The 71,191-nt window shown below is 43.0% G+C and overlaps 5 protein-coding genes across 7 annotated transcripts in view; 4 read left to right on the top strand and 1 right to left on the bottom strand.

Moving 5' to 3' along the window:
• LOC125555875 (uncharacterized) overlaps positions 1–2,099 on the top strand; it is a 2,276-nt gene extending 177 nt beyond the window's left edge. Inside the window, exons 2-5 of the mRNA XM_087524818.1 lie at positions 943–1,080; positions 1,261–1,424; positions 1,522–1,640; positions 1,988–2,099. Coding sequence (XP_087380944.1) covers positions 943–1,080; positions 1,261–1,424; positions 1,522–1,640; positions 1,988–2,099 — 533 coding nt within the window. The remainder of the gene's footprint in view (positions 1–942; positions 1,081–1,260; positions 1,425–1,521; positions 1,641–1,987) is intronic.
• An 18,983-nt stretch (positions 2,100–21,082) lies between these two features.
• Positions 21,083–29,214, top strand: LOC125507470 (uncharacterized). The gene is made up of 11 exons (XM_087524817.1): positions 21,083–21,209; positions 21,327–21,500; positions 22,138–22,263; positions 23,360–23,499; positions 23,990–24,094; positions 24,220–24,348; positions 26,940–27,092; positions 27,736–27,837; positions 28,236–28,415; positions 28,496–28,575; positions 28,882–29,214. Exons 1-11 carry the CDS (start codon positions 21,125–21,127, stop codon positions 28,925–28,927), a joined length of 1,320 nt encoding a protein of 439 aa, XP_087380943.1. The 5' UTR covers positions 21,083–21,124; the 3' UTR covers positions 28,928–29,214.
• Positions 29,215–32,215: 3,001 nt separating this feature from the next.
• LOC125506161 (uncharacterized) lies at positions 32,216–41,170 on the top strand. 3 transcript variants are annotated; one of them, XR_015602864.1, is made up of 12 exons: positions 32,216–32,411; positions 32,516–32,689; positions 33,158–33,283; positions 34,749–34,888; positions 35,397–35,501; positions 35,640–35,768; positions 38,058–38,210; positions 38,800–38,901; positions 39,341–39,520; positions 39,601–39,680; positions 39,988–40,559; positions 40,673–41,170. XR_015602864.1 is itself a non-coding variant. In XM_048671023.2 (11 exons), the coding sequence occupies exons 1-11, from the start codon at positions 32,321–32,323 to the stop codon at positions 40,031–40,033; spliced, it is 1,326 nt and encodes a 441-aa protein (XP_048526980.1). In that variant the 5' UTR covers positions 32,216–32,320; the 3' UTR covers positions 40,034–41,170. The 3 variants fall into 3 exon arrangements, 2 of the variants coding, with proteins under 2 accessions (XP_048526980.1, XP_087378124.1); XM_048671023.2 differs by having other exon boundaries at positions 39,988–41,170; XM_087521998.1 differs by lacking the exon at positions 32,516–32,689 and having other exon boundaries at positions 39,988–41,170.
• Positions 41,171–57,944: 16,774 nt separating this feature from the next.
• Positions 57,945–59,639, top strand: LOC147973248 (uncharacterized). Its single transcript, XM_087521997.1, has one exon. It carries the CDS (start codon positions 58,111–58,113, stop codon positions 58,810–58,812), a length of 702 nt encoding a protein of 233 aa, XP_087378123.1. The 5' UTR covers positions 57,945–58,110; the 3' UTR covers positions 58,813–59,639.
• A 140-nt stretch (positions 59,640–59,779) lies between these two features.
• LOC147973247 (eukaryotic translation initiation factor 3 subunit B-like) lies at positions 59,780–64,316 on the bottom strand. The gene is made up of 11 exons (XM_087521996.1): positions 64,086–64,316; positions 63,251–63,491; positions 62,640–62,786; positions 62,403–62,531; positions 62,159–62,287; positions 62,004–62,087; positions 61,806–61,930; positions 61,511–61,709; positions 60,890–61,425; positions 60,434–60,542; positions 59,780–60,340 (listed from the first exon to the last, which is right to left on the bottom strand). Exons 1-11 carry the CDS (start codon positions 64,205–64,207, stop codon positions 59,996–59,998), a joined length of 2,166 nt encoding a protein of 721 aa, XP_087378122.1. The 5' UTR covers positions 64,208–64,316; the 3' UTR covers positions 59,780–59,995.
• Between the last annotated feature and the right edge of the window lie 6,875 nt (positions 64,317–71,191).

The following is a 71,191-nucleotide window of genomic DNA, read 5'->3' as shown; positions in this document are numbered from 1 at the left end:
AGCCGTGATTTTCATGCTGCCATGTATGCCATTGTGTCCTATATAATGATTCTTCTTATTATTTTTGAATGGCATAATTATTCTTATTGAGGCACTGCCGCTGCCTATTTTGCTTATAGTAACATACTAATTAATACAGGGAGAGAGTACGATTTTTTAACACAATCTGCAGTACCCGTGAGCCTGCCCATAGGTAGATATGGATACATTTTGTAGCTTCCATTCTTGTTTTCTCTCATTGAAATTATGAATTTGGAAACTAATCATGGAGTGTCTAGATTGTCTGCTATATTACCAAGTGCGCTGAAGGAAAAGCTGCTGCCACTGTTGATGACCACTCTAGGTGATATAATTCATGTTTGCTTTGTTGTTTCAGTAACTTCCTGTAGCATATTGGTTCCATCTTTTTTTTGCATCATGGTACATTATTCTCATCTTGATATATATAATTTGGTCAACTGAAGATTTGAGTGCAGGGTAGAATTCTTGGTTGATTTTAGAATTTCGTTGTTGATTACTTGGCCAACAGACTTTTATGAAATTCAAGGCGTCATTTAGTGTACTATATGTCATATTTGTCTTATTTCTATACTCACAATATTTCGGCATCGTCTAAACAAATGATGCTAAATTGATATAATCATTTTGGATCAGTGTCATCTTCTCAATGCTGAACAGCCAAAATATATACATAGTGAGCAGTTCACCGCACATGCTCATACGTCATATTTATGTACTGTTTAACATGGCAAAAATTGGTCAAATATTTAAATATTTCTACTGTTTAACACAGCCAAAGTATATACATAATGATCAGTCCTCGGCTGCACATTAGATCCAGCCTCCCTCCCTTGACACCATTCTTCTTATTTATTATTATTTCTTTTAAAAATATCTTTAGTTTTATTTTCTAGCTACTTCAATTCATTCGTATATGGTTAGTTCCATCGCACTGCGAGGATGATCCATGGCTGGTCGCGGACGATCACCTGCGAGGACGATTCATGGCCGGTTGGGGATGGTCAGTTGCATCACACTGCGAGGAGATGATTCATGGCCGGTCGGGGATGGTCACCTGCGGTGAGCACGAGTACCTCCTCCATATCCTCCCTATACTAGCACCCTTGGCGATGAAAATGACAGCCAGGAGAATCCCTCCTTCACACCTCTTTTCCATCTCTGTCAGATTGTCCTCTCCAGCAAGGTGTCTATGCATGAATCATATTTATGATTTCTTTGCATTTTTAACAATTAATATAGATTTTTGTACCCACAGCCCGAAGGCCAACCTTAATACTGGACCTCGAGAGGGGCATCTGGCCAACCATGCCGGAGGATGCAGAGGAGTTGTTTGGGAATGTTATCATCAGAGGACCCAAGAAGTAGCCCACCAAGGATGCATGGATCAACCACGCAAGTCCATTGTGAGTTTGATGCTTCTCATGTGTTCACTGTGGTGCAATGAAGATCTGATGGGCAATGGTCTCATGACATTTCCTTTCTGAAAACTTAAATTTATAGCTTGCAATCCATCTATGGCGAGGGTTTATGACAGACAAGCCAATAGATTTGGGGGTCCACCTCCCGGTGAAACAAATGTTCATTGCGGACAATACGAAGACGATGATTGGTACAATCGGGTGAATATATTAGAATTTTTATTCTTCTCTCTCCATGTCTATGTTTGTGCTTGATCAACTGTCCACTTAATGATTTTAGTTGTACAAAGTCCTAAGCTGGTCTCACTAGGTCGTACCCAGTGGCGGAGACAGGGGGGCCAGCAGGGGCCCTGCCCCCCCCCCCCCCTAACACCATGATTTTGCATGTAATTTGCTATGAACAGTGGCAAAATTAGTACTAATTTGCTGCTAAAAAACTATTTGTCAACACTTTGGCCCTCCTCAACCTGTTTTAGTAGCACTTTGCCTCCCTTATAGATATTTTCTGGCTCCGCCACTGGTTCGTACTCGTACCACACCATGCGAAGGTTATGGGCAAGGTGGTTGAGCTTGATGCCACAGAGTTGGAGGTTATTGCTTTGGCGACGCCGAAGGCCGTTCACGCGAAGAGGAGATGTGCCTGGTGATGAGAAGTCTTAGACGATCGGTGAGTTTTGCTTCCTATCAGTTCAGCAGTGTGTGTACATGTTCAAAATTGTTGGCTATAAACACTTGAATTATCTCCAGTCATGTACTTTAGTTTCTACCATCTCCCATATTTACATGTTTTGTCACTTAACAAAATTTTACATAACTATTTTGTGTATGCATGCAAAATTCTGGTTTACAAACTTAATGCTGAATTATGAACAAAATTATCATTCAGTATTAAGAATTTACATTTATCATAATAAATGGAAAACTCATTGGTATTTCAATCTAGAAATTACAATGCATGTTCAGGGAAGATGACGAGCTTCTAATTAGCGGTAACTTTATTCTGTTGAAACCGAAAGATATGGATGAGCCATGATAATGAGTGTTAGGGGGTTGGACGGCACGATGTAAAAAGATATCATTTTTACTAAATAACTTCATTTTCTGCAGAAACTTCCTTGCACTAAACTTAAAATATTGGCTTCTCCAGATGTACATAAGCTATTAGCTCTTAGCTCTATTTAATTCGACTCATATATACGAAAGTCCTCTTTTGATCCCGAGTTCACAAGCTCCCTGATGAACAGTAAAATCCAAAAAAATTAGTTAAAGAATTCAAAAAATTCTGGATTTAAACATCGATGAAAATTTTAACTTCCTGCAAATTTTGATGATGAAATAACATCGGTGGAGGTCTGGACAAAAAGAAAAAAATCGATGCTCCAAAATGCTTCCGAGAACAAATCTTTTGGAGCGTCGATTTTTTTTGCCCAGACCTACACGAATGTCATGTCATCAAAAACATTTGCAAGAAGTAAAAACTTCCATAAATGTTTATAAAAAATTATTTATTTTTATTTTTTTACTGTGTTTTCGGATTTTACTGTTCATCAAGGAGCATGTGAGCTCGGGTTCAAATACTCCACGTCCTCATATTTATTCCTATTCTCCTTTTGTCATTTTTTACATCTAGGCATATAGTGTTTTGCTGTGTCTCAAAGTTTTACCTTTTTAAAAGTGATATGTGTTTATATTTTGTGGATGTTTTTGTTGCTGGTATATATTCTCAAGTGATAATCATCATATCTTGTCAATCTCTATGTTATGAGAGGTATAAAAATATAATCGGCTATAAATTTGATAGTATGCTACCTTGGCCAATATACTGCATCATGTGAATATTTCTCGTTCTCAAAAGTGCACTATATCTGGCCTCTCCGACCATGAAGGCTGCAAGGTTGCACCTTGGAGCTCAAAATTTGGTGTCTTCGCATTGAAGGATCCAATCCATCGACTTTGGAGTTTGAACATGTCACTTGTGATGGGGAGAGGAAGAGATGACTTGCATACACTGGAAAATGAGTGTGTTAGCAGCGTGGTGGCTCGGGACTGTACAAGTTGTAGTAGCTCCTTCCCTTATACATGTTTTGTTTTGATTGGAAGCACCTTATAATTTAGCTAATATATGGATTTCATTTACATCGTCTGTCCAAGTATGCGAGGCCCATGAGATGGGCATTAATCACTTCTCTTTTTTCTCAGTATTTTGATAGGGTACCTATGTATATGGAAGGAGTTAGTATCATGTAAATCGTATCACCAATTTAAGGATCCTCATGTTTTCTTACTTTTTTAACACTTATTTGTGATTTTGTTCACAAGTTTTCAATTTCATTATGTAGAATGAACATAATATTTTTGTTGTATTTTTTGTCCATGTAGAGGATACAAGACATCATATTAAGTAATTAATTAATGAAATAATGAATTAACTTACGTATGTGTATGTTTATGCCTCGCTCTTTGTCCCTCCCAGCGAGAGGGCGACGATAAGGACGGTTGTCTTCGGGTGTCCCCCAACGTGGTTGACGGGTTGGCGGTGTGAGGAAATGTGTGACTATGGAGGGAGCTCAATAATTGGGCTACAATGACGGGAAGAAAAGATGTTATGGGAAGAGAGTGGTTGATTACAAATCAAGGGTTAGCTATGTTGCAGCGACTGTCCACACAGCTGAATTTCGGAGAGCCTACCGGTCGCCCGTTTGATGTTCAAACATGCCCAAATATACAAGGGAGAAATGTCCAAACATGCACAAATATATAAGGGAGAAATGAGCTTCGACCTTGAAGAAAACTTTAGTCATTTGTTTAATTTATTTATACTAGTAAGCGTGCATGTGCAACGCACGATCTTACAGATCAATAAATTTAAAATTCTTTTAACATTACTTTATCCATATATGCACCTAATTGTGCATGCTTTTAGAAATATTACCCTAACTATAAAGGTTGTTTACTAATATGAGTAAAAACCAACATAATAAAGGCCCACCCTAATTAAATACATATCAGCTCAATATGTTCTGTGTTCCAAGGAGTGTACAGGATGCATGTCTTCCTGCTTAGAATATCTTTCCGTCAAAAAGAACATCGATCCCATCTTCAAGCTGCTCAATCGAACAATTATTCCCGGCCAAAAATACAAATACCTCAAACTTTTATGAATTCGTATTGGTGGCTAACTCTCAGGCCAAAGTCAAATTGTTGGTCAGGTGAGAGTACAAGAAAAATGGTGTAAGCACACGGTTCGATCACATAGAAGCAAGTAACAGTTTGGTTCCTTACAAGTTAGGAGCCAGGATGCTCTCCTATGGTCCTTCCATACTGAGTTATTGTCGAGACACCACAGTGCAATAGTCCACTCTCCATACTTACAACAACTATGTAAATTCAAATGTACACATGAACAACAAGTATCTCAGATGTTTATAGTTTGTCAAATAATTTAGCAAGGGATGCAGGGCATTCTAAACCAATTGTCACATAGTGTGTGGCTGCATATCTTCAATCTCAGAGATCCTCACACCCAGTCTTGGAGCCAAGAAATCCTCACATGAACTAAAAAATCCCTCCTACTTGGAGATATCATGGAGTTATTAACAAGACTGCTACCACAGGATCTGAAGAGCCTTACCTTTGTGTGTGCGCATTGAGTTGTACATGTTTGATCTAAAATAAACATGAGAGGGTGCCATTACCAAAATAAGTAAATTTAATAAATAATAGCATTACAGCTTTCATGCAATTCCAGTGAGCTCCATGCTTCAATCATGGTGTGTAACAGGGCATACTAAATGATAATCATTAGTCTAACTTAACCAAATGAAAGAAAAGTTGTGATTTAAGTCTCTAAAATGGGTGCTCCTTACAATGGAATCATGTAACTTTACAAATGAGAAAATAGACTAAGGCTCTAGAGATGTAGACTATTCCATGAGATAAATACGATAAAACTTTGACAGCAGTAATGGAGTTGCATGAAATAATATAATGTTATTCAACTCATCAACCAACACAGTGTTGTTTAACTCTTTAGCAAAGCCATTATAATTAGTTACTGCTCTTTCGAGAACCTTGTAGCTGAGTTCATCATATTTATAGCAATACCTAATAAGCATCTACCAGATAAGCACAATACAGTGGCTCAAATTTTGTTCGTTCAATTAGGTATAAAATTCAAAGAAGAATATGTCTGCTGCTGCTTACTGAAATTTATTTGCATGCTTACTTATGGCAGGCAGAGATGTATATACATGTCCCGCAGAGTCATTGTTATTCTTTGAAGGCGAAATCGTAGTACCTTGAGGCACCAGTGGAGCGGAGTAATTCGATACAGTTACGTTCAGAATCAGCATCCACACCCACCCAATTGGTATTTCTATCTTCACGGGATAGAGAATTGAGCTGACAGAGAGTAGAATTCAGAGAAGAAAGAGGGCAGCAGCTTCAGAGTTTCAGGGCAGGGGAGAAGAGCAGAGTCACAGGTTCAGAATCACAAGTTTTCCAAATGGCAAAAGGAAACCAATCTCACTTAATTAGAAGGGGATGACGCATAGGGTTGCACTCTAGTTCTGGTTCGTGGTGGCTAGAACAATCATCCTTGCAAGCAAGATATATCCTCACAAGAAGCCTATGACTGAAACCAAAGTGCAATGAAGAGAGACGAACCAAGTCAAATCAGCGGCGGTGCTAGGTTTCTGCAGCTGGCCAAGGCGATATCGGGTAGTCAAAGATGGTCGTGACCGTCCGTGTCCATAAGCTATTGGACATAATGAACAATAGGTTGCTCACCTAAAAGAAACTAAAAATTAAAAATAGGTTACCAAATACAGTCGGACTTGCCAAATAAACATGCGAAATCAAATCACACGCTTGCGAATTGTAAGCTCATGCTATTTTTCAATCAAATACATCTGGCATAATTAGTGTAGCTGGGTTTACAAATGGACAAGATAGACAATATAAGCTGACAGGCCATGCATTACAAATTTAACCAAAATTTCAAAAAATAGGTACCTTCACAATAGCAGTATATACAGCCGGTGGGAATAAGCGTTGCAAGTCTAAGCGCAAACTAAAAGGGATGATGAAGTTGTTGGAAATATGCCCTAGAGGCAATAATAAATTAGTTATTATTATATTTCCTTGTTCATGATAATCGTTTATTATCCATGCTATAATTGTATTGATAGGAAACTCAGATACATGTGTGGATACATAGACAACACCATGTCCCTAGTAAGCCTCTAGTTGACTAGCTCGTTGATCAATAGATGGTTACGGTTTCCTGACCATGGACATTGGATGTCATTGATAACGGGATCACATCATTAGGAGAATGATGTGATGGACAAGACCCAATCCTAAGCCTAGCACAAAGATCGTGTAGTTCGTATGCTAAAGCTTTTCTAATGTCAAGTATCATTTCCTTAGACCATGAGATTGTGCAACTCCCGGATACCGTAGGAATGCTTTGGGTGTACCAAACGTCACAACGTAACTGGGTGACTATAAAGGTGCACTACAGGTATCTCTGAAAGTGTCTGTTGGGTTGGCACGAATCGAGACTGGGATTTGTCACTCCGTGTAAACGGAGAGGTATCTCTGGGCCCACTCGGTAGGACATCATCATAATGTGCACAATGTGATCAAGGAGTTGATCACGGGATGATGTGTTACGGAACGAGTAAAGAGACTTGCCGGTAACGAGATTGAACAAGGTATAGGGATACCGACGATCGAATCTCGGGCAAGTACAATACCGCTAGACAAAGGGAATTGAATACGGGATTGATTAAGTCCTTGACATCGTGGTTCATCCGATGATATCATCGTGGAACATGTGGGAGCCAACATGGGTATCCAGATCCCGCTGTTGGTTATTGACCGGAGAACGTCTCGGTCATGTCTGCATGTCTCCCGAACCCGTAGGGTCTACACACTTAAGGTTCGGTGACGCTAGGGTTATAGAGATATTAGTATGCGGTAACCCGAAAGTTGTTCGGAGTCCCGGATGAGATCCCGGACGTCACGAGGAGTTCCGGAATGGTCCGAAGGTAAAGAATTATATATAGGAAGTGCTATTTCGGCCATCGGGACAAGTTTCGGGGTCACCGGTATTGTACCGGGACCACCGGAAGGGTCCCGGGGGTCCACCGGGTGGGGCCACCTGCCCCGGGGGGCCACATGGGCTGTAGGGGGTGTGCCTTGGCCTATATGGGCCAAGGGCACCAGCCCCAAGAGGCCCATGCGCCAAGAGAGAGAAAAAAGGGGAGAGTCCTAAAGGGGGAAGGCACCTCCGAGGTGCCTTGGGGAGGATGGACTCCTCCCCCCCTTGGCCGCACCCTTCCTTGGAGGAAGGGGCAAGGGCTGCGCCTCCCCCCTCTCCCTTGGCCCTATATATAGTGGGGAAAAGGAGGAGCAACCATACCTAAGGCCTGGCGCCTCCCTCTCCCTCCTGTGACACATCTCCCTCCTCCCGCAGCGCTTAGCGAAGCCCTGTTGGAATCCCGCTACTTCCACCATGCCGTCGTGCTGCTGGATCTCCATCAACCTCTCCCTCCTCCTTGCTGGATCAAGGCGTGGGAGACGTCTCCGTTCCGTACGTGTGTTGAACGCGGAGGTGCCGTCCGTTCGGCACTAGGATCATCGGTGATCTGAATCACGACGAGTACGACTCCATCAACCCCGTTCTCTTGAACGCCTCCGCGCGCGATCTACAAGGGTATGTAGATCCACTCCTCCCTCGTTGCTAGATGACTCCATAGATAGATCTTGGTGACACGTAGGAAAATTTTGAATTTATGCTACGTTCCCCAACAGTGGCATCATGAGCTAGGTCTATGCGTAGTTTCTATGCACGAGTAGAACACAAAGTAGTTGTGGCCGTTGATTTTGTTCAATATGCTTGCCGTTACTAGTCTTATCTTGATTCGGCGGCATCGTGGGATGAAGCGGCCCGGACCGACCTTACACGTACTCTTACGTGAGACTGGTTCCACCGACTGACATGCACTAGTTGCATAAGGTGGCTAGCGGGTGTCTGTCTCTCCCACTTTAGTCAGACCGGATTCGATGAAAAGGGTCCTTATGAAGGGTAAATAGCAATTGGCATATCACGTTGTGGTTTTGCGTAGGTAAGAAACGTTCTTGCTAGAAACCCATAGCAGCCACGTAAAACATGCAAACAACAATTAGAGGACGTCTAACTTGTTTTTGCAGGGTATGCTATGTGATGTGATATGGCCAAAAGGATGTGATGAATGATATATGTGATGTATGAGATTGATCATGTTCTTGTAATAGATGATCATGGAGCCCCAAGATGGAGATCAAAGGAGCTATATGATATTGGCCATATCATGTCACTATTATTTGATTGCATGTGATGTTTATCATGTTTATACATCTTATTTGCTTAGAACGACGGTAGTAAATAAGATGATCCCTCATTAAAATTTCAAGAAGTGTTCTCCCCTAACTGTGCACCGTTGCTACAGTTCGTCGTTTCGAAGCACCACGTGATGATCGGGTGTGATAGATCCTTACGTTCACATACAACGGGTGTAAGACAGTTTTACACATGCAAAACACTTAGGGTTAACTTGACGAGCCTAGCATGTGCATAGACATGGCCTCGGAACACAAAAGACCGAAAGGTCGAGCATGAGTCGTATGATAGATACGATCAACATGAAGATGTTCACCGATGATGACTAGTCCGTCTCACGTGATGATCGGACACGGCCTAGTTGACTTGGATCATGTAATCACTTAGATGACTAGAGGGATGTCTATCTGAGTGGGAGTTCATAAGATGAACTTAATTATCCTGAACATAGTCAAAAGGTCTTCGCAAATTATGTCGTGGCTCACGTTTCTGTTCTACTGTTTAGATATGTTCCTAGAGAAAATTTAGTTGAAAGTTGATAGTAGCAATTATACGGACTAGGTCCGTAAACTGAGGATTGTCCTCATTGCTTCATAGAAGGCTTATGTCCTTAGTGCACCGCTCAGTGTGCTGAACCTCGAACGTCGTCTGTGGATGTTGCGAACATCTGACATACACATTTTGATAACTACGTGATAGTTCAGTTAAACGGTTTAGAATTGAGGCACCGAAGACGTTTTTGAAACGTCGCAAAACATATGAGATGTTTTGAGGGCTGAAATTGGGATTTCAGGCTCGTGCCCACGTCAAAAGGTATAAGACCTCCGACGATTTTCTTAGCCTGCAAACTAAGGAGAAAAGCTCAATTGTTGAGCTTGTGCTCAGATTGTCTGAGTACAACAATCATTTGAATCGAGTGGGAGTTGATCTTCCAGATGAGATAGTGATGTTTCTCCGAAGTCATTACCACCAAGCTGCTAGAGCTTCGTGATGAACTATAATATATCAGGGACATATATGATGATCCTTGAGATATTCGCGATGTTTGACACCACAAAAGTAGAAATCAAGAAGGAGCATCAATTGTTGATGGTTTGTGAAACCACTAGTTTCAAGGAGGGCAAGGGCAAAAGGGACACTTCATGAAACGGCAATTCAGCTGCTGCTCTAGTGAAGAAACCCAAGGTTGAACCCAAACCCGAGACTGAGTGCTTCTGTAATAAGGGGAACAGCCACTGGAGCAGAATTACCCTAGATACTTGGTAGATGAGAAGGCTGGCAAAGTCGATAGTAGTATATTGGATATACATTGTGTTGATGTGTACTTTACTAGTACTCCTAGTAGCACCAGGGTATTAGATACTGGTTCGGTTGCTAAGTGTTAGTAACTCGAAATAAAAGCTACGGAATAAACGGAGACTAGCTAAAGGTGAGCTGACGATATGTGTTGGAAGTTTTTCCAATGTTGATATGATCAAGCATCGCACGCTCCCTCTACCATCGAGTTTGGTGTTTGCGTTGAGCATAGACATGATTGGATTATGTCTATCGCAATACGGTTATTCATTTAAGGAGAATAACGGTTACTCTGTTTATTTGAATAATACCTTCAATGGTCTTGCACCTAAAATGAATGGTTTATTGAATCTCGATCGTAGTGATACGCATGTTCATGCCAAAAGATAGTAATGATAGTACCACCTACTTGTGGCACTGCCACGTAAGTCATATCGGTATAAAATGCATGAAGAAGCTCCATGTTGATGGATCTTTGGGCTCACTCGTTTTTGAAAGGTTTGAGACATGCGAACCATGTCTATTGGTGTATATGCATGAAGAAACTCCATGCAAATGGACCGTTTGGACTCACTTGATTTTGAATCACTTGAGACATGCAAATCATACCACATGGGCAAGATGACTGAAAGCCTCGTTTTCAGTAAAATGGAACTAGAAAGCAACTTGTTGGAAGTAATACATTTTGATGTGTGCAGTCCAATGAGTGCTGAGGCATGTAGTGGATATCGTTATGTTCTTACTTCACAGATGATTTGAGTAGATGTTGAGTATAGTTACTTGATGAATCACGAGTCTGAATTATTGAAAGGTTCAAGTAATTTCAGGGTGAAGTTGAAAGATCGTCGTGACAAGAGGATAAAAGATCTATGATATGATCATAGAGATGAATATCTGAATTATGAGTTTGGCACAGAATTAATACATTGTGGAAATTGTTTCACAACTAATACAGCCTGGAACACCATAGTGTGATGGTGTGTCCGAACATCATAACTGCACCCTATTTGGATATGATGCATACCATGATGTCTCTTATCGAATTACCACGATAGTTTATGGGTTAGGCATTAGAGACAACCACATTCACTTTAAATAGGGCACCACGTAATTCCGATGAGATGACACCGTATGAACTATGGTTTAGAGAAACCTAAGCTGTCATTTCTTAAAAGTTTGGGGCTGCGACGCTTATGTGAAAAAGTTTCAGGTTGATAAGCTCGAACCCAAAGCGGATAAATGCATCTTCATAGGACACCCAAAACAGTTGGGTATACCTCCTGTCTCAGATTCAAAAGCAATAAAGGATTGTTTCTAGAATCGGGTCCTTTCTCGAGGAAAAGTTTCTCTCGTAAGAACTGAGTGGGAGGATGGTGGAGACTTGATGAGGTTATTGAACCGTCTCTTCAACTAGTGTGTGGCAGGGCACAGGAAGTTGTTCCTGTGGCACCTACACCAATTGAAGTGGAAGCTTATGATAGTGATCATGAGACTTCAGATCAAGTCACTACCAAACCTCGTAGGATGACAAGGATGCGTACTACTTCAGAGTGGTACGTAATCTTGTCTTGGAAGTCATGTTGCTAGACAACAATGAACCTACGAGCTATGGAGAAGCGATGGTGGGCCCGGATTCCGATAAATGGCTCGAGGCCATGAAATCCGAGAGAGGATCCATGTATGGAAACAAAGTGTAGACTTTGACAGAACAGCTCGATGGTCATAAGGCTGTTGAGTGCAGATGGATTTTAAAAGGAAGACGGACAATGATGGTAAATGTCACCATTAAGAAAGCTCGACTTGTCGTTAAGATGTTTTCCGACAAGTTCAAGGAGTTGACTATGATGAGACTTTCTCACTCGTAGCGATGCTAAGAGTCTGTTGGAATTATATTAGCGATTACTGCATTATTTATGAAATCTTGCAGATAGGATGTCAAAACATTGTTTCCTTGACGATTTTCTTGAGGAAAGGTTGTATATGATACAACCGGAAGGTTTTTGTCAATCCTGAAAGATGCTAATAAGTATGCAAAGCTCCGGCAATCCTTCTAAGGACTGGAGTAAGCATCTCGGAGTTGGAATGTATGCTTTGATGATGATCAAAGATTTTGGGTTTATACAAAGTTTATGAGAAACTTGTATTTCCAAAGAAGTGAGTGGGAGCACTATAGAATTTCTGATAAGTATATGTTGACATATTGTTGATCAGAAATGACGTAGAATTTCTGGAAAGCATATAGGGTTATTTGGAAAGTGTTTTCAATGGAAAGCCTGGATTAAGCTACTTGAACATTGAGCATCAAGATCTATAAGGATAGATCAAAACGCTTAAAAGTACTTTCAAATGAGCACATACCTTGACATGATCTTGAAGGTGTTCAAGATGGATCAGTCAAAGATGGAGTTCTTGCCTGAGTTGTAAGGTATGAAGTTAAGACTTAAAGCTCGACCACGGCAGAATAGAGAGAAAGGACGAAGGTCGTCCCCTATGCTTAAGACATAGGCTCTACAGTATGCTATGCTGTGTACCGCACCTGAAGTGTGCCTTGCCATGAGTCAGTCAAGGGGTACAAGTGTGATCCAAGAATGGATCACAAGACAGCGGTCAAAGTTATCCTTAGTAACTAGTGGACTAATGAATTTTCTCGATTATGGAGGTGATAAAGAGTTCGACGTAAAGAGTTACGTCGATGCAAGCTTAACACCTATCCGGATAGCTCTGAGTAGAGATGTCGGATACGTATAATGGAGCAACAATTTAGAATAGCTCCAAGTAGAACAGTTATTTGGAATAGCTCCAAATAGAACGTGGTAGCTACATCTAGGAGATGACATAGAGATTTGTAAAGCACACACGGATCTGAAAGGTTCAGACCCGTTGACTAAAACCTCTCTCACAAGCAACATGATCAAACCCAGAACTCATTGAGTCTTAATCACATGATGATGTGAACTTGTTTAGTGACACTAGTAAACTCTTTGGATGTTTGTCACATGGCGATGTGACCTATGAGTGTTAATCACATGGCGATGTGAACTAGATTATTGACTCTAGTGCAAGTGGGAGACTGTTGGAAATATGCCCTAGAGGCAATAATAAATTAGTTATTATTATATTTCCTTGTTCATGATAATCGTTTATTATCCATGCTATAATTGTATTGATAGGAAACTCAGATACATGTGTGGATACATAGACAACACCATGTCCCTAGTAAGCCTCTAGTTGACTAGCTCGTTGATCAATAGATGGTTACGGTTTCCTGACCATGGACATTGGATGTCATTGATAACGGGATCACATCATTAGGAGAATGATGTGATGGACAAGACCCAATCCTAAGCCTAGCACAAAGATCGTGTAGTTCGTATGCTAAAGCTTTTCTAATGTCAAGTATCATTTCCTTAGACCATGAGATTGTGCAACTCCCGGATACCGTAGGAATGCTTTGGGTGTACCAAACGTCACAACGTAACTGGGTGACTATAAAGGTGCACTACAGGTATCTCTGAAAGTGTCTGTTGGGTTGGCACGAATCGAGACTGGGATTTGTCACTCCGTGTAAACGGAGAGGTATCTCTGGGCCCACTCGGTAGGACATCATCATAATGTGCACAATGTGATCAAGGAGTTGATCACGGGATGATGTGTTACGGAACGAGTAAAGAGACTTGACGGTAACGAGATTGAACAAGGTATAGGGATACCGACGATCGAATCTCGGGCAAGTACAATACCGCTAGACAAAGGGAATTGAATACGGGATTGATTAAGTCCTTGACATCGTGGTTCATCCGATGAGATCATCGTGGAACATGTGGGAGCCAACATGGGTATCCAGATCTCGCTGTTGGTTATTGACCGGAGAACGTCTCGGTCATGTCTGCATGTCTCCCGAACCCGTAGGGTCTACACACTTAAGGTTCGGTGACGCTAGGGTTATAGAGATATTAGTATGCGGTAACCCGAAAGTTGTTCGGAGTCCCGGATGAGATCCCTGACGTCACGAGGAGTTCCGGAATGGTCCGAAGGTAAAGAATTATATATAGGAAGTGCTATTTCGGCCATCGGGACAAGTTTCGGGGTCACCGGTATTGTACCGGGACCACCGGAAGGGTCCCGGGGGTCCACCGGGTGGGGCCACCTGCCCCGGGGGGCCACATGGGCTGTAGGGGGTGTGCCTTGGCCTATATGGGCCAAGGGCACCAGCCCCAAGAGGCCCATGCGCCAAGAGAGAGAAAAAAGGGGAGAGTCCTAAAGGGGGAAGGCACCTCCGAGGTGCCTTGGGGAGGATGGACTCCTCCCCCCCTTGGCCGCACCCTTCCTTGGAGGAAGGGGCAAGGGCTGCGCCTCCCCCCTCTCCCTTGGCCCTATATATAGTGGGGAAAAGGAGGAGCAACCATACCTAAGGCCTGGCGCCTCCCTCTCCCTCCTGTGACACATCTCCCTCCTCCCGCAGCGCTTAGCGAAGCCCTGTTGGAATCCCGCTACTTCCACCATGCCGTCGTGCTGCTGGATCTCCATCAACCTCTCCCTCCTCCTTGCTGTATCAAGGCGTGGGAGACGTCTCCGTTCCGTACGTGTGTTGAACGCGGAGGTGCCGTCCGTTCGGCACTAGGATCATCGGTGATCTGAATCACGACGAGTACGACTCCATCAACCCCGTTCTCTTGAACGCCTCCGCGCGCGATCTACAAGGGTATGTAGATCCACTCCTCCCTCGTTGCTAGATGACTCCATAGATAGATCTTGGTGACACGTAGGAAAATTTTGAATTTATGCTACGTTCCCCAACAGAAGTAACATGAGAAAACACTAATCAGAATTGTACATTGGAATCGCAACCGGAACCTTCATGTGTTTAAGTTCCGAAAATTGTAAACTATGTATCACAAAATTGTTTCATTCTGCAAAGGGGTCCAAACCGTGTACTCCCATCCACCCCTTGTTCAAAGACTGTCTGCTCATTTAAGACATGGATAGCAAGAAAGACTAATTGGAGATGATTGAGCTTATCTCATTCCTCCCCAGCGTGAATGCCAACTATCTTGGCATCGCTTCAACCTCAAGGTATGGATCTTCAGAGGGATTTGATACACCAGGACGTTTGAAAGCAAACACCCACGATTGTCTTATCCATAAATTTTCATGAATGTAGGATCAATAAAATTCAGTTAGCATGAACGATTTCCAAATGTACTCTTTAATGTTTCAAAAAAAATCCAGAGAAGAAATCACCTCAGACGAACTTCAAACCAGAACAAAGATCTGGTGTTGCCGACAAGCTCCTGCGACCTACTCAATCCAGATCGTCGGCTCAAACCTGTTGATTCACATGAAGCTTATAGATAGAGTTTGAGTGCAGAGGACAACCATGGAGGCCAATGTGGGAGGCGCGAGAAGGTGATGCGCCCCGGTGGTAGAACAGACGGGACGAATCTCGGCTGGATCCGATAACCAAGGGAGGAGGGCCACGTGGTCGGCGGTGCCGTCCAGATCAGGGGCGTGCACGGCGAGACGGCGCCATCGCAGCTCGTCGTCGGTGTAGGTGAATGAGGGAGACGTCGACTCTACCTCCTTTGGCCGTCCGCTACGTGGGGAAGATGCAATAGGACGGGTGGAAGGTGTTGTTGGCGTCGGGGATCGCTGTGGAAGAGGGCGGCGCACGGGTCGATCCTTCAGCGGCGTCGGTGGCGGAGGAAGAGGAGGATCCGGTGGCGGCGCTGTAGGCCGCGTAAGGCAGGCGGCGTGGGTAGTGGGGGGTGTTGTTTTGAGCAAGGCATCACACAAATTGAGGGGATTGCGATCAGCTTCCTTTTCGCATGCCTCGCGCGTGATTGTAGGGGCTGCGGACGTGAGTGCTTCGTATTTTCCTCGGTGGAGCACGGTCAGTTAATCTCCATCTCCTCTCCATCTTCTCCACTACTATTAAACAATTCAAACAAGAACTTTCTTAAGTGCACCCAGCAAATTGTCCACAACACCGCACGGACCGATCAGCACCGCATGATTAGTCCCACAAATCTCAATCTAACAGCCATGATTGATCTAATAACTCTATGAGATGGACTTAGCAATTTTCAATGACTGGCCATACTCCATCCACGGAGGAATATTCTGCCAACCAGTCCTGCGCCCCCCTGTAATCACGCAATTCTGATCGCTAACTAAGGAAACATAATGAAATCGGGTGCCCCATCTCTTCTCGCCCCTGCCTCCTCGCACCTATTGCCGCCGCCCTCCCTAAAATAAAACCCACACGGCTGGCGGCGCACAGCCCTCCTCCCTCAAGCAGCGGCAGCGGAGCGGGGTGCACCGAGCTTGACCTACGTCGATGGGACGTTGTGGTCCCTCTCCTCCATCGAGCAGCGGCAGCGGAGCGGCGCGGGATGCAGTGGGCTCGGCCTTCGTCGACGGCTGCGGGGTCCCGTTCCTCCCTCGACCATCGGCGGCAGCGCGGGACGCAGCGGGCTCGGCCTTCGTCGTCGTCGGCGGGGTCCCTTTCCTCCCTCGACCATCGGCGGCAGTGCAGGACACAACGGGTGGCCAGGGACGCGGTGCTGGGTGCGGGGCGTGGCTGCATGGTGGAGGGCGTGTGCGTGAAGGCGACGCGTTCCGTACTGCTGTCGTCATGCTCCTTGATACGAGCTCCTCCTTCCTCCCGCTGGACATGCCCAACACCATCCCATGCCCTCAGCCCGTTGGCCAGAGAAAGGTTAGTAGCTTCATACGTTTTTTCCTTTGAAGCAGATAGAAGATTAAAATTATCTTGCGTACTATACCATCCCGTGGAATGAGCTGGGATCCTTGCGCTGGGGCATAGGCATTCTTTTTGTTGATTCATGGCTCAGATCTAGCATAAATAGAATAATCCCCAAAAGAAAAATCTGACCACGAAGTGTTTGTGTTTATGCTTACAAAGCTTTTCATTCTCTATTTTGATAGTCTGAGCATTCCAATTGAGGAGAAATCCGTTAATTCCCTGAGCGCATCGATTCTATGCACCTATAAAGTTGAATGAATCAACCAAAAAATTACGTCCTAGACAAACAAAAAATTAGGCAGAGAAATCACCTAAATAGCAGCCATGGGTTGTTGAGGTGGGGTGGCGCGGCCTCGATCCAATGCAAGCACGCGGGTCATAGATGGCCAAGAGCAGGGCAGGTAAGGAAATGCATGCTTACCCTTTAGAATGCATGCTTTCCAGTATAGAAATGAACTCTGCAGCAATACCAGTGATACATGTTGAAATTTTTCTGACAAGGAATAATTGATTCAGTGTGAAAAAGAAATAGTCAATGACACTGTTCTCACGTAGATATTTAAATTATATCCATTTTTTTGTTCACACGCAACAAAAAAGATTATTAGTGTGATAAAAATGTAATGGATGCCTGGAAAACAATAATTTTTGTTTCAAATATGTTAGTTACAGCACAAACAATTGTTGCATTACGAAAAAGAAAATGTATGGTATATGAAGCAAGTAAATATTCATAACAGCGCGGTTGTATGTTGGAAAAGAGAAACTTGCAAGACTAAATAGATTCCTTATAATTACAAGGAGAATAACAAGGCCAGTCTAAGCTGTTAGGAATGCATACAGAAGAGGCATTATCTACACTTTCACTTTGACAACAAGGATATATCTAAATGTTGTGCACCAGAAAAATAGTCAAAAAAGGGCAATTGTTTATACCATTGTCAAGAGGCCTTTGGAGAGTTCGATGTGCATGGATCCGGTGAACACAACCTCGATCTGCACAAATCAGGATTTGGTGGCCTCGATCTGCATGAATCCGGCTATGACAAGTTGGATCTATGGAAGGGACGGTCATGGCAGCGACACCATTGCTACAGATCGACACGCAGGGGAGGAGCAAAGACCAGCGACGGCGACCTTGGTACTGGTGGTCGCCTGTAGGAGGGACACGGAAATCCTAAATTTTGACTACCAAGTCTTTGTGTTTATGCATAAATCCCGACCACCAAATTTTTGTGTTTATGCCCACAGATGTTTTCGGTTTCTTTTTCTGTACAATCATATATGCTGCCATGTAATTTCGTACCAATTTTTTTTTGATGATATACTGTTTGATGCAGGAGCTTGATTTAATTTGTGCACGATCGATCATCTGTAAAAAAAATCATCTATGAAGGAAGGCAAGGAAAACTCCATTTAGCAAGGTCCATTGACATACAAGCATGTACACCATTTCAAGATATTACAAATATTGTTGTTTCCCGAAGATTATCGGAGGAGTAACATGGTATGGAGTTTGTACCTAATCAACATATATAACACTTCTTTATAGAATATTATATGTGAAAATGTGAACAGTTATAACTTAGTAAATAAGTGTTCACATGTTGCCTCCAAAAATCCACTTCAGCACAATACTTTCTTTAATATGTTAGCCATTCTGTTGCTAGAACTCGGTGCCCAATAAATCCATCTGTTGTATCTAGATATGTGAACACTTCCTTGACTGAATGTAAAAGTGTTGGGACAACAAATGCATCATTCTTCAGTCTCTCAGCCCTGAGATTTTAGTTATTATATATCAGTCTTCAGACCCTCTTGTTTTATTTTATTTTTCTCTTTGTCAATTAGTGTTTTTAGTCATATTCCCTCAAAAGCAATCAATCCTTACTGTATTCTTTCTTCAGTCTATTTTTTTCAATGATACGATCTCATTCCATAAATTGTAGGCATCGGTATACAATATGGATGATGCATGTGTTGGAATTGGCACTGCTATCTCCACTGTACTGAAGGAGATCAAGCCCATTTCCATCAGCATCAACTGGAACTTTCCGTCGACTTGCATCCTTCCCCTTTTTTTTCTCTCCCTGAGGTAAGTTGGCATGCTCCCTGTTCTTGCATAAGGACAATGAGATGGATATGGGTTTGGTATTACTGATGTTGATGAACTGCTCATTTGTCAGACTGTCAAACCAGATGAGCCTCAAAGGAACTAAGAGAAATCACTATTCATTTACCAGTCTTGTCATTCTCCGTATTGTAAATTTGTCATTCGATTGATGCTTGAATGTATTCATAGACAAAATAACATGTTTGTTGATCAGCTATGATGTGTGTTTCCACTGGCCACTTGCCGCTTTCTAAGGGGCAGATTTTAGCTTGAGAAGATTTTTGTGGAAACATAGCTGTGCTCTTGCTCTGATGGAAATTCAGAGTAGGGTGTTCCAAACTAGATTGGCACACATAGGAATTTGTGACCGAGCTTTATGCTCTTCACCTATCCTAGAACTTGCATTTTTTTGTGTTGCTATCTGTCCATTAATCGGTATTCTAGCTGAAAGTTTTAGAGTTGTCAATTATTTTGAAACTCAGTTCACATAGTAGCTGGTCCTTTTTTGGGATATATTTGTTGTGTCTTTTCCCCATTTTGTCTTATATTTTGTCATACATAGTTCAATTAGCTAATTGTCATTATGCCATAGCTAACTTGTGCAACCTATTGCCGCTCCACCATAGGTCACATGACCATTCTTCATACACCGCTTCACTAGGACTAACGCAGAACTACAGATGATGGTATGTATGTTTTCACCATTTTCTCAGTTGGTCTTTTTGTTTAGACACCCAGAATGGCCAACCTAATATTTTGTGTGTGTGTACATTATGGGGCACCCAAAAAATTCCAAAAGAAGTTGCCTCTTGTTTGAACACCCTGAAGCATGGGCTGGCGAGATTAAGGTTGGGCAAAGAGAGCTTCAGGAGGACCGAGTATGACACCTCACTTGTCGATCGCTTATTCTTCAAGCAAGGATGGAAGAAGTTCCTCACGAGACATGACATGAGGTTGGCACTACGGTACTAATTACATTTAAGACCATCGCCAAAAATGAGTTGGAGATTACAGTCATCCTTTCATGTCCTTTGAGAAGTTGAAGATCATGTTGGACGAGTTTCGGGCTTTCATGAGTTATTTAATTATTTCTCTGTGTCTTTTTTTAATCATGGAGGAGAACTACATGTGAACTTTATAGATACAAGAAGAGAAGGGCAAAGGCCCGTACAAAGTTCAATTCCTATTATGTTTATTTTGTTTCTTCTTTGTCTACATAATGGGTTTTAAACTATGTTTTGTGAATCAGATGTATATAGACATGTTTTAGTGTGTTTGTTTACTTATTTCAATCCAAATGTAGTATATATTAAAATATTCGAACACATGTTATATTTGTGAATGTATGGTTATAATATTAGGCAAGACGTGCGTTGCACGTGCATATTTACTAGTTAACCTAAATTACTAAACGCACGCCAGAAAACAGATTATATTAAGCCTAACTGTTAGATCGAGTTTGATGAGTCTAATCATGCGATGCTAATAAATCCGTGTATGTTTTATGAGGTGCGTTTAGAGAAGATAATGTTGGATTTTTTATTAGTAGTAGAGAAAATATTTCTTATTTAGAGGATGGCAGTTTTTAAAGTTTAGCATGGCAGTTTTATTTTGTAGATCACACGACATTTTTCTTATCATACTCATTGTAGATTTATAAATGAGAGAAATGACAGTAATAAAGAAGCACGGCTGTTTTTCTTTCATAATTAAGATAATGGCAATTAGGGTTATCTTTTGATGATGACATTTTTTCGCAAAAAATACTTCCTCATTCCTACTCCCCTGTTCTAAAATAAGCTTTGTAAAGCTAGTACAAAGTTCAGTCACTTATTTTGAGACGGAGGGAGTACATTATTCAATAGAGGGAGTAGTAAGCTGGGCCTCTGGGTCAACCAGCGGTCGGGCCAGAGCATTCTGGCGCAGTGAGCGTCAAGTGGGTGTGCCCACCAACGGCGGGGAAGCAAGCAACCAACAACCTAGGATTCCATTTCGGCCCACGGACTCCTCCCCTCCCCGTCGTCCGGGTCTCCTCGTCTTCTCCACAGCCCACCCCGCAGTCTCGCTCTCGTGCACTGCCGCTCTCAAAATTTCGCGACTCTCTCTCGCGTCTCTCCATCGCCATGGAGATGGATGCGATGGGGAAGCAGCAGAGGGAGGAGGCGCTCCTCGGGGCTGCCGCCGCCGGCAACCTCCGCCTCCTCAAGAGTAACCCCGCCTCCTCCTCCTCCTCCTCATGCTCTTTCTCCTTAGGGTTTGATGATGGTAGTACGTAGCTTGACGGGTTAGTGCCTTGACTTGGCTCCCAATTCTCGCGTCGCGCAGAGATGGCGAGGTGGATGGGCTCCGGCGGGCAAGGCGAGGCCGCCGTCCTGGCGGCGGTGGAGGACGGCCAAGGGGACCGCGCGCTGCACCTGGCGGCCGCGGCGGGGCGGCTCGAGGTCTGCAGGTACCTCGTCCAGGACCTCCGCCTCGATGTCAATCAGCTCAACCTCATAGGTGGCGTTCCCTTCCCTGCTCCCCTCCGCGTCACTTGGCAGCTCTGTCAACTTCTATTTATGTATTTATTTATGCTGATTCTGCTCACTGTCAGTTACTACCACGCTGTATGGTGGAATTCGCATTTCAGGCTTCAGATTTTGTGTTACATGCTGTATGATGTATGCATTTGTAAATTGTCAACTTCTACTTGTGTATTAGTATGCTGATTCTGCTTACTAGTTAGTTACTACTTACTACCATGTGAAATCCGCATTTTAGGCTTCAAATTTGGTGTTACATGTTGTATATGGTGTATATATGCATTTGTAAATTGTGATTAAGTGACAAGTAGATCGATTTCAAATATCCCCATGTCCAATATATGCACACAGACATACCGCAAACATCGCCGGCTTTCTTTGGATATGTTGTACGGGCAAACCGCTACTTGTGGACTGTATATGAAGTGTCTCCTCTGTCTGTCGTTGTGCAATTTTGTCAACAGTAAACATGTGTCAGATGGATAGGCATTTGATACTGCACTAGCTAAGTTCTCTTTTCACGTTTGGCTCTCTTGTGTACAACTTTTTGTATTGAGGGCAGGATTGGCGTGAATTTGTTGAGCTCCTCATGTTTAATTTTTCGACTGTTGCAGGTGACACGCTACTGTACCTTTCTGCCTCATATGGGAGAGCTGATGCTGCAAGATATCTTCTTGATCATGGTGCTGATCCACTAGCTGGCAAAGTACACTCACCTCTCCATGGCGCTGCAAAGGAAGGTCTCTCTCTTTCCCAACAAGTATGCTTATTTATCACGTGTCAGTGCATACATAGTCAATTTGATTTTTTGCCTTAGAAAGCCACATCGCTGGATATAAGCAGCATTAGACTCCGACCAACATGGCCCCGCAGCTGTGGGTTAGCAGGCATAGGGATCCTAACCGGTGGTAGGAGGCACCGCATCAGCCTTAGAGATAACTGGATAAAGCGTTTTCGTAATGGTTTTGCTAATTCTCAGTCAGTGAAAATTAGTCTCAGGATTCTTTTTTTTTGTTTTATATGGCTGGTTATAAAATAAACTTTCAATTTTCCATTGTTATATGAAGTAAGCATTTCTGGGTCGACTGATCCAAATTGGATTAATTTGTTAACATTTGTCTGGTAGCCTCTCTCTGTTTGGTTTTGCCCCATATTGTTGTGAGAGAAGTAAGCATTTCTGGGCGACTGATCCAAATTGGATCCATTCCTTCAAACTAGTTATTGGTTTTCGTTTGATAAGATTAGTCTTAATTTTGTTAACATTTGTTTGGTAGGTTCTCTCTCTTTGAATAAAGTAAGTAAGAAACACACATCACAGCGCACAGAGCTACAGCCTTCACACTCTTGTGATCGTTATAGTTGACTACTATGACACCTCTCTTGGCTTGTGTGATGCTTGATGTTTATATTTTAGCATATACTTGCCATTTTTTTATGTGATTTCCATCGAACAAAGCTCCCATATACTTGCCATATTTTTTATTTGGATGATGGCCGAAGAAACATTAACGAGTGTGTGGAGAGAATAACTTTGAGGTTGGATATCTAATGTTATCTAAGGTTTTGATTATAATCTTATAAGCTCAAAATTGACGACTTCTTCTACTTCCAAGGATAGACAAGGAAAATTTGAATAGTCCCAATCCGTCCACTTTTGAAAACCTGGTCCTTGATGAGATAAGTGGTAACCAAAATGGTTACTGGGCAGTTCATGATCACAAAACTGAAAACTGGCCCAGAGTTAATTTTTAGTGCAAAATGAAAACTGAAAGCTGGTATCCGATGTTGGGAAATATTCTTGTCTCATTCATTCTTTTTTGAAACCTCGTTTTCCAGGACATTGTGAAATAGTAGAACTGCTGCTTTCAAGAGGAATCAATGTGGATTTAGATTCTGCGCAAGGGACGCCATTGCATGCAGCTGCTATTTCTAAACACCATGACATAATTAAGATCTTGTTGGAGCACCATGCCGATGTAAGACACCAGTTTCTTTGTTCTCTTCTTTGCGGTGAAAAAGAGAACTCTGGAACGGAATATCTTGTGGCCAGTGGTACTCGTGCTTCATCTGTGTATATTCTATTTGGGAATGCACTGGAATGGAAGATCTTGTTGCCTTTGATCTTGTGCTCCATCTGAACAAAAGATCTGCACTGTACTCCCTCTGTAAACTAATATAGGACCGTTTTAGTGATCTAAACGGTCCTATATTAGTTTAAGAGGGAGTATTTGAAACAACAAAAATTCATCATGGACAGTATTTAATTATCCTAAAGTAAAACGTGCTCATGTTATGTCTAATTTCTATGTAATATATTTCTTTCTGTTCCCTTCAGAAATACCAATATATTTAACACACCATGAGTATACTTTACTTCTCTATTGATGTATCTCAAAATTAATTTCTCTACTGGTCGCTCTTTTCTTTCCGACTAGTGTAAGTGATTGATTCTTCCACTTTTCGTAGCCTAACAAGGTTTACGGTCTTGGTTATGCCCCATTGAGTTGGGCCATCCGTGCCATCAGGCCCATGCCTAGAGAGCCGTTGGAATGTGTCAAGCTACTTGTTAAGGTCAGTACTCTTTCTTTGTATGGAGCTTTGTTAAAGTTTTGTAGGCACAACTTCATTTTCTTTGTGTATATAACATATAAAGCATTAACCCAAACAAATGATCAAATAGTTATTCATTTGCACAGGCTGGTGCTGATCTGAATTTTATTGACTTCGATGGTGGTAGTTACGTGATGTTGGCAGTGAAGTTTGACTCACCTGGCATCATGAAGTTCTTACTAGATGCTGGTGCTAACCCCAATATTCCCGATGAAGTGAGCTTTACTTGTTTTGCTGTTTTCACTTGTCATCATCTACTTTTCATGCATATGCTGTAAGTTAGCTGACATTATCGTTCCATTTTTTCTCTATGAGGTTATGTTAGGCTGTAGACTCTTGACACTTGACAGATTAGGATAATCATCTTACCCACACATCGTCTGACACCAGGAATAGGCTTGCATGAGGGGAAAACACTACTTCCTTGGGCTACAAAAAGATGGCATACACATTTTCGAGATTTAACTTTGATCATCAATTAGAGAAATAATACACAAGTCATGTAACTTAAAGATTGTACCATAGGAAAATTCTTTATATAGTACGAATTTAATGGTATAATTTTTGTGACACATAACCCACATTTTATTGGTTAAGGTCAAGGCTTAAGACATTTGTGACGACTATATATGCGGTATGCAATGCAGCAAGCAGAAGAGAAGATGCTGCTTCTGTGCATAACCGAAATCCATTTTTCAGTTGCACAGAAGAAAAATACACGATTCAAACCTATGTGGGATTATAAAATGGAATGGTTAGGTTGTATTTATACATCTGACATTCACCCCGGTCAATTCTTGATGACACATGGTCAGGGGAATTCAGTAACCTTATTTCACTTCTTATTCTGTGAGGGTACCTTCTTGCGCCTTGGATTAAGTATTATAGGTACTGTAGATACTAAATACATGAGCAAAAGGATGTAAAAATAGAGAATTTATGGTGGATCAAAGTTGCCAGTTATTATACCATAGGCGAACTTATGCCAATATTCCTCAATCTCTTCAATCCATCTCACATTCTCACTTACTCATGCTTGATATCTCACCTCCATGTAAAGCGGACCTCCAAAACGTCATCTGAATAATTTCACTCTCAGATCAGCATAATAGATTATGTTATTTCCCTACTTGAGCTTTTGGTCACAATCAGAAGTCAGAACCTAATAACTACCTCAATAGATCTACAGATGCTCCATGTCCTGCTTCACGTCCTAACAGAACAGAAATATAAAGGCTCCGCTCAAAACAAAATACCTATTATAAAGGATGCAAGTATGAAGAAAATATGCATCACTGTTTACTTTCCTTGTATCATTAGAATTGATGGTATAAAGTTTCTTGTGCCCAGGTCATATATATATATATATATATATATATATATATATATATATATCCCGAATTAGGGTGTACAAGCTATAAGATGTACTCCCTCCGTCCCAAAATAAGTGTCTTTGATTTAGTAAAATTTTGTACTAAAGTTTTACTAAATCAAAGACACTTATTTTGGGACGATGGGAGTAGTTATGTACGGTCATTTTTCTCGCACATGCTTTTACAAAGATTACAAAAATAAAAAAAACATGCGAAGAACATTAGTACAGGTGCTTTACTTCTAGTTATTTATGATAAAAGTATAGCCCTTTAAATAAAGGACATTTTCATTCAACCGATATATCGAGGTGATACAACTGCACTGAGCAAATGGCCGGCCTCTGCATAGCATGATGCACACAGTCAACACGTCCAACACAAAAAGGACAGACCCAATGTTAGAAGCTCCCACACTAGGTGGGGTCTAGAGAGGGATTATACGAGGCAAGCCTTACCCCCGCACATTGCAATGCAGAGAGGCCGCGTCGAACCCTGGACCTCTTGGCACAAGTGGGAGTACTTCACCACTGCACCAGGCCTGTCCTTCCAACATGTCCAACACAACTAAAAAGAAAAAATAAAAAAAATGCGGATATAAGATAAAAATATAGCTATACCGGTGAATGTAAATAAATCAATATAAATCGCAACCTGAAATCATGGAAGAATTCGGCACTGAAATCCATCACTACCTAGAGGTTTCTGCTGGCACGTCCCAGTGCCTCGATAATTTAGTGTGGGATAATGCATCAGACACTTAGAAGAGGATCGAATCATGTGTCCTACCAAGGACCCCTTCGCCTGAACTTTGACTCTGCGGCCAGGAGGCAATGGAGGCCGGCACCAGTGCAGGAGGGATTACAGGTGGACTCCACATAACCTCGCTCTGACAAGGGCAGCGGTGGTGTAGAGAGGGAGGGAGGGAGACAAAGAGCTGTGTGTTTATAGTAGCAGAGATGATGTCGAAACATTGTAAAATTTGAATCTTCTGTGTTGTAAATTGCAGAGTATGTCATTTATATGTTTCTTGTCTACTGAATTAGGAATTGAAAAAAAAAATCTCCAGCTTCTTCATAGCCTGGTCAAAGAAACATAAAATGTTTCTTCTGCAAAGATTTATTTTGCCCCTTCCATGTATATTTTGGTGTTTGTATCATCTTCATCCTATTCTGTTTTGAAAAGTCTATGCAATACAGCATATTAGTTGAAGCTTTCAGTTATTAGTGTTAGTGTACTTGATGTAACCCTTGTCTTACAAATTTTGTTCGGAAGGATGAACGAGACTGTTCTATCATTTGTCCTTCGTAGTGATTTTCTTGAAGTCCAACCAGCCATTTCATTGAGATCTTAGGCTGTGATTCCTAAATATTAATTTGGAAATCTTTCAATTACATTTTGTATTTATATTTGTTATTTATTATTTACTCTTGCAGTGTGGTAGGACACCGATTGAAGTTGCTGCCTCTAAAGGCAGTAGGGACATGGTTGAAATGCTATTCCCTTTAACTCCTCCTATTTCAACGCTGCCGGACTGGAGTATTGATGGAATCATTTCTCATGTGAAACACTTTGGTTTGAAGCCGAGGGTATGTGTTTCATTCTGTGCTCACTTGCAGTTCCATATGTTATTTATCATCACCCTGTAGTTATGTTCTTTGGCAGTTCTGTCCATTAGAGTACAAATAGTTTTAATTCACGATTGTTGTAAATTCCATTGTGCAAACAAAAAATTCCATGCACAAATTTTACTTTTCGTGCATTGCATCACTATTAGCAAACTTCTAGTCTTTGGGTATGACCTTATGGTGAACTATTAATGTGCTAGACTTAATAAAGTTATCCTGGATGATATTGTGCCAGCCCTGCAACTACGGACAATGTAGTTTTTATTACGAATTTATAGTCTTATACATTAATTAGGATACGTCCTGATCTCCGGATAAACCCTGCAACACTGCAGTACAACCATAGTTAGTTTTAAATAGCGGGCTATGCCTCTTAGCAGAGGACATCTCTAAACACTATAGCGTGCTATTTAAAACTTTACTTCATGTGTTAGGACCAAAGTCTCTAAGCGCAGGATCTCTCTAAACGCTATAGCGGCGTTATCCTAGTCTTATACATTAATTAAGTGATATAAGCTGAGACTTACAAATTTGTACATTTTTCATGTTTACATTACAGGATATTTCTACATATTTATCCTAACAGCAATTTTTCTGTGATCAGGATAAAGAAATGTACGCAAAGAGAAGAACTGAAGTTAAACGGAAAGCTTCTGAGGCTTTTAAGAGAGGGGACTATTATATGGCATCAGAGATGTATAGCTCTGTAAGTCACTAGGGCCCATTTTTATTGCCTGAAGGAGTGATGGTTATTTTTTATATCTGTAAACTAGGGCATCACACAGTACTGTTATACAGAAGTTCCTATATTGAAATGTATCTGCTTGTCCAATACATTTGCTGGTTTCATGTGTACAGAGATCTCTATATCGATCAGAATAATACCATCTGAGCACCATCCCCATTGATATATTTATAATCTTGTACTCCCTCCGTCCGAAAAAACTTGTCATCGAAATGGACAAAAAAGGGTGTATCTAGAACTAAAATACATTTAGATACATCTCTTTTTATTCATTTTGATGACAAGTATTTTCGGACGGAGGGAGTAGTACTCTTTTTTTAGGCATCGCTAAAAGCTGCATGTGATTGATGTGTTTGTAGACAAGGGCATTTGACCCTAGTCCGGATGAGTATGCAACCATATTGGCAAATATTAGTCTATGCGCGTTGCGTGCTGGAAATGGAAAAGCTGCTCTGTCTTATGCTACCATGTGCAGAATGGGGCGACCTCTTTGGCCAAAAGCCTGCTACCGAGAAGGGGCAGCTCTTATGTTATTGAAGGTAAAAAGAACACAGTAGTTTTCTTCAAGCATCTGTGATCATGATCGTATAACTGATCATCTTATGGTGTGTACTTGTAGAAGTACGAGAGAGCATGTGAGGCTTTTGCGGATGGCTTGAAGCTTGACCCTACAAGTGGTGATATTGCAAATGCTTTAAGGTAACTGGTCCATGTTTTCGTGGTGTGTAGGGTGACGTGCAATCCCCTGCTTCGTAAGTTAAGTAAAAGAACAAATGATATCTTGATAGACAATTGTGTGCATGGAAGATGGTCTCCATCTCTAGAAAAATATTACATGGATTCAGTCCGTCAAGTCTGTTAAGTTTGTTTTTTCTTGAGCTGGAGCGATTTACTAATCACGGAAAGAACACTTAGTGTTGATCTGCTTATTATCATGATACATCTTCAGGGCAAGTTGTACACAGATTCCTGACAATTCTCATGTTCAAAATATTTTGGTCGCAGGGAAGCCCAAGAAGCAGCGAAGAATGCTCGTCGCCGTGAAAAGTGACCGACTGACAAGTCTTACATGCAGAATCCGATGCTTTGTTTTGTTGCTGAGCACCTTTTGTCTAGTCTGAAAACTTGTGATGATAATATACTGTTATTGTTAATTAAGACCTCCGTCACACCCATCGTTTTTAAATATGACTGGGGATGAACTCGCTAGCTTGATTCCAGTTCAAGTGTCGACAAGCTTTATCGTCACAGAACGTTAAGCTTGTTATATCTTATGGTTGAAATCATGGAATTCAGTACTGAGGTTCCTTTTTGCATTGTGACTGGCAGCCATTTCGAAGTTGGCACTAACCAGAAAGGTTTGGAACTTGGTGTATTGGGCAAAAGATCCAGGGAAACGTTTATTGTTCAGTAAATGTAGGGTATGTTCTGTGTCGTGCCCTCAAAGTAGTACTACTATCCTGATGCTTCAACCTGTTATTATTGCTGGTGCTTTAATTTGTTTGTACTGTAACATCTTGTAGCTTCACTAGTCCAATCAGCTACTGGAAATATCCATGTTCAGACATGGCAGATTTCCCCACTTCGACAATGAAATCATTTTGATATGAATACGGTCATATAGAGACAAAGAAACACCATGCCAGGAACAACATGCCAAACTTTTAGCCACAAATACTCCCTCCGTTCTGAATTACTCGTCGCAGAAATGGATGTATCTAGATGTATTTTAGTTCTAGATACATCCATTTTTGTGACGAGTAATTTGAAATGGAGGGAGTAACAAACAAGAGTCCTATTAGATTCTTGCCAAATCGAAATGTGCATGAGAAAACTCTTTGTTTTAAAAGGTTGTCTAAAGGTCGGTGAATTGGGCAAAATATCTAGGAAACTGTTTACTGTCTATCTATTCTGTCTCGTGACCACGACCGTGTTGAAGAAAAATAGTGCAAAAAATGATGTAATCATGTTGTTTGGTTGCTTGCATGGTAGTTGGCGTGGTTTCGCAGTGTGCAGGCACGTTTGATAGCAGCGGCTTCCCGCATGCGATGAGAGGAGTATGAAGCCTCACACAGAAATTAAGAGAATCTTTCTCACCTTGTGGTCTGCTTGAGTCTGCATGAGTAGAGACTGCTAATTCGGTCGTTTCTCCACAGTCTAGTCCCGGAGTGCTTTAAACACTGTGTGATGCAAGGAATTGATGCGAGTCAAGTAACCAAATACCGTGCGAAGTAAAAGATTGCATCCATTTGCAGTTTATCAACCATCATGTAGCCAACCAAACACGCTCTAATAGTAGTACCTTGACGACGCAAGCCAACCAACGCTCATGTCGCCAAAGACAACTGCCAATGGTTTTGTACAAGATGGATTAACAATCTGAATATCCATTTTTGAGCCAAGGCTCATCTGCACTCGGTCAAGAGAAAAATCACAGAAATACAAAATAAATTCAAAAAAGTGCATGGTATATAATTTGGTGCATGAAGTGCGCTCTAATTTTCTAACTATTTAAACATACGAGTAGCTCTCAGCAAAAAAGACAAATTGAGTCAGAACAATAAATCTTTACAGACCCCAAATTTAAGAGACTCGTTGCGCCTCAAGAGACTCACCTCGAACAAGGAGCAGTAGGCCACGGCGAGAAGCCATGGGGGCGGAAGGCATCCCCGCGGCCGTGTTGGGTTAAGCAGAGGAGTTGGGATGCCGTCCACGTCGCTGCATGCTGACGCCGGGAGGAAGTTTAAGCGTGTCTGTGCTTAAACTGCCTTTCAACTAGTTCAAATCATTTATCGGCTTTGGTAAATAAAATGCTTGATATTGCCAGCAAACTTCATTTTGATAAAGAATCCTCAAAAAATGTGGAAATAGTGTAAGGAGAGATGTGTTTGATATGTGGTTAAAACTCCTTCAAACCTGAGGGGGAGGTGTGTAAGGAGAAAGTGATATCAAACAACGTGCTCTTTTTAACATTGATGGCTTTTATTATCTGCTAAAAAACATACAAATACATATGCATCCCATTTTGCAAAAAAAAAAGTATGCACCCCCCTACATATTTGTGTGTAGATTTTATATAACATAAGAAAACAAACGAAAGTCAAGCTTATGGTCTGTTCTGGCAGAGTTTGCCTTTCAAAAAATAAAATTAAGAAACAAACCGTGGGCTTCAATGTTTACTGGATGAAGAATTTGATGAAGCTTTAATTGGCAAAAAAAATTGGTATGGGTAAGAATATGTGCAGATTGGGTGGGAAATTAATATCTAACATGGTACTTTCAAGGGCAGCACTACGCGTCAGCCGGCTGATCTGACATATAGATCAGCCGGCTTGACCGCCGTAGGATTAATCCGTTGGATCGCTTCGCGGGGCTGCATGCTGCCCCAGATCTCTAGTCGTTTCCAAATGGCATTTCCACCGGCTCGTGAGCTGTTCGCTTGAGTGATGCGAGCCATCAGTTTCTCCTTTCTAATTTTGTGCAACAATACTCTTGTTGCCAAACCTTCTTTTCTCTAATTTTCTGCAACAAGATCTTTATTGCGGAAAGTTCTCTTCTCTAATTTTCTACAACAAAAGCTTTGTTGCGGAACCTTCTCTTTTCTAATTTTCTGCAATAAGACTTTTGTTGCAAAACCTCCCGTTCACTAATTTCCTCTAACACGTCTCATCTTGCAAAATCTTTTCTTCTTTAATTTTCTACAACAAGACTCTTGTTGCAAAAATTCCAAACACATCTTCCGCCGCGTCTAATTTTCTGTAACAAGATATTTGTTGCAAAAATTGCAACAACATCTCTGTCCGCATCACGCACTAACACAATCGTCCTATGTTGTCACCATGTCGCCGTTCCGCAACAACATTATTGTTACAGAAACTTGGAGTGAACATGGACGTACTGCGTGGTTATATGGTTGCTGCTTGCGCCGATGGTGTCAGGATGGTGATGAGGTTGATGGCGCTCCACATCGATGGTCCAGGGAGAGCGTACGCGTGGGACCATATGACGCGTGGCGCCTGAGCGAGGCGGCTGATTTCCTCAAGCAAATCAGCCGGCTGTTTAGAAGCTTTTCCCTATTTCCAAAGGATATATATTTAAAATATGTATGTTCCTTTGCAAGGCACGGGCAATTTTCCTAGTATCATATAAGAAAACAAACGAAAGTCAAGCTTATGGTCTGTTCTGGCAGAGTTTGCCTTTCAAAAATAAAAATAAGAAACAAACCTTGGGCTTCAATGTTTACTTGGGCATGGGCCATGGCCATGGGCTCTCGAACCATCAAAACAAAATCACATTTTCCCCGTCAATAACATCTTGCCTGCTCCCACGGCCCAGGGCTCACGGACTCCTCCCCTCCGATCCGGCTCTCCCCTTCTTCTCCACCCCGCAGCGCACTGCCGCTCTCGAAATTTGGTGACTCCCTCTCGCCGCCTGCTCGATCGCCATGGAGATGGAGATGGAGGCGATGGGGAAGCAGCAGCGGGAGGAGGCGCTCCTCCGCGCCGCTGCCGACGGCAACCTCCGTCTACTCAAGGGTAACCCCGCATCTTCCTTACGCTCTTCCTTCTTAGGGTTTGATGATGGTAGTAGCTTGACGGATTTAGTGCTGGACTTGGCTCCCATTTCTCGCGTTGCGAAGAGATGGCGCGGTGGATGGGCTCGGGAGGCGAAGGAGAGGCCGCCATCCTGGGCACGGTGGAGGACGGCGTAGGGGACCGCGCGCTGCACCTGGCGGCCGGGTCGGGTCGGCTCGAGGTCTGCAGGTACCTCGTCGAGGACCTCCGCCTCGATGTCAATCAACTCAACTTCATAGGTGGTGTTCCCTTTGCGTCAATTCGCAGATTCGTCAACTTTTGTTCATGTATTTATGCTTATTCTTCAACTAGTTAGTTATATACCATGTGGAATTTGCATCTCAGGCTTCAAATTTGGTGTTACATATGTAAATTGTGACTACGTAACAAGTGGAGTTAAGATATCCAATATATGCACACGGCCATGCCCAGAGAGTCCATTCACCATACCTCAAACATCATTGATTTTCTTTGGATATGTTATATGAGCAAACCACCATGTGTGAACTGTATCTAAAGTGTCTCCCCTGCCTGCCGTCATGCAATTTTGTCAACAGTAAGCATGTGTCAGATGGAAAGGCATTTGATACCGTGCTAGTGAAGTTCTCTTTCCACGTTTGGCTCTTGTGTGTACAATTTTTTGTATTGAGGGCATGATTAGCGTGAATTTGTTGAGCTCCTCATGTTTACTTTTTCGGCTGTTGCAGGTGATACACCACTGTACCATTCTGTCTTGTATGGGAGAGATGCTGCTGCAAGATATCTTCTTGATCATGGTGCTGATCCACTAGCTGGCAAAGTACACTCACCTCTCTATGCCGCTGCAAAGGAAGGTCTCTCTCTTTCCCAACAAGCATGCTTATTCATCGCATGTGTCAGTGCATACATAGTCAATCTGATTTTTTGGCTTAGAAAGCCACATCACTCGATATAAGCAACATTAGACTCCGACAAACTATCAATAGAGCTGAGAGAGCAAGAAGAACTGGAAAGGGGTTCAGGAGACGTGATTCCCTTCTTTGATGCTGTCAAACGTTTTGTTGCTATTCCTTCAGGGTTCGCTTTGATTTAGGGATATGGAGGCTTGGAATCAGAAATGCTTGCTGGAGTTAAATCTAATCCTGTATTTGAATGGAGGGAATTGGAAAAGGAGAAGGAAAGTCATATGAACCTGTGTTTTCAATTTTGAATTTGTCATTGTTTCATCCTGTTATAAAATAAAATTTGAATTTGTCACTGTTAGTTCAAATCAATTCCTCATATCATCGAGAGAAGTAAGCATTTCTGGATCGACTGATCCAAATTGGATCCATTCCTTCAAATTAGTTATTACTCCCTCCGTTCCCAAATATAAGTCTTTTTAGACATTCCAACAAGTGACTACATACGGAGTAAAATGAGTGAATCTATACTCTAAAATATGTCTACATACATCCGTATGTTGTAGTCCATTTGAAATGTCTAAAAAGACTTATACTTAGGAACGAAGGGAGTAGTTTTCTTTTGATAAGATTAGCTAGTCTTAATTTTGTTAACATTTGTTTGGTGGCCTCTCTCAGTTGGAATAGACTTGGTTAAGGAATAAAGTAAGCAAGAAACACACGTCACAGGCACAGAGCTACAACCTCCACTCTTGGGATCGCGACAGTTGACTACTATGACACCTCTCCTGGCTAGTGTGATGCTTGATGTTTCTATTTTAGCATAGCTTGCCATATGTTTTATGTGATTTCCATAGAACAAAGCTCCCATATATATGATTTGGGTGATGGCTGAAGAACCATTATCATATGTGTGGAGAATAACTTTGAGGTTTGGTATTTTGAAGTTGAATATCCAATGTTATCCAAGTTGTTGATTACAATCTTATAAGCTCAAAATCGACGACTTCTTCTATTTCCAAGGATAAACAAGTAAATTTTGAATAGTCCCAATCGGATCACTTTTGAAAACCTGGTCCTGGATGAGATGTGTGGTAAACTAAAAGGTTACTGCAGTTCATGATCACTAAACTGAAAACTGGTCCAGAGTTAATTTTTCATGCAGATGTAAAGTTAGCTACATCTGAGGTAAAAGGTGTTGCCCATGAGGTCACGGGTTCGAGTCCTGGGAACAGCCTTTTGCAGAAATGTAGGGAAAGGCTGCTGCACGCATACAAATGACCCAAAGTGGTTGGACCCTTCGCCGGACCCTTCGCAAGCGGGAGCTAGATGCACAGGGCTGCCCTTTTATGTAAAGTCAGCTACATGTTGGAAAATGTTCTTGTCTCATTCATCTTTTTGAAACTTCATTTTCCAGGACATTGCGAAATAGTAAAACTGCTGCTTTCAAGAGGAATCAATGTGGATTTAGATTCTTTACAAGGGACGCCATTGCATGCAGCCGCTATCTCTAAAGACCATGACATAATTAAGATTTTGTTGGAGCACCATGCCAATGTAAGACACCAGTTTATTGGTTCTCTTCTTTGCGGTGTATGAAAAAGAAAACTCTGGAACGGACTGTGGCCAGCGGTACTCGTGCTCCATCTCTATATTCTATAATTGGGAAAATCTTGTTGCCTCTGATACCTGTGCTCCATCTGAACAAAAGATTTGCATTGTATTTGAAGCAACAGTAGTTACCATGGACAACACTTAATTATCCTAAAGTAAAACATGCTCACTTTCCCAGAAGCCAATGACATGTTATGTCTAATTTCTATGTAAATGTATTTCTTTCTGTTGCCTTCAGAAATACCAATATAATTAACACATCACAAGAACTCCCTCCGTCCCATAATATAAGAACGTTTTGCAAGCTATTTAGCTTGCAAAACGATCTTATATTATGGTACGGAGGGAGTAGATTTTATTTTTCTCTATTGACGTATCTAAGAATTAATCTCTATTGGTTCCTTTACTTTTTTTGACAAGTGTGAGTTATTGATTCTTCTACTTTCCGCAGCCTAACAAGGTTTTTGGTCTTGGTTATACCCCATTGAGTTGGGCCATCAGGGCCTTCGAGCCCATGCCGAGAGAGCCGTTGGAATGTGTCAAGCTACTTGTTAAGGTCAGTACTTTTTCTTCGTATGGAGCTTTGTTAAAGTTCTGTAGGCACAGCTTCATTTTCTTTGTGTATATGTTTTCTGTGGCTGACATATCAAGCATTAACTCAAACAAATGATCAAATAATTATTCATTTGCACAGGCTGGTGCAGATCTTAATTTTATTGACTTCAATGGTGGTAGTTATGCGATGTTGGCAGTGAAGTCTGGCTTCCCTGGCATCATGAGGTTCTTGCTAGATGCTGGTGCTAACCCCAATATTCCTGATGAAGTGAGCCTTACTTGTTTTGCTGTTGTCATTTGTCATCATCTACTTTTCATGCATATGCTGTAAGTTAGCTGAACATTGTTCCATTTTTTCTCTATGAGGTCATGTTAGGCTGCAGATCTTGTTTAAAAAATGTGGTTGTAGACTCTTGACACTCGACAGATTAGGATAATCTTCTTACCCACACATCGTCTGATGCCGGGAATAGGCTTACATGAGGATAAAACACTACTTTCGTTGTATCATCAGAATTGATGGTATAAAGTTTCTTGTCCCCAGGTCATAGATATCCTGAAGTAGGGTGTACAAGCTAAGGTGTATTTATATATGGTCATTTTTCTCGCACTTACCTTATGTTTTTACAACGATTACAAAAATCTAAAAATTAACATGCGAAGAACATTAGTATTGGTGCTTTACTTAATTACTAGTAAATGGCACGTGTCGTGCACGTGTATAATTCTAGGATTATTGTGAAATGCCGCATGTTGGGGTGGGGTGGGGGGTGACCTATGGCAGTTAATTGTATTCAATATAATTATATTGTCAGCATTTATTTGGTTATTTTTTTTTCAAGTATGACCAATACACATGAGAAGCGGTTGTTTTCTCTTGACACACATCTATATAATTTAAACTACGATGAGTAGAGTCACGTACGCATATTAACACTATTAATCGTAATGACGTAAACACTTTAATATTTGTGTAATCTTGCTTTTACATAATTTGAAATCCTCAAACATATATAAATTTAATATGTGCTAAATTGGGTAACGGAAAGAGTACTAAGTTGCAAGTTATTAATCATTACGAATAAATTAATTATTCAACTCAAAAAGAAGAATAAAATAATTATTCAAGCATTGATTATGTCCTTTTTGGTTGATCAGAGTTGTCCACAAAAAATATTGGTAAACAAAAGGAAAAAAAACAGGGTAGTACTATTTCTAAAATGAATATGGGAGAAAGTAAAATCTATTCAACCGTAACATGTATTATCCTGCACCATTGCATGCTTTTTCGCACTCTCTCATCGTGATTAGGATGCCTACTTGCTAGCTAGTACCTTTGCTAGTACTACTCTATGCGCAGTACAAATTTGTCATGGGAGTTCACCAGAAATTTCTGGATAGCGAAGGCAGAATCACGTGCGTGGTACAAATTTCATGCGGGAGTGACAGGCAGCAGGGGGATGGGGCCCACAGCGAATCCTTGCAATATGAGCCATCAGATTAACATATCCAACGGTGTCAATGTGGCCACGTAGTCCTCTATCACAAGCCACTAAATATGAGCTGTTCAATTAGAAAGATCCAACGGCTTATACGAAGTGCTACTGGTACACTATATAGGAATAGGAGTATAGATATAGATTTATGATAAAAATATAGCTTTTTCGATAAAGGACATTTACATTTAAGTGATACAACCGCACTGAGCGAATGCCCGGCCTCTGCTGTGCACGATGCACACAGCCAACACAGCCAAAAAGAAGAAATGCAAATATAGTATAAAAAATATAGCTATATCGGTGAACAGAAATAAATCAATGTAAATCGCAAACCTGAAATCTTCGAAGCATTTGGCACTGAAATCCATCACTACCTAGGTTTCTGCTGGCACCAACGTCCCAGTGCCTAGATGATTCTGTGTGGAACATTACCATCAATGCATCAGACGCTTAGAAGAGGATCAGACCATGTGTCCCACCAAGGACCCCTTCGCCCCACCTGAACTTCGGCTCTGCGGCCAGGAGGCAATGGAGGTCGGCACCGGTGCAGCAGGGATTGCAGGTGGACTCCACATAGCTGCGCTCTGACAAAAGGCAGCAGTGGTGTAGAGAAGGAGGGAAGGAGACAAAGAGATGTGTGTTTATAGTAGTAGAGATGATGTCGAAAGTATCTCATGTAAATGTTCCTTGTCTACTGAACTAGGAATTAAAAAAAATCTCCAGCTTCTTCATAACCTGGTCAAAGAAACATAAAATGCTACTTCTGCAAAGATTTCTTTTGCCCCTTCCATTCATATTTTGGTGTTTGGATCATCTTCATCCTATTCTGTTTTGAAAAGTTTATGCAATACAACATATGAACTGAAGCTTTCGATTATTAATGTTACTGTATTTGATGTAACCCTTGTCTTACAAATTTTGTTACGAAGGATGAACGAGGCTGTTCCACCATTTTTTGTCCTTGCATAGTGGTTCTCTTGAAGTTCATCCAGCCATTTCGTTAATGTGTAAATCTTCCAATTACATTTTGTATTTATATTTGGTATTTACTCTTGCAGTGTGGTAACACACCAATTGAAGTTGCTGCCTCTAAAGGCAGTAGGGACATGGTTGAAATGTTATTCCCTTTAACTTCTCCTGTTTCAACGCTGCCGAACTGGAGTATTGATGGAATCATTTCTCATGTGAAACACTTTGGTTTGAAGCCGATGGTATGTGTTTCCTTCTGTGCTCACTTGCAGTTCCATATGTTATTTATCATCACCCTGTAGTCTGTTCTTTGGAAGTTCTGCCTATCATTTAGAGTAGAAATAGTTTTTCCACAATTATTCTAAACTTCATTATGCAAACAAAAACATTCCATGCGAATTTTACTTTTGGTGCATTGCATCACTATTAGCAAACTCCTAGTCTTTGGGTATGCCTGCATGGTGTACTATTAATGTGCTAGACTTAACAAGTTATTTTGGATGATATTGTGCCTGCCCTGAAACTCCGGACAATAGTTTTTATTACGAGTTTATAGTCTTGTACTCCCTCTGTAAAGAAATATAAGAGCGTTTAGATCAGTACTTAGTGATCTAAACACTCTTATATTTCTTTATGGAGGGAGTACATTAATTAGGATACACCCTGAATTCTGGATAAACCCTGCAACACTGCAGGACAACACATTTTTTCTTGCCTTAGACATTATTTAGGTGATATAGGACGACACCTACAAATTTGTGCATTTTTCATGTTTTACATTACTAGCTAGTTCTACGTATTTGTTGTAACCAGTTCTGTTTTTGTGGTCAGGATAAGCAAAAATGTGCGAAGATAAGAACTGAACTAAAGCAGAAAGCTTCAGAGGCATTTAAGGAAGGGAAATATTATGTGGCATCAGAGATGTATACTGGTGTAAGTCACTAAGGCCCATCTTTATTGCCTGAAGGAGTGGTGGTTATTTTTTATATTTGTATACTGTTAATATCAGTCCATGCTATATTTTTGTTCACACTTCTTTCTGGTAAAACATGTGCTGTTGTATGTCAGTTCCACAGTACAAGGCATACACAATCTAGGCGTCCTGCTCTCTTAGTAATTATGAGGTAGTTGAGCAGTTTGTGTTCAAAGGTCTGCGGTGGTAACACAGTACCTTTTTTTTAGAATGTAGGTAAGAAGTTCCTACTTTGAAATGTATCTGCTTGTCCAATACATCTGCTGGTTTCATGTGTACGGAGATCTCTATATCAATCAGAATAACACCTTCTGAGCGTCATCCTCATTGATATAATTATTGTCTTGGAGTACTCTATTTTGGAATTGCTAAAAGCTGCATGCGACTGATGTGTTGTAGGCAATGGCATTTGACCCTAGTCCAGATGATTGTGCGACCATATTGGCAAATAGGAGTCTCAGTACGTTGCGCGGTGGGAATGGAAGAGCTGCTCTCTCTGATGCTACCATGTGCAGGATGGCGCGACCTCTTTGGCCAAAAGCTTGCTATCGAGAAGGCGCTGCTCTTATGTTATTGAAGGTAAAAAGAACGCAGTAGTTTTCTTCAAGCATTTGTGATCATGATCATATAACTAATCATCTTATGGCATGTACTTGTAGAAGTACGAGAGAGCATGCGAGGCTTTTGCGGATGGCTTGAAGCTTGACCCTACAAATGGTGATCTTGCAAATGCTTTAAGGTAACTGGTCCATATTTTCGTGGTGTGTAGGGTGATGTGCAATCCCCTGCTTCGTAAGTTAAGTAAAAGAACAAATGATATCTTGATAGACAACTGTGCGCATGGAAGATGGGTCTCCATCTCTTTTGAGGAATATTACATGGATTCAGTCATTCAAGTCTATTAAGTTCTTTTTTTCTTGAGCTGGAGCGATTTACTAATCGCAGAAAGAACACTAGTGCTGATCTTTGCATTTCATGATTCATCTCCAGTGCAAGTTGTACACAGATTCTTGACAATTCTCATGTTCAAAATATTTTGGGCGCAGGGAAGCCCAAGAAGCAGCAAAGAATGCTCGTCGCCGTGAAAAGTGACTGACATGTCAAGTCTTACATGCAGAATCCGAGGCTTTGTTTTGTTGCTGAGCACCTTTTGTCTAGTCTGAAAACTTGTAATGATAATTACCTGGAAGCGGTGATTCGGTGCTCGAGCCCAGATGCTCCCGAAATCTTCGTCGTCCGCTCGTTACTCGGGATGCAAACAAATCCTGCTGGCGCATCTGCTGCGGAACGGGGAAAAAAGGGTTGTATTCGATATACAGCAGGAAACAGTGGAGCTTTTGTGGGCCCAGATCGTACGCGGGGAAAGGCCCGTTTCGCTTGCCAGTTATGTGGTCCGTGGACCAGGACGTTTGGTTTGCACGAGCCACGGATCAGAAAAGTGTGGAGCCCGTTTGGATAAAACGGCGATGTTTGGAGTCATCTCCCCCCCTCTACCCGCAGAAATCACCTCTGTTCCGCCTTCATGGATTACGGGAGGACAGGCGGCGGCGCTTGATCTTACCAGAAACTAGAAGATGGAAGATTGTGTGCTTGAGTCCTTGCTTGATGCCGTGGACAGGTTAGTTCCCGGGGGATCTAATATGTTTCTTGGGGTAAGCAGTGTCAGTGGGCACGCCGGGAGAAATAAGCTAACGCTGGCCATGACCGGCGCTGGTTGCCACTTGAAATCAGGTTCCCGCTCCGGGAGGAGTTCGTCGATAGCTTGGATCACACAGATCCGGTGCCTCTGGCATTTCTGCTGGAGAGCTTGGCCAACGGTGGAGTCCCGGGGGACTCAAACAATGGGTCTGGTTGCGGGCAGCAGATCGGCAGCGCTGTCCCGGAGAGAGCACACGGGGTGGTGTGCCGTCGTCCGGATGCTTCTCCTACTTAGTCGGCGCAGTCAACTGACAGAATCAACCGGCAAGCCCCCGCTGGACGAAAAGGTCTGAACCCCAAACACTGTCATTGTAGAATTGCATTTGTTCAGAGTGTTTGCCCCACGTTCATGTAGCCAAACAAAAAATAGAATATCTGAGCTCACAGTAGCACGAATGAAAAATGCAGGAACTGATCTATGCAGCAGTAGAAATGTAAACCATGGTAGGCGATTGTAACAGTATAGCTGCTGTAACTACTTTTATGCAAATTCAGCTGGAAGTATTTTACTATTGAAGGCCGGTTTGTAAATTTAGGTTACGACTCGGTAGTGCACCACCAGACAGGACTCTATGCCCATCACGGATGAGTGCATTGGAACAATCTATTCGGAAGTATGTGGAACCTATGAAAAGTTTAGTACATCCCACACTAGGCCTAAGTTTCAGTTCATTGTGAGAGGCGACTTCTATAAAAGCCGGCTAAACGCCGAAAGGACAAAGTCAATGCAAGAAATTGTCTGCGGCTGCTCGGTAAAAACTGATTCATGTAATTATCGTTTTGGAAAATAAGTGGCAGCCATGGGTTTCGGTGCTGCAAGTGTGTTTAAATGATGGCATTTGTGTTTTTATCAAATTATACAGGGGAAACGAGAGGCAGAGAATAGTAGGTCATGCCACTATGAGTGTCCTGCATTTATAAGGCTGCTGCGCACGACCCACAACAGCTGGTACATAATAGAGCAAGGACATGGCCCATGACAAATATAACAAAGGCTATCTGGAAACAATCTTTTTCAAGCTTGCTGGAATTCTTGTTGATGTCGCGCAAAAGGAACTCTTCTGCTGCATGCAAGCTGTGAACCCCTATCTTATTCATTTCAAGTGATACCTATAAGAACTAAATTGCTTCAGGGTTTATGTTGGCATCCGTGCCTTTGATTTTGCGATGACTGCAAGGGATCCCAAAAACCTTGTATACATCCTCAGCCCAGAACTTGAGGACCTTGATGTCTGTCAGCACTATCTCTCCAACTGACACTTACCCTGCTCATTATCCAAGAGAAGGTAACAACCGAAGCTGATAATGCATGTATTACATGTAAAATAGGAGTGGAAGAGGTGCTGTCCAGATACATGAAAAATTGTACTGTTCAGTTAAAATTCGAGGAAGAGAATAAAAGATACGGTGAGTTCCTGTTCAATCCATTTTTGTTGCCTTGCCTATCATGCCTTCATTGAACCGAAAAAATGGACTACGACAAGAATAGACAAGTTTATATTTAGGCATTTCTGCAAAACAGAAGACACAACTTTGCCAGCTCAGCTCAACTTTGCCATAGGCCACGATCATCACAAACAGCATGAGAACCACTTGATCTTGGACTCCTGAAGATGCGTCTGGCCTGCGCAGCTCAACTTTGCCATAGGCCAACTGGCATCCGCTGGCGACAAAGCTTAGGCATAGTCTGGTCTTGAAGCTGCTCGCATGACTCATTGGCTTCCTGAGCTTCCCATCACCGCCTTGACCCAGCTGTTCATCTTTTTTCGTAATAGCCTGATCATGTCCATTGTGGCTGCTTGTAAAGTGATGGAGGAAACGACAGTCATCGCCGAAGCGGTAGTCGCTGCTGCTGCGCATTGACAAAAAAAATAGATCCACCGCAAGGAAAATGAGAGAAAATAAATCCAGCTGTTGCAAAGTGATTGCAGGCAGCAATTTTTTGTTGTAGATACAAAAGGTTGTTGTTCACGACATGCCATCCTTTCAGAAAAAGATTTGCTTTTCGAATGGAACAGCTTGATATTTATGACCGCAGAAAATTAACCTGGAGGACCTGGTGTATATCTTCTTTGATTTGTTAAATGCCAACAAAGTCAGTGTATCTTTTAACTGAAGGAACTGGTTACATGCTCCCATACTACTCCCTCCGTCCCATAATGTAAGACGTTTTTTGACACTACACTAGAGTCAAAAAACATCTTACATTATGGGATGGAGGGAGTACTTTCAAATGCAAAAAATGTTTTGAGACATCAATGCATGATTCTAGTTGTTCCCATGGACTGTTGGTGTGGAAGCAGATTGAATGCCGAGAGGACAAAGTCAATGCAGGAGATCGTTTGTGGCTGCCCGGTGTGTACTTAAATCTGTTTTTTTTCGTTTGTTAGAGAATATAAAATAGTTGGAAATGTAATTGACAATGACTCGGTTTTGCAAAGCAGGGTAAGTCAGATGCAGAGAATAGAAGGTCGTGTAGATGCAATTGACCTGCATTAATACGGCTACTGTGGGCGGCTGACAATAGTTGGTATATAATAGAGCATCATGAGAATCATAGCCAAGCACATAGATGTGTACACGAATGATCTGATACAGCTAGATGAAGTGGCGCAGGATGATGGCGAGGTGAGCACTGCAAACTCAGAGCAGGCAACGTTCGCCTTTGGTTTTATGCGATTGCTCCACGGTGATAAGTGTTCCAGGGTGAAGTTGTCCTCATGGATGGCAAAGGCGGAACGAGCTGCAAGCAGGAAGTGGGCGTGGACTCAGGTTGCGGTTCTTTTGGAAGAAGGTTTCGGTGATTTCCCAACCTCCGGCATGCAGGTCGAATAAAGTGTTGCTATAACTGATGTGGAAAATGGATCCGACCGTGTATGTGCCGATTGACTTTAGTGACACTTGCTCACACGAAGAGGGGGTCAGTAGCATCTCCTGTAAGCGTAGGCAAACAAAGAGTTGGTTTTGTTGACTGTCTATGTCGCTGTGTTTTTTCGGTCTCGCATGTAGAGCTTTTGTTGGGGAACGTAGCATAAATTCAAAATTTTCCTACGTGTCACCAAGATCTATCTATGGAGTCATCTAGCAATGAGGGAGGAGTGGATCTACATACCCTTGTAGATCGCGCGCGAAAGCGTTCAAGAGAACGGGGTTGATGGAGTCGTACTCGTCGTGATCCAAATCACCGATGATCCTAGCGCCGAACAGACGGCACCTCCGCGTTCAACACACGTACGGAGCAGCGACGTCTCCTCCTTCTTGATCCAGCAAGGGGGAAGGAGAGGTTGATGGAGATCCAATAGCACGACGGCGTGGTGGTGGAAGTAGCGTGATTCCAACAGGGCTTCGCCAAGCGCTGCGGGAGGAGGGAGAGGGAGGCGCCAGGGCTTAAGTTTTGCTGACCTCCCTTCCCCCCCACTATATATAGGGCCAAGGGAGAGGGGGGGCGCAGCCTTGGCCCTTCCTCCAAGGAAGGGTGCGGCCAGGGAGGAGTCCCTCCTCCCCAAGGCACCTCGGAGGTGCCTTCCCCCTTTAGGACTCTTCCTTTCCCTCTTCTCTTGGCGCATGGGCCTCTTGGGGCTGGTGCCCTTGGCCCATATAGGCCAAGGCGCACCCCCTACAGCCCATGTGGCCCCCCGGGGCAGGTGGCCCCACCCGGTGGACCCCCGGGATCCTTCCGGTGGTCCCGGTACAATACCGGTGACCCCGAAACTTGTCCCGATGGCCGAAATAGCACTTCCTATATATAATTCTTTACCTCCGGACCATTCCGGAACTCCTCGTGACGTCCGGGATCTCATCCGGGACTCCGAACAACTTTCGGGTTACCACATACTAATATCTCTATAACCCTAGCGTCACCGAACCTTAAGTGTGTAGACCCTACGGGTTCGGGAGACATGCAGACATGACCGAGATGACTCTCCGGTCAATAACCAACAGCGGGATCTGGATACCCATGTTGGCTCCCACATGTTCCACGATGATCTCATCGGATGAACCACGATGTCAAGGACTTAATCAATCCCGTATACAATTCCCTTTGTCTAGCGGTACGATACTTGCTAGAGATTCGATCGTCGGTATCCCAATACCTTGTTCAATCTCGTTACCGGCAAGTCTCTTTACTCGTTTCGTAACACATCATCCTGTGATCAACTCCTTGATCACATTGTGCACATTATGATGATGTCCTACCGAGTGGGCCCAGAGATACCTCTCCGTTTACACGGAGTGACAAATCCCAGTCTAGATTCATGCCAACTCAACAGACACTTTCGGAGATACCCGTAGTGTACCTTTATAGCCACCCAGTTACGTTGTGACGTTTGGTACACCCAAAGCACTCCTACAGTATCCGGGAGTTGCACAATCTCATGGTCTAAGGAAATGATACTTGACATTAGAAAAGCTTTAGCATACGAACTACATGATCTTGTGCTAGGCTTAGGATTGGGTCTTGTCCATCACATCATTCTCCTAATGATGTGATCCCGTTATCAATGACATCCAATGTCCATGGTCAGGAAACCGTAACCATCTATTGATCAACGAGCTAGTCAACTAGAGGCTTACTAGGGACATGGTGTTGTTTATGTATCCACACATGTATCTGAGTTTCCTATCAATACAATTATAGCATGGATAATAAACGATTATCATGAATAAGGAAATATAATAATAACTAATTTATTATTGCCTCTAGGGCATATTTCCAACAGTCTCCCACTTGCACTAGAGTCAATAATCCAGTTCACATCGCTATGTGACTAACACTCAAGGTCACATCCCCATGTGACTAACACCCAAAGCGTTTACTAGAGTCAATAATCTAGTTCAAATTACCATGTGATTAACACTCGATGAGTTCTGGGTTTGATCATGTTATGCTTGTGAGAGATGTTATAGTCAACGGGTCTGAATCTTTCAGATCCATATGTACTTCGCAAATCTCTATGTCATCTTGTAGATGCAGCTACTACGCTATATTTGGAGCCATTTCAAATAACTGTTCTACTTGGAGCTATTCTAAATTGTTGCTCCATTATACGTATCCGGTATCTCTACTCAGAGCTATCCGGATAGGTGTTAAGCTTGCATCGACGTAACTCTTTACGTCGAACTCTTTATCACCTCCATAATCGAGAAAATTCCTTAGTCCACTAGTTACTAAGGATAACTTTGACCGCTATCCTGTGATCCATTCTTAGATCACTCTTGTACCCCTTGACTGACTCATGGCAAGGCACATTTCAGGTGCGGTACACAGCATAGCATACTGTAGAGCCTATGTCTTAAGCATAGGGGACGACCTTCGTCCTTTCTCTCTATTCTGCCGTGGTCGAGCTTTAAGTCTTAACTTCATACCTTACAACTCAGGCAAGAACTCCTTCTTTGACTGATCCATCTTGAACACCTTCAAGATCATGTCAAGGTATGTGCTCATTTGAAAGTACCATTAAGCGTTTTGATCTATCCTTATAGATCTTGATGCTCAACGTTCAAGTAGCTTAATCCAGGCTTTCCATTGAAAAATACTTTCCAAATAACCCTATATGCTTTCCAGAAATTCTACGTCATTTCTGATCAACAATATGTCAACATATACTTATCAGAAATTCTATAGTGCTCCCACTCACTTCTTTGGAAATACAAGTTTCTCATAAACTTTGTATAAACCCAAAATCTTTGATCATCATCAAAGCATACATTCCAACTCCGAGATGCTTACTCCAGTCCTCAGAAGGATTGCTGGAGCTTTGCATACTTATTAGCATCTTTCAGGATTGACAAAACCTTCCGGTTGTATCACATACAACCTTTTCTCAAGAAAATCGTCGAGGAAACAATGTTTTGACATCCTATCTGCAAGATTTCATAAATAATGCAGTAATCGCTAATATAATTCCAACAGACTCTTAGCATCGCTACGAGTGAGAAAGTCTCATCGCAGTCAACTCCTTGAACTTGTCGGAAAACATCTTAACGACAAGTCGAGCTTTCTTAATGGTGATACCCATCATCATTGTCCGTCTTCCTTTTAAAATCCATCTGTACTCAATAGCCTTACGACCATCGAGTCGTTCTGCCAAAGTCTACACTTTGTTTTCATACATGGATCCTCTCTCGGATTTTATGGCCTCGAGCCATTTATCGGAATCTGGGCCCACCATCGCTTCTCCATAGCTCGTAGGTTCATTGTTGTCTAGCAACATGACTTCCAAGACAGGATTACGTACCACTCTGAAGTAGTACGCATCCTTGTCATCCTACGAGGTTTGGTAGTGACTTGATCTGAAGTTTCATGATCACTATCATAAGCTTCCACTTCAATTGGTGTAGGTGCCATAGGAACAACTTCCTGTGCCCTGCCACACACTAGTTGAAGAGACGGTTCAATAACCTCATCAAGTCTCCATCATCCTCCCACTCAATTCTTTCGAGAGAAACTTTTCCTCAAGAAAGGACCCGATTCTAGAAACAATCCCTTATTGCTTTCGGATCTGAGACAGGAGGTATACCCAATTGTTTTGGGTGTCCTATGAAGATGCATTTATCCGCTTTGGGTTCGAGCTTATCAGCCTGAAACTTTTTTCACATAAGCGTCGCAGCCCCAAACCTTTAAGAAATGACAGCTTAGGTTTCTCTAAACCATAGTTCATACGGTGTCATCTCATCGGAGTTACGTGGTGCCCTATTTAAAGTGAATGTGGTTGTCTCTAATGCCTAACCCATAAACTATCGTGGTAATTCGATAAGAGACATCATGGTATGCATCATATCCAATAGGGTGCAGTTATGATGTTCGGACACACCATCACCCTATGGTGTTCCAGGCTGTATTAGTTGTGAAATAATTTCCACAATGTCTTAATTCTGCGCCAAACTCGTAATTCAGATATTCATCTCTATGATCATATCATAGATCTTTTATCCTCTTGTCACGACGATCTTTCAACTTCACCCTGAAATTACTTGAACCTTTCAATAATTCAGACTCGTGATTCATCAAGTAAATATACTCAACATCTACTCAAATCATCTGTGAAGTAAGAACATAACGATATCCACTACATGCCTCAGCACTCATTGGATTGCACACATCAAAATGTATTACTTCCAACAAGTTGCTTTCTAGTTCCATTTTACTGAAAACGAGGCTTTCAGTCATCTTGCCCATGTGGTATGATTTGCGTGTCTCAAGTGATTCAAAATCAAGTGAGTCCAAACGATCCATCTGTATAGAGTTTCTTCATGCATATCTACCAACAAACATGGTTCGCATGTCTCAATCCTTTCAAAAACGAGTGAGCCCAAAGATCCATCAACATGGAGCTTCTTCATGCGTTTTATACCGATATGACTTAAGTGGCAGTGCCACAAGTAGGTGGTACTATCATTACTATCTTTTGGCATGAACATGTGTATCACTACGATCGAGATTCAATAAACCATTCATTTCAGGTGTAAGACCATTGAAGGTATTATTCAAATAAACAGAGTAACCATTATTCTCTTTAAATGAATAACCGTATTGCGATAGACATAATCCAATCATGTCTATGCTCAACGCAAACACCAAATAACAATTATTTAGGTTTTAATACCAATCTCGATGGTAGAGGGAGCGTGCGATGCTTGATCATATCAACCCTGGAAACACTTCCAACACATATCGTCAGCTCACCTTTAGCTAGTCTCCGTTTATTCCGTAGCCTTTTGTTTCGAGTTACTAACACTTAGCAACCGAACCGGTATCTAATACCCTGGTGCTACTAGGAGTACTAGTAAAGTACACATTAACACAATGTATATCCAATATACTTCTATCGACCTTGCCAGCCTTCTCATCTACCAAGTATCTAGGGTAATTCTGCTCCAGTGGCTATTCCCCTTATTACAGAAGCACTTAGTCTCGGGTTTGGGCTCAACCTTGGGTTTCTTCACTTGAGCAGCAACTGACTTGTCGTTTCATGAAGTATCCTTTTCTTGCCCTTGCCCTTCTTGAAACTAGTGGTTTCACCAACCATCAACAATTGATGCTCCTTCTTGATTTCTACTTTTATGGTGTCAAACATCGCGAATATCTCAAGGATCATCATATATGTCCTAGATATATTATAGTTCATCACGAAGCTCTAGCAGCTTGGTGGTAATGACTTCGGAGAAACATCACTATCTCATTTGGAAGATCAACTCCCACTCGATTCAAATGATTGTTGTACTCAGACAATCTGAGCACAAGTTCAACAATTGAGCTTTTCTCCCTTAGTTTGCAGGCTAAGAAAATCGTCGGAGGTCTTATACCTCTTGACGTGGGCACGAGCCTGAAATCCCAATTTTAGCCCTCGAAACATCTCATATGTTTCGCGACGTTCCAAAACGTCTTTGGTGCCTCAACTCTAAACCGTTTAACTGAACTATCACGTAGTTATCAAAATGTGTATGTCGGATGTTCGCAACATCCACAGACAACATTCGAGGTTCAGCACACTGAGCGGTGCATTAAGGACATAAGCCTTCTATGAAGCAATGAGGACAATCCTCAGTTTACGGACCTAGTCCGCATAATTGCTACTATCAACTTTCAACTAAATTTTCTCTAGGAACATATCTAAACAGTAGAACTGAAGCGCGAGCTACGACATAATTTGCGAAGACCTTTTGACTATGTTCAGGATAATTAAGTTCATCTTATGAACTCCCACTTAGATAGACATCCCTCTAGTCATCTAAGTGATTACATGATCCGAGTCAACTAGGCCGTGTCCGATCATCACGTGAGACGGACTAGTCAACATCGGTGAACATCTTCATGTTGATCGTATCTTCTATACGACTCATGCTCGACCTTTCGGTCTTCTGTGTTCCGAGGCCATGTCTGTACACATGCTAGGCTCGTCAAGTCAACCTAAGTGTTTCGCGTGTGTAAATCTGTCTTACACCCGTTGTATGTGAACGTTAGAATCTATCACACCCGATCATCACGTGGTGCTTCGAAACAACGAACTATCGCAACGGTGCACAGTTAGGGGGAACACTTTCTTGAAATTTTAGTGAGGGATCATCTTATTTACTACAGTCGTTCTAAGTAAACAAGATGTATAAACATGATAAACATCACATGCAATCAAATAGTGACATGATATGGCCATTATCATATTGCTCCTTTTGATCTCCATCTTCGGGGCTCCATGATCATCAACGTCACCGGCATGACACCATGATCTCCATCATCGTGTCTCCATGAAGTTGTCACGTCATCTGTTACTTCTACTACTACAGCTAACGGTTAGCAATAAAGTAAAGTAATTACATGACGTTTATGTTGACACGCAGGTCATAAATAAATTAAGACAACTCCTATGGCTCCTGCCGGTTGTCATACTCATCGACATGCAAGTCGTGATTCCTATTACAAGAACATGATCAATCTCATACATCACATATATCATTCATCACATCCTTTGGCCATATCACATCACATAGCATACCCTGCAAAAACAAGTTAGACGTCCTCTAATTATTGTTTGCATGTTTTACGTGGCTGCTATGGGTTTCTAGCAAGAACGTTTCTTACCTACGCAAAACCACAACGTGATATGCCAATTGCTATTTACCCTTCATAAGGACCCTTTTCATCGAATCCGATCCGACTAAAGTGGGAGAGACAGACACCCGCCAGCCACCTAATGCAACTAGTGCATGTCAGTCGGTGGAACCGGTCTCACGTAAGAGTACGTGTAAGGTCGGTCCGGGCCGCTTCATCCCACAATGCCACCGAATCAAGATTGGACTAGTAACGGTAAGCATATTGAACAAAATCAACGCCCACAACTACTTTGTGTTCTACTCGTGCATAGAAACTACGCATAGACCTAGCTCATGATGCCACTGTTGGGGAACGTAGCATAAATTCAAAATTTTCCTACGTGTCACCAAGATCTATCTATGGAGTCATCTAGCAACGAGGGAGGAGTGGATCTACATACCCTTGTAGATCGTGCGCGGAAGCGTTCAAGAGAACGGGGTTGATGGAGTCGTACTCGTCGTGATCCAAATCACCGATGATCCTAGCGCCGAACAGACGGCACCTCCGCGTTCAACACACGTACGGAGCAGCGACGTCTCCTCCTTCTTGATCCAGCAAGGGGGAAGGAGAGGTTGATGGAGATCCAACAGCACGACGGCGTGGTGGTGGAAGTAGCGAGATTTCAACAGGGCTTCGCCAAGCGCTGCGGGAGGAGGGAGATGTGTCATGGGAGGGAGAGGGAGGCGCCAGGGCTTAGGTTTTGCTGCCCTCCCTTCCCCCCCCCCCCCACTATATATAGGGCCAAGGGAGAGGGGGGGCGCAGCCTTGGCCCTTCCTCCAAGGAAGGGTGCGGCCAGGGAGGAGTCCCTCCTTCCCAAGGCACCTCGGAGGTGCCTTCCCCCTTTAGGACTCTTCCTTTCCCTCTTCTCTTGGCGCATGGGCCTCTTGGGGCTGGTGCCCTTGGCCCATATAGGCCAAGGCGCACCCCCTACAGCCCATGTGGCCCCCCGGGGCAGGTGGCCCCACCCGGTGGACCCCCGGGATCCTTCCGGTGGTCCCGGTACAATACCGGTGACCCCGAAACTTGTCCCGATGGCCGAAATAGCACTTCTTATATATAATTCTTTACCTCCGGACCATTCCGGAACTCCTCGTGACGTCCGGGATCTCATCCGGGACTCCGAACAACTTTCGGGTTACCACATACTAATATCTCTATAACCCTAGCGTCACCGAACCTTAAGTGTGTAGACCCTACGGGTTCGGGAGACATGCAGACATGACCGAGATGACTCTCCGGTCAATAACCAACAGCGGGATCTGGATACCCATGTTGGCTCCCACATGTTCCACGATGATCTCATCGGATGAACCACGATGTCAAGGACTTAATCAATCCCGTATACAATTCCCTTTGTCTAGCGGTACGATACTTGCTAGAGATTCGATCGTCGGTATCCCGATACCTTGTTCAATCTCGTTACCGGCAAGTCTCTTTACTCGTTTCGTAACACATCATCCCGTGATCAACTCCTTGATCACATTGTGCACATTATGATGATGTCCTACCGAGTGGGCCCAGAGATACCTCTCCGTTTACACGGAGTGACAAATCCCAGTCTAGATTCATGCCAACTCAACAGACACTTTCAGAGATACCCGTAGTGTACCTTTATAGCCACCCAGTTACGTTGTGACGTTTGGTACACCCAAAGCACTCCTACGGTATCCGGGAGTTACACAATCTCATGGTCTAAGGAAATGATACTTGACATTAGAAAAGCTTTAGCATACGAACTACATGATCTTGTGCTAGGCTTAGGATTGGGTCTTGTCCATCACATCATTCTCCTAATGATGTGATCCCGTTATCAATGACATCCAATGTCCATGGTCAGGAAACCGTAACCATTTATTGATCAACGAGCTAGTCAACTAGAGGCTTACTAGGAACATGGTGTTGTTTATGTATCCACACATGTATCTGAGTTTCCTATCAATACAATTATAGCATGGATAATAAACGATTATCATTAACAAGGAAATATAATAATAACTAATTTATTATTGCCTCTAGGGCATATTTCCAACAGCTTTGACTACTAGCGTAGTTACTGGGGTTTGCATTTTGGGAGCACTTGTTGAAGGCAGTAGTCTGATATGCGTGAGCCAGCTTTTTTGATTGTCGAAACCATTGGTGTTGTAATGTACGACCTTGTTGCCGGAGTGCATCTGTTAGTACATTTCTAGTCGTAGTTTTTTGGTCATGGCTGGTGTGAGGAGGTGCGTGCGTGTAAAAGATGCAAATCATGCCTCAGGAAATAGAAAATGGCATTCGTATTATTTCGTTAATGACAAATCATGCCTCATTGCCATGTGTAATACAGACGAGCCGGATGTGTGTCCCTTGCAGCAGCTAACCAACCAAGACGGCTCAGCCCGGTACAGGAAATCAACTGAGCCGTGCACGGGTCATCTGTTCCAGCTGAAGGTGACGGTGGCCGTCGCAATTAATGCACGCAGGAACAGGCCATATTTGAGTGCAATACAATGGGTATACCTGACGCAAATACAGTCACATGCACAGATCCAAATGGTAGCGAATGGTGCTGATTTCAGGTTCAGCTGAGCGCGAACTCAGAATGGAATATCCGTAATTACCTGTGGTTCTTAAGACTTCTGTCGCACTCATCGTTTGTAAATATGACCGGGGATGAAACTCGCTAGCTTCTGATTCCAGTTCAAGTGTCAACAAGCTTTATTATCGCAGAACGTTAAGCTTGTTATATATTTTGGTTAAATCATGGAATTCAGTACTGAGGTTTATTTTCGAGGTAAATACACTAGGAGTCATTGAACTTGCACGCAACACTCAGTTTGGTGCATAAACTTGTAAAATACGTGTTTCTGATCATTGAACTTGCACGGACGTTCATATACGGTCACATTTTACGTATGCAGACATATCCATGGCCTACATTTTTTTTTGAGACATGTATCCATGGCCTACATGGCATGCCAGGGCTCGTTGTGGGCCGCTCTCACAAGGTTGATTTACATAAAAGTTTTTATTTATTAAGCTTCTAAAATAAAATGATAAAAAACAAGGAGATGACGGGTTTTGAACACGTGGACTGCCACCACCAGGATTGTGTGGACAACCACCATACCGGATGATCATTCAAGTTTGGAAATCACTACTAGTTTATATATCATATAAACACATACCGATTTTTTTTAAAGAAATGCAACCTGAAGAAAGAGCGCAACGTGGCTCGACCATGTGATCTCATGCTCAATGTTAACTAAGATTACCACCAGGCTACTATAACAGAAAATGTCCAGAAGAGATAAACATTTTTCATGTTTTTGTTCCTTCTTGTTCTATGTAAGAACACAACTTATATTCTTGTGTTTCTGATATTTAAAAATGATTATGTGTTACACAAAAGGTACATGACATTTAAAAGAATGTAAAATATTGTAAAACATATGTGTCTACTTACAAAAACATAAGTTGCATTTAATATTTTTTTCATGCATTTTAGAAAAAAAATCATAACAATTTTAAAAATATTTATACAATGTACAAAAATATTCATGTAGTTTACAAAATGTTTGGTACGATCCAAAAATGTTTAACATGTATTTCGAAAAAGATTCTGAAACTCGTATTTGATAAAATCTTAATCATATGTTTAAAAAATATTAAACATGTATAAAAATGTTTTAAGATTATACTGGAAACATAGACACAAAAAAATATTTTAAAAATGCTAATCATGTATTTGGAAAATGTTAAACATAATTAAACTTTTATGTTCTGACGTGTATGTATTTCCAGTGTACAATTAAAAACATTTTTGTACACGTTCAATATATTTTTAAACATATTATTAACATTTTCTAAAATTCAAGTTTTGAAGCTTTTTTTAAAATACTACATGTTAAATATTTTTGCATTGTACGAAACATTTTTCAGCTATGAAAACATGTTTGTACATTGTATGCACATTTTTAAAAATGTCATATTCAGTTTTTTGAAATGTGTGAACATTTTTAAAATGCAACGTATGTTTTTTAAGTCCATAAATTTTACAATGTTTAAACAATTTTAAAAATGTCACGTGTCTTTTTTTGTAACATATAAACATTTTTTAAATGTCACAAACACAAGAATATAAAGTTGTTTTCTTACATAGAACAAGAAGGAATAACAACATGAAAAATGTTTATCCCTTCTATACATGTTGTGTTGTTGTAACCTGGTGGTAATCTTAGTCAACGTTGTCCATGAGGTTAGATAGTCGAGACATGGTGCTCCATTTTTTTGGGTTACATTTCCTTTTAAATTTAATTTCGGTCCGTGTTTATATGATATAGCAGATGTTGATAGCTTTGTTCAAGCGTAAATGATCATTGTTCTGGTGGTTGTCCACACGCCCCAACCAGCGGCAGGTCTTGAGTTCAAAACCCCATTGTCCCTTGCTTTTTAATAATTTTATTTTATGGGCTTATTAATACATAAATAAAAGAAGTTAAGGGCTTTTCGGTCCGTGTTTACATGAAATGTGACCGTATATGAACGTCCGTGCAAGTTCGATGACTAGAAACACATATTTTGCAAGTTTGTGCACCAAACTGCACATCGCCTGCAAGTTCTATGACTCCCAGTGTATTTACCTCTTTATTTTCGCATTGCGACTGGCAGCCATTCCGAGGTTGGTCTTGTCCCTTGCAGAGCGGGATTAGCCTTGGTGGTGGCAATCACAAGGGCACGGTGGTTGTACGGCATTGTTGGGTCGCCTAGTAGGGCCAGAGCCCGGAGAATGTAATTTGGGGCGTTCACTTTGGCTTTTGCTTTTGCGTGGAGTGTTGCGTACCAGTGAGGGCGAGCCCATCGCCGTGCGCGAGGCTCCCTTGCTTTTTAATAATTTTATTTTATGGGCTTATTAATACATAAATAAAAGAAGTTAAGGGCTTTTCGGTCCGTGTTTACATGAAATGTGACCGTATATGAACGTCCGTGCAAGTTCGATGACTAGAAACACATATTTTGCAAGTTTGTGCACCAAACTGCACATCGCCTGCAAGTTCTATGACTCCCGCTGTATTTACCTCTTTATTTTCGCATTGCGACTGGCAGCCATTCCGAGGTTGGTCTTGTCCCTTGCAGAGCGGGATTAGCCTTGGTGGTGGCAATCGCAAGGGCACGGTGGTTGTACGGCATTGTTGGGTCGCCTAGTAGGGCCAGAGCCCGGAGAATGTAATTTGGGGCGTTCACTTTGGCTTTTGCTTTTGCATGGAGTGTTGCGTACCAGTGAGGGCGAGCCCATCGCCGTGCGCGAGGCTCCAATTCTGCAGATCATGCCTGACCTATAGGAGCTATGTCTGTGCCCTGTTTTACCTTTGTCTGTGGAGCGCGTGGAGGTGGACTCTTCGGTGACCTCGTGTGAGGGGTATGTTTCGCCTCTGTCATGTGAGCAACTGGAGGTGCCTGAGTCAATCGTGTTAGTGATTCCCGTGGGTGATGATGTCGTGTTGGTGGTTTTTGTGGCTGATGATGTTGAGGCGGTCTGTATGTTGATGCCTCACTCTTTGGAGCCCAGCCAACCGCTCGCCTTCGTGGAGCACGGAGGTTCCGACGTTGCGGTCACCCACTCGCATGTGGCCGTTGGGAAGGTGGTGTATGTGCGTGACAAGGTCGATGAGATTCTCTTCGAGTTAGAGGTTCACAGCTTGCTCAAGCGTTTCGAAGCGGCTTGTCCTGGATCCGGCAAGGCAATTGTGGAGGAGGCTCTCATCAAGAGCAAAAGTAAGAAGAGTGGTGGCGCTGGAAAGGCGTCTGCAGCTGCTTGATGTATGGTCATCAGTCTCTTCAGTTGTCCATATGGCCTGACTTGTCTTTGTGGTCTTGGTGATGCTCGTGGTCTCTGGCCGAGGTACTCTCGTTGGGAGTGCCTATGCAATGTAGCTGTGTGGAGGTTGGTGGTCGTTATGTGTTGGGTATGATTGTCCGGTTGATTGTGTGCTTATGGGGTTACATGTTATATGAGTAGTCCTCATGTGGTAGGTTTGTATCAGTTTTCGCCCGGTTTTCTATTAATTAACTGGGCAATTCTCTTCTCCTTAATTAATCGATGAGGCAAATCTTTTGCCTCCGTTTTGAAGAAAAAATGATGAGTTTTGGACTTGAACCAACCGTAGTCATAGGTTGTCCAAAGGTTGGTGAATTGGTCCATGGAAATGTTTACTGGTTAGGCTATGTTATGTGTCGTGCCCTGAAGTAGTAGTGTAACCTGACGCTTGCAGCTTCTAACCAATTGCTGTTTTTACTTGTTATTATTGCTAGTGCTTTGTTTGTAACATCTTGTAGCTTCACAGGTCCAAGCACCTACTGAAAATATCCATGTTTAGTAGACATGGCAGATTTTCCCCACTTCGCGAATGAAATCATTTTGATATGAATACGGTCAAATAGAAACCCCAAAAAAAAACAGTTCGATTTTGTCATGAACAACACGGCAAACTTTTCGCCATGAAGAACAATCGAGAGGAGATGTTTTCTTTCGCAAAATCTGCCCTACGAGATTCTTGCCAAATCGAAATGAGCCTGAGAAAACACTTTGTTTTAAAAGACTGTCTCAAGGTCGGTGAATCGGGCAAAATATCAAGGAAACAAAAAAAAATTAAACATTAGTACAGACGCAAACGCTCATACATACGTGCATACACTTATTCCTATGAACGCACGTATGCATATCCTATCCCTATGAGTATCTCCGACAAACTGAGTCAGCATGTCAGGGGCGGAGCCAGCTTATTGTTGTTGGGTTCAACTGAACCCAACGACTTTTTCTGCTACGTACACAAGTACAAGAATTTAGTGGCGTGAACCCAGTAGAAAATCGTAGCTGACCCCATCAAAAGGCTACAAGCCCACAAGCTAATTGTCTCACGCCCTTGATTGTTAGTGGCCTGTTCTCATACGAGATGTATTATACACGGCAGCTGCTCACCCTTATCTTTCCTATTCGATTCCCAACTCGGCTCTCTCTCATCTCTCCTGTTCCGATCGCTTCGTCGCACAATGGCAAGTAGATAATTGCAGACCACAGTGGCAAGCCAACAATTGTAACTTACAGTTGAGGTAGCCCTTGCACATTTTTCTATCTATCCAGCATAAGACGGTAATGGTTTTTATTTCCTTTCCCTAATTTTTTTAATCATTTTTCTATAAGATCTTTGATTGATCTAGATTATAGATCAATATTTTCCAAAGTGACTAAGTTGACATTTTTCAATGTTTTCAAGAAGATGAGAAGCTACACCTCAAGCTACGAAGTAATTTGAGTACTACTCTATTATGTAAACATGTGATTTTACAATATAATCCAATAAGTATGCCCCGCCATGTTCTGTATTTAATGTAAGACAATAGATGGCTTCTATCATATTTCTATTCGTTGTGATGGTTTTGAGCGATACATTTCTATTCGTTATGTTGGTTTTGAGTGTTGTACTCGCGTTGTAAGATGTTGTAAAATTAGACTTTACATTTAGTTAATGAGTGAATTCAATGGCTAAATTTTCTGGCTCCGCCCCTGCAGCATGTCATCTTGAAATTTACGAAGTCACCGTAGGCGCCTCGTCGTCGACGGAAACGTCTTCTCCCACTGAAGGACTTGAACCTGATGGGCGAAACATATATAATATGCATACTTGTGCGTATTCTATCTATAGAAAGAAAAAACATGTCTACTTTCTGTTCTGTCTCGTGCCCTGAAGCAGCGGTAGTAGCCTGACCCTGACGCGACCCAACCAGAGCGCATGCCACCAAAGGCAACCGCCGACGGTTTTGTACGAAATGGATTGACAATCCAAACAACCGTCGTCGATCAACTGCAGACAGAGAGGGAGTTACTTCGACGACAGGCAGATGGGATCCGTGGTGGGCACGGCGGCGAGCGGCGTGGGCACGCTGCTCGGCGGCGCCGTCGCCGCGCCCTTCAGGGCCATCCTCGGCGCGTCCTGCGAGGGCGTCTGCTCGGGAACGTGGGACGTTGCCTGCTTCCTGGAGCACCTCTGCGCCGCCAGCCTGGCCAGGCTCTTCATGGTCATCGTCCTCACCTACGTCGTGCTCTTCTTCGCCTACCTCGTCTGCAAAGCCGGGATCGTCCGCTGCGTCGCCAAGAACGCCTGCAAGGTCGCCGGCGCCGCGTGCTCCGGCTGCTGCCACGCGCTGAAGGGATCCTCGTGCTTCCTCAGGCGCAAGCTGCGGGACACCAAGCGCGTGTACCATGGCCGCCGCGGCCGCCGCCGCCGGCGGCATCCGGACGTGGAGACGGGAGCGGGAGATTGGGGCTCCGACGAGGAGGAGAGCGACGGCGATGGTGGCCACGGTCATGGTACAAGGAGGTGGGGCAGAGCTAGAGAGGGGTCGTCGTCGTCGTCGGTGAGGGAGAGGAGGAAGGACAGGCTGCGCCGGTCGCTGCGCCTCAGGAGACTCGTCTCGCACAAGGAGCAGTATGCTACGGCGAGGAGCCATGGGGCCGGAAGGCACCACCGCGGCAGGGTCGGGGTGCCGTCCACGTCGCTGCGTGTTGACGACGGGAGGAAGTTTAAGCGCGTCCGTAGATAAACTGTCTTCAACGGAGTAGTTCAATTCATTTATCGGCTTTGGTAAAAGAAAATGCTTGATATCGTCAGCAAACTTCATCTTGGATGAAGATTCCTCAAAAAAAAGTGTGAAAATAGTGGAAGGAGAAATGTGTTTGATGTGTTGCTGAAACTTCTTCGAACCTGGGGTAAGGAGAATGCAACATATAATGGTAAGTTCGTCGTAACGAAGCCCGATCTATAAAGGTCAGTACAAGAGTTTTCACCTCACTCAGAAGCGGTGTTTTAATAAGGAGTACTCGCATCCACGAATGCTCATGCTTGCTTCACGCTTTGCCGAAAAGGCATTAGCAAATCGATGGGATGGGTTGTCTCACACCTTATATCACCACCACGACCATCAAGAGGCCACTCATGTCTGCTGGCCGAACGCTGTTGTTGGTGACATGAACCCCTTCACCGGTTTGTAACAAGTTACGCTCGTAGGACCAAATATTCAAAAATTGGTGCAGTTTATTTTTTATTAGTTTACTGTTCAAATGATGCAGATGAGCTCGGGCTCGGAAACAAATATTCGAAAATTGTTTACCTTTTGTAGTATCTTCTTATGTCTTTTGCTTATTTCAAATGGAAACAAGGCTGCCGCTGTGAACGAAGTCGATCAATACTTATGGTTTGTGTGGCTGGACGCATTTTCACTCGTTGAATTGCCAAAACCGAGTTTATCATATTACCTAAAGTTGAGTCAAATTGCCAAAATGCCACAAGTTGGCTGGAAGGTTTGCTTGAGACGAGAAAACACGACACCGTGCATTTCAAATAAGAAAGGCGGGCATTTTCTGACTTGCAACACAATGTTAATCAGATCAAACAGTAATAAATAGAGTAGTGTTGAACACCAAAACTGGGCCCAAACACCAGGAAGAGCATCGTTTTCGAGACAACTTCGATATCGCAGGCAAATAAAATGAAATATGGAGTAACCCAAATTGAAAAACAGATTGATTAACATTCGACCACAAAGTTTGATCTCCTTAAACATGACGGGTGAGTTTAGGTAAAGTGTGCAATACAACTAGCAGAAAGATCAACAAATTATCCGCTTGATCTACGGAGCCTATCATGCAAAACGATAGCAATTTACACGACAGGCAGAAAACGAACACTCAGCAGCAGAGAGACTAGCATGAGCTTCTTCTGTGCTTTCACTCCTGGTCCAGGTCAAAGGCAACAATTTCTTCCGTGACATCCACCAACTCCTCCGCCTCAATCTCCTTGTACTCCGCCTCTTCTTCCTTGTCGCTCTCCTCCCCGCCTCTCAGCTCCATCCTGTATGATCGCTCCTCCTCGTGCAGCTGCTTCCACTTGGCCACCCATCCTTGCCATTCCTCTTGAAGCTGCGTCCGTCTCTTGCGCTCTTGCTCGCCCACCTGGTTGGACACGTCCAGATCCTCTTGTTCATACTTCTTGCTGTACCGCTTGAGGTTCTTTGAGATGTCCTCCTCCTTCTCAGGAGTAAGTAGAGATGGTGGCCTTGGGCGCCATTGGAACTGTACCATCATGCAGTAAAGGATGAAGCATTACTACAGCATATGCATGGAGAATTGGGGATTCAAAGAACAAAGGATGGACCGAAGCTCTACCTGATAGAAGTGATCCTTTGAAATCTTGTAAATTAGCTTCCCATTGAAGGACCAAATTTGGAAACCATTTTCCATCTCATGAACCGACGTAACTGCAGTTGCGAGAAATCTGAACAAGCAAGTTCCACAATCGTCTTAGTTCATCAGTGGTCAAATGGAACACATTTTATTTTAGTTCTACTAAATTACAAGGAAACCAATCCATGGAAAATGAAACACACTATTACTATTTGTTGCTCTCAACTAATAAGTCCATACAATTTGAGGGTGAGTGTTTTAACAGGTGAAGAAAAATAAAGTTTCCATCTCAGCTGAGCCTCTATGTTCCCAGTGTTCAGGTTATGTATAATAATTCCTAACCAATTCAGTAGATGTTTATTATTGCTTTAACACTTGATTTTGTAAACTTCACCAGATAGTGGCGTCAGGAAAAAATTCATCAAGTGATCAGCTCACCTTCCAGTAGGATCCCACATGATGTCAGTCGCCATAAAATGTTCTCCTGTCGCCATGGTCTCAAGATCATCAACGTTGAAGAACTCCAGCTGGCCATTGAAACCCTTCAGCCCTGCCAGAACAATGAAACGCCCAGCAGGAGACCAGAACAATGCATTGGCCTGCTTGCCCTTGAGTGTGGTGAGCTTGGACACACGACTAACATTATTGTTGACTGCTTTCATGGTGTAGAAACTTATATCAGGCTTAGGCCCATCACCATGAATAACAGCAAAGCGGTGACCTTTAGGCTCCCATGCAAAGGCAATTATCTTGTCATTCTTGTTTTCCAATTCAAAGACCTCAATTGGGATGTCTCGTTCCTTGATTCTGAACAGCTCGAACCCAGTGTAAATGCTCTTCTTTGTTTTTGTGTACCTGTCTACCTGGACAGCCAGATATTCTCCATTGTTCTGCCAGTACATTTTGCAGTCGCTAACACTGAAAAGGTTTTTCTGCCGAATCTCCTCTTTGCCCGGAATTTGCACAAGACTCACCTTTCAACACAAAGCACATATTTTAGCATTCGATGCTAACTGAATGAACATCTTAGAAGAGGTAAGTGTAGCAATTTGTACTTACCCTGGCAGGCTGGTTTCCACCACCTAATTCAGGCACAAAGAGTGATATGATAGGATCAGTAGGAGACCAACTGAAGTCAACCACATTTTCTACCTTTAGGGACTTCTTATCGATAAGAGAGAACGTATCAGTCTCATAGACAGATATGACATTCTTTCCAAGTCTAGCAAAATACTTATCATCTCTTCCACCACCCCACCTTAAAAAACACATGAAAAAAACCATATTAAGCATCAACTCGGGGCAACCTAATAAGTTGTGCATTCACTTCAAAGTACAAAACTAGTGTTTTCACCTGAAGATAGGCCATGAAACACCAGAGACACCCATATTTCCACCAGTAGTGAAATCATCAGCACTTCCCTTGAAGTCCCGCATCACTTTTCCAGTGCGTACATCAAAGATATTTAGTACGACCCTCTACAAGCATAACAATGCAAGTCAGATAGGACCCAAGACATGACAGAAAATAAGTCTTATCACATTCACTTACATGTGTGTCCCTAGGGTTGCTGGGCTCCTGGCTGCTGTAAGTGATCAAATATTTCTCACCGGGAGAGAAATCAATGAGTTTCACCTGTCACAGGTAGCTGTCAGCTAAAAGAACATTGTGTATTGCATAGATTAACTGTTAGCAGAAGCCAGTACCTGTGGATGAGCAAAGCGCATTAGACGAACAAACTTATCATCACCACCCCACACCTGTGCGCCCTGCCTATGCACGGTAGCCAAGTGTGTTCCAAGAGGGGACCATTGGATATAACTATCCGTCCAGTACTGGCAAAGAAGGATATAGGATATTAATTAAAGTTAGTTCTCCGTATAGAATAGGCCTCCCATGAACTTTATTTCCATTTCGTAATACAAGCTAAATCCACAAAAAGTTAAGTACCTGCTTTTGGTACACAAGCTCAGGCATTGCCCGTCTGGCATCGTTCCAGTACACTTCAGTAAACGTTCCAGCACGGATCACAAACTGATCTCTGGCCTTATCATCAGTTAGCCACTTCAGAAGATTTTCCTGCAGAACACAGACATATAACACAAATTACATGAAACCTCTCGTAACTTTAAGAAACAACATTGTGCGTGCGTGTGTTGGGGGGGTGGGGGTGGATAGAGCACATACTCCAGGAGTGTATGGCTTGATTTCAGCTGGCGCCCATTCATCAGGAACTTTCATGTACTTCTCAAAGTCATCAAACATATTAACAGCAAATATGTGAGATTTGTCCAGTTTGTAGCCGTTTGTTTTTTCCCTAGCAAGCTCAGCTTCCTGGCACATTGTCAAACAATCATCTTTGAGGGACATGAATAATTTGAGAGTCACAGAACAAAAAACAATTTATGAAAGCAAAAGTGGAGTTCAGTTGGGACAGACATTTAAATAAATTTGGTCATAACTGCAAAACACTATAACACAATAGCAATAATCCAGTAAAACTAGAAGTACAGATATTCTTGCTTCGAGCAATCGTCTTTGTACAGGAAAAACCTATTAATTAAGCAATCAAACAAACTCTACCCAAACAAAGATGTTTTTCATGCATGTTTCCTCTCTACTGATTATCTTCTTCCGATCCATGTTAACTACTAGTAAAAACGTGAAGCAGGATAAATAATTCAAATGAAACTGGGATGACCTTTTTCATAGAAGGAATGCACATGACTTGCAAAGGTAACAGAATCATTCCATGATGCAGATAAGTAAATAAATATAACTGACAAGAAGCAACATACCTGCGGAGTGTTATATTCAATGAAGCAGTAGCCGTAGGTCTTCTTGGTCTCTGGGTGTGTAGGCATCCAAAGCCCACCTTCTTTGATGACACCAATTTGACTGTATATCTTGCGTACGACGTTCTCCAGCTTCTCATACTTTTCTGGGGGAACAACGGGCAGATTGTCCACCACAATAATGTTTGAAAAGCCCATCTCCAGCTCTGGAATGTCTTCATTCTGAAGTAAATCCTCATCATCACTGAAAATATAATCGCAAAAACACAGGTAACAGAGTCAAGATATACCCCAAGCCAGGAAAGCTGTATATAGATAAACAATGTGAAGATGCCCCCCTCCTGGTCAAGCAGGATTGAGGTATTCTTCTTAAACATGTTGGATCTTTGATGTAGCTACCCTAATAATTAGCTGATTAGTGTCATGTAACAATGTATCAGCAGCACAACGGTATTGCACAATAAATAAAAGCAGTAATAGACCGATTGTATAAGCAAAACAGCAGCACATGTTTACAGCTCTGCACAACTGAATAACGCCAGTAAACCAACCAAGATGGTAGATGGTAAGACGGACCATGTAGTGATCTACTTGAACATACAGAGTGGATCAGCATACTAGTGTACTGAACACAAAGCAAGCAAGCATTTCTGTTGAAAACTACACACCACTAGAATGAATCTGCGGCCAAAGAAAATCATTATTTCACAGATTCTAACAATCCTGGAGGCTCCAGGAGCTTGCATCCCGTCCCGATGAGACAGATATACTCTAAGCAAATAGGGCCATCAACCAACCAGGTGACGGATCTGGAAGGACGTGCGGTGTGGGTGGATACCTGAGGATGTCGAAGTCCTCGCCGGGCGGGAGGGTGATGGAGTCGACGTCGACGGAGTCGAGGTCGATCCCCAGCTCCCGCGCGCGCGCATCTATGGCTTCCATCGAGATCGCTAGCGCCATCTTCGTCTGCAGTGGATCCTCAGCGCCCGGAGGCGAGGACGGCGGCGGCGGGGGAGACGCTGCTGCTCTAGCTAGAGCTAGGGTTCTGGAATGGATGCGGCGGAGTGATGGGCTCTGTCAGCGACCTTATGCGCGACGCCCGTGCCATTCCTGGGCCTGGGCTTCAGTCTGCAAATGGGCTGACACAGCCTGCATGTGCTGCTGATACCAGCGTAACTAATTTTGCTCTCTTCTAAAAAAACTAATTTTGCTCAAAAAAAAAACCAGCGTAACTAATTCTCAAAAATCCCTAAAACAAAAACTAATTCTAAAAATCCCCTAAAAAAAGCATTTGGGCCGTCCAATCTTGTCTGTCCCTCGATCTGAGCCGTCCTTCTTGTGCTCTACTCGCGTAGTGAAAAATCCCCTGTGTCCTCCTTCTCATCCCATCTCGCCTGGCCCCACCCCTTCGCATCTCCCTCTATGCTATGTCGTCGACTCTCTCTCTCTATGCTCTGCCGTTGACGTTGTCGCTTCTCCACCCATATGCGTCACCGCCGGCTGAGAAGTTGGCTTGAGTGATAAAAAATTTGTGTCCTGGGTGGGGTAGAAGTTGAAATCCTTGCTGTCGAAATACTTGCTATTTCTAAATTTATATATAGTGTCATGCATGCCTGGAATACATTACAACTCTCACTACAAGAAACCAAAAGCTTGATATGGCTGGAGCTTGATTTCTTTTTTCCTTTTTAATTGTTGATTGTTGTTATGCTCTTATTTTTCAACATTTTTTCTATAGTTTTAAATAGCGTGATAAGCCTCTTAGCGGCGGATCTCTTCTAAATGAAATAGCATACTATAGCGGAGTTATAGCGCGCTACTTAAAATGTTTGTTCATTTGTTTGGACCAAAGTCTCTTAGAGCAAGACCTTCGCTATAGCGAGCTATTTAAAATCATGATTTTTTTTACTTTCACGCTAGTATTTAATGTTAGGCCTTAAGCGACTGAAACACATCCCTTCGTCTCATTGATCTGTTATGCGAGGCAATTCCTTTTGATTCGCCCAGTTTGGTCCTTATTGCATATGCAAGTAGCAAGCTGCTACTTCTTGTATTTACGAATTAATTATGTGCTTTGGTGTTAGTTATCCTTTTTGAAAAATGTAGTGCATTTTTTAACTCCTGTTTTGTATTGTTCAGACTTCTTTTCTCTGTTGTAAGAGTGTTGTTGGTCACGTTCGTAATGATATTTGGCAATACATGTATCCAGAGTTTTCCTATGTTATGATTTATCTTTCCTAAAACCAATACATTTTTTTGCTTGGGTGACTTGTTGCTTGCATGCGTGATGGACATGCATCCATGGTGAATTGATGATCTTAAGCATGTCGGAGAACATGACAAAAGACATCCATGATGGTGAGCTTCACTTCATTGCTCCATTGCAATCCCCGAAAGGTAGAGTGTTTTAGTTTTATAGCTTTTATGTTCTGGTTGCATTGTCACCTAAATATTTAACATTCAAGGGTTTGGGTTTGTTGTGTGTCTTGTATTTTGAGAACATTTTCATTGACTTGGTCTCCATGATGCGAACAACAATGTCTTCATCTTCAGATATTTGCTTCTGCTGCCTAATAGAGATGATTGCCTTCTTTTAGTTGACATGCTGAGAAACAGTAAATCGATAATTATTTAGTTCATTGCATGGTCAGATCTCCATCCTAACGACCACTCTACCTGTGGCGTTTTTGTCCTAGACTACCAGGTTAGTATGAAACCAGCACATCTACATTCTACTTGGTACAACTTGTGTGCTCCTTACTTTCTCAAGAGGGAACAAAAAGTATGTTACATGGAAATTTTGACATGATAGATTGTGAACAGCTACTTTAGACATGGACTATATGGAACAAATTAGTCATAAGTTCCGACTTAATGTTGATATTACTGGCTCTCCAATAATGGTGTGTACACAAATAGTGATAAGAGAATGTTACTATACAACCCATGCTTTAGTTTTTGCCAATATGTACATTATGTTTAGAGTTTTTTTTAATTCCTATGGTGTAGATTGATGATATATGATGCTTTCATGGCTTAGTACAAGAAATAATCGATGATATTCCCTAGCCTGGGGTCATTGGTTGCTATTTTTTATTGTCATAGTTTGGTGTTTGCCATCTGAAAGTGGATTAAGATGGATACAACAAACTAGGAGTGCTTTAATTTGCATTGAGTTGAGTTGCATGGTTAGTGCTTCATATCTGTTCTGTTCACCCATGATTGTTGCAACCCTTACATGAGGTATTGCCGACTCTGTGTCTATGGCAAAGAGTAGCAAATGGTAAAACTCAATCAATCAAAACCAAAACCCTAAAACAACCTAGTGGGTATTTAAGGGGAGACATGAGGCGTGAGTCGGCCAGCCCAAGGAGGGGGTGTCAAATCTAACCTTAAGTCCATCTCCTCTTTAAAAACAGTCAAAATCACACGTGGTCATTTATTCCGAGAATTCATGGACCTTGCCAAAAACTAAGGTAGCACAACACTTATACATAACCATGGATGAAATTATAAAGTGCTCTTTTGTATACTTCGTCCATGTCACTCACGTGTCATCATGATGGATTCAAAGTCCTACAATCCACACCTAGCGCTACACCTTTGCTCCTTTGTATATCTATTGTCATCTTGATCTCCGATCAATACCAGTATGTGTATCTCTGGTATGTGCCAGGTCATTCATTCATGAGTCTACACTACTATTAAACAAGAGAACATGTTTCAGGGCGGATGAAAACTCTGGTGTTCGCACGCCTGCACAGCGGAAACAACCGCATCCTCGATTAGCTCCCTAATTTTCGGGCCGATTCCAACTGAATTGTGCCTGCCTGATCCTTCTTTCTCTTCCTAGATCAAGAAAAACGGCGCCGCCGCTCCTCGCTTCTCCTCCTTCTGTGCACTTCCCCCCGATCCACCCCGAGTTGACCCTGCCTCCGGTTGTCGCCCGCGCTCCTGCAAGCCGGCACCGACCTCCTCAGCCGGTCAACCGCGCCTAACACCCTCCTACGTTTTCTCCCCCTCTCCCCACTAATCTCTCTCTGTTCCCAAACTACAAGATGCCATGGCCAGTTGGCCACCGAGGGCAGGGGGACGTGGCTGCAATGGCCCCGAGCTCGGTGGCATGGAAGCCATTGGAGGCGCTGGCGAGGCCGAGGTCGGTGAGCCTGGCAGCGGTGGTCGGGTGCATTGATCGCAGGTCTTCCCCGCCACGGCGCCCCGATACTCTGCACCACCATCGTTGCCACCGGATTCGGCACCGAACAGACGGATCCTAGGAGCCCGCATCTGATACGTCTCCAACGTATCTATAATTTTTTATTGTTCCATGCTATTATATTATCTATTTTGGATGTTTAATGGGCTTTATTATACACTTTTATATTATTTTTGGGACTAACCTACTAACCCAAGGCGCAGTGCAAAATGTTGTTTTTTGCCTATTTCAGTGTTTCACAGAAAAGGAATATCAAACGGAATCCAAACGGAATGAAACCTTTGGGAGAGTAATTTTTGGAACAAACGTGATCCAGGGGACTTGGAGTAGACGTCAAGAAAGGAGCGAGGAGGCCACGAGGCAGGGAGGCGCGCCTGCCCCCCTGGGCGTGCCCCCCACCCTCGTGGGCCCCTCACAGCTTCACCGACCTACTTCTTCCTCCTATATATATCCATATACCCCAAAAACATCCAGGAGCACCACGAAACCCTATTTCCACCGCCGCAACCTTCTGTACCCAAGAGATCCATCTTGGGGCCTTTTTTCGGAGCTCCACCAGAGGGGGAATCGATCACGGAGGGCTTCTACATCAACACCATAGCCTCTCAGATGATGTGTGAGTAGTTTACCATAGACCTTCGGGTCCATAGTTATTAGCTAGATGGCTTCTTCTCTCTCTTTGGATCTCAATACAAAGTTCTCCTCAATCTTATTGGAGATCTATTCGATGTAATTCTTTTTGCGGTGTGTTTGTCGAGATCCGATGAATTGTGGGTTTATGATCAAGATTATCTGTGAACAATGTTTGATTCTTCTCTTAAATCTTTTATGATTTGTTATCTTTGCAAGTCTCTTCGAATTATTAGTTTGGTTTGGCCTACTAGATTGATCATTCTTGCAATGGGAGAAGTGCTTACCTTTGGGTTCAATCTTGCGGTGTCCTTTCCCAATGACAGCAGGGGTAGTGTCGGTGTCAAAACCGGCGGATCTCGGGTAGGGGGTCCCGAACTGTGCGTCTAAGGCGGATGGTAACAGGAGGTAGGGGACACAATGTTTTACCCACGTTCGGGACCTCTTGATGGAGGTAAAACCCTACGTCCTGCTTGATTTATATTGATGATATGGGTAGTACAAGAGTAGATCTACCACGAGAGCGGAGAGGCTAAACCCTAGAAGCTAGCCTATGGTATGATTGTATGTTGTCCTACGGACTAAAACCCTCCGGTTTATATAGACACCGGAGAGGTTAGGGTTACACAAGGTCGGTTACAAAGGAGGAGATACACATATCCGTATTACCTAGCTTGCCTCCCATGCCAAGTAGAGTGCCATCCGGACACGAGACGAAGTCTTCAATCCTGTATCTTCATAGTCTAACAGTCCGGCCAATGGATATAGTCTGGCTGTCTGGAGACCCCCTTATCCAGGACTCCCACAGTAGCCCCCGGACCATGCTTTCAATGACGATGAGTCCGGCGCGCAGTAGTGTCTTCGGCATTGCACCACGGAAGAATTTGAATACAAGGATAGTGTCCGACCCTGCAAAATAAGTTCCACATACCACCGTAGAGAGAATAATATTTCCACAAATCCAATTTGCTGACTTGTTTTGGCAACACGACATTATGTCACGGCCCGGTGATTATTCGAATCGTTTCTTTTAACTAGCCCCGCACATAACGCAAGGCAGTTTTTCAACACGTCTCGTCAAAGCAAAGATCGTGTCCCCTTATCACGGGATTCTCATCAATATGGGCGTGGGTAACCCAACCGCGTCTAGGACTCCTAGATTATAGGCAAGCCCCAAACGGCCACGGAGAGGATGCTTGGTATTCACCCTCTTTATAAAGGGCCAAGGCTTTCACTTTTTCCCCTCCCATGCTCAATCGAATCATTCCCCCGCCTTGAGTTCTAACACCCAAAGCCTAGGTCAGGTGCTCCGGATCTTCAACCATGTCCGGATCCAGCCTTCAAGGCCGATGGATGCCCTCCTCCGTTATGGAAGAAGATATCAAGAAATTGAGGGAGGCCAGATATCTGACCGCCGAAGTTTCGCATCGGCTGCCTGCCCGAGGGCAGGTCGTCCCTACTCCTGAACCCAACGAAGACGTCGTGTTCATCTCCCACGTCCTTCGAGGTCTAGGCCTCGCTCTGGATCCCTTCGTAAGGGGTTTGATGTTTTACTACGGGCTAGACTTCCACGATCTAGCCCCGGACTCCTTTCTTCACATCTCGGCATTTATTGTCGTGTGTGAGGCCTTCCTCCGCGTTACCCCTCACTTCGGCCTGTGGCTCAAGACTTTTGATGTGAAGCCGAAGACAATCGAGGGACAGCACGCAGTGTGCGAAGGAGCATTAATAAGCAAGATTGCGGGAGCTCCGTGGCCAAAAGGTTCCTTTCCAGAGGTGTCCGGATTATGGCAACGGGAGTGGTTTTACATCACAGCTCCCAGAAGTGCCAAGTGGGTGGCTCCCCCCACTTTTCGCTCGGGCCCCCCACCACAACTGATGTCATGGATTAGCAGAGGGCTGAGCTGGGGTCCAGCCAAGGACGTGCCTATACTGCAAAGCCGCATTCAAGATCTCTTCGAGGGAGATTTTAATTTGGTAATGGTAATGCAAGTCATGTTGGTTCGTCGAGTCCAGCCTTGCAAACGCCGGCCCCTTCGCTTGTGGGAGTTCAACCCAGAAGGACCGCGCGCTATTCAAAGCTTCCTCGGCCTGACGCGCGAGGAGATGTACAAGTCATTCTTCGGACCTCCAACAGAGTGTCCGGATACTACCAAGGACGTGGGCCTAAGTAGCAACCGTGCCGCCGAACAAGTAAGTAATCCTCTAGCCGGACACACCATCTTTTATTTACCATGATGTCATTCCTGAGAAATCGCCCTTTGACCAGGACTGGCTAACAAAGGTGAAGATGATTCGGTGTTCGGCCCCCCTCCCTGAGGGTTTGGAAAACCCGGTACTGGAAAAGATGCTCGAGCTCGCACCCTGCCCAGAGCCCTCGAAGGAAGATACGGGGGGGGGGGGGATAATATGGGCGAAAGCAGGCCCCCATCGCTGCCAGTTCCAACCGAGGGAATGAGCGCCTCCATAAGGGAGGATAACCAGGGAGAAGATTATGACCTTCTCTCGCTACGGGGGAGGAAGAGGACTGCCTCTGAGGATCCGGAAATCGAGGCCTCCAAACGGGAGAAGAAGTCTCTAACAAAGGGTCCTGCCTCGGGGGGTGCTTTTGCCACACAAAGTCCGCGTGGGGATAGGCCCTCCAACGAGTCGTAAGTGATCAAAAAATACTTTAATAGTGAAGGTATACTACCTTTCCTCTGAGGAAAATAACCGAAGCATATATCTTGCAGTTCGGACCTGAGCCCTTCTCAGCTGAGCTCGTCTTCGGGGGATCTTCTTCCGAGATGATGGAGAGCGAAACGCCTCCCCCGGACTCCCCCGCTCAAGAAGCGGGCGACCTCGAAGTGTCGTCACGGAGGGCCTCTCCGGGTCCGGTGAGGCCAGAAGATAATCCCATAGTCACCCGAAGTCTCTAGCGTCCGGCTCTCGAAGAGAGCAAACAAAAGAGTCCGGCACCATCTGGTATGCGTTCGGACATTTTGAGGGAGCTGTTGGAGCGAGCGGCCATCTCAGAAGAACACCGTACATTGATGGGTACGGTGATGGAAAGAATTTCGTCCGCCGAAAGCGGATTACATGAAGCCTTTATGTCTACT

The sequence above is a fragment of the Triticum urartu genome, chromosome 5A (genome assembly GCF_056163025.1).
Source record: "Triticum urartu cultivar PI428250 chromosome 5A, HENAU_Tu73, whole genome shotgun sequence".
Classification (NCBI taxonomy): Eukaryota; Viridiplantae; Streptophyta; class Magnoliopsida; order Poales; family Poaceae; genus Triticum; species Triticum urartu.
This window is presented reverse-complemented; position numbering and strand designations above follow the sequence as displayed.

What these genes read in the sequence shown, in the direction of transcription:
- LOC125507470 (XM_087524817.1), top strand. Translation starts at nt 21,125, where the DNA reads ATGGAGATGGATGCGATGGGGAAGCAGCAGAGGGAGGAGGCGCTCCTC. An exon ending in CATCAGAGATGTATAGCTCT is followed by an intron (nt 27,838 to 28,235) that starts GTAAGTCACTAG and finishes ATGTGTTTGTAG; the next exon opens with ACAAGGGCATTTGACCCTAG. An exon ending in GATATTGCAAATGCTTTAAG is followed by an intron (nt 28,576 to 28,881) that starts GTAACTGGTCCA and finishes TTTTGGTCGCAG; the next exon opens with GGAAGCCCAAGAAGCAGCGA.
- LOC125506161 (XM_048671023.2), top strand. Translation starts at nt 32,321, where the DNA reads ATGGAGATGGAGATGGAGGCGATGGGGAAGCAGCAGCGGGAGGAGGCG. An exon ending in CTATGCCGCTGCAAAGGAAG is followed by an intron (nt 33,284 to 34,748) that starts GTCTCTCTCTTT and finishes TTCATTTTCCAG; the next exon opens with GACATTGCGAAATAGTAAAA. An exon ending in ACCCCAATATTCCTGATGAA is followed by an intron (nt 35,769 to 38,057) that starts GTGAGCCTTACT and finishes TTACTCTTGCAG; the next exon opens with TGTGGTAACACACCAATTGA.
- LOC147973248 (XM_087521997.1), top strand. Translation starts at nt 58,111, where the DNA reads ATGGGATCCGTGGTGGGCACGGCGGCGAGCGGCGTGGGCACGCTGCTC.
- LOC147973247 (XM_087521996.1), bottom strand. Translation starts at nt 64,207, where the DNA reads ATGGCGCTAGCGATCTCGATGGAAGCCATAGATGCGCGCGCGCGGGAG. An exon ending in TTGAATATAACACTCCGCAG is followed by an intron (nt 62,787 to 63,250) that starts GTATGTTGCTTC and finishes ACAATGTGCCAG; the next exon opens with GAAGCTGAGCTTGCTAGGGA. An exon ending in TCAAGCCATACACTCCTGGA is followed by an intron (nt 62,532 to 62,639) that starts GTATGTGCTCTA and finishes TGTGTTCTGCAG; the next exon opens with GAAAATCTTCTGAAGTGGCT.